Raw genomic sequence first — 72,089 nt, forward strand, 5'->3', positions numbered from 1 at the left:
GTGTTATCAGTTGCAGGCCCAGTTCTCAGCCATCCTGTTGTCTACAGAGAGCAAAGAGGTCCCCCCAGGCCCCTCCTGATTTGTTAACACTAAGGTCGCATTGTGTGAATCAGTTCAATCCAAGCATGTTTATTAAGGGTGCTTTGAACAAAAGTCCAGCCCTTTGCCCTTGCCTGGGATTTTCCTGAGCCTTCAATAGAAATCTCTCAAGAGGAGAGTGTCTGAGACCTCTAGTGCTGAATACATGCTCTATTCAGAGAATATTTAGGGTAGACCATCCCATCTTCCCAGCTGTCCTAATCAACCAAAAAAATTTGTATAAGCCTATAAACTGCAGCTAAACTCACATCTATTGTGGTTATATATGTGGACTGATGGTGGCTTTTTCCCTCTACATTAATCAATTATGTTTTTTTCTAAGTTGCTTTTCTATCTAGTCAGAATCTACTTAAAATAAAAGTGTGTAGGACTTTGAATTGGAAAACAGGTTGGCTGTATCCAGTAAAGCTAATCACATGCTTACCCTATAATGCAACAATTCCCATTCCTACGTCTACACCCAAAAGAAATGACTGACAGACAGGTACAAGAATGTTTAAAGCTGCTTTTCTGATATTCATCCACGATTGGAGATATTCCAAAGGTCTATCCTCAGGAGAATGGACAAACATAATATTACAGAACAAAACAATAAGAATTACTGATGTACACCAGAGCATGGATGAATGAATAAAACAAGCAAGATCCAAAAGAATCCATTGATGTGAGGTTCAAGAACTGCATAGCTGATGTATGATGATAGCAACTGTATCAGTATTCATCTCTGTGAGGACAGTTGTGGACCAGGATGGAGCACAAGGAGCCTGTTGGATGCTGAAAGTATTCTTTTTTTTTTTTTTTTTGAGATAGCATCTTGCTCTGTCACCCAGGCTGGAGTGTAGTGGCGCGATCTTAGCTCACTGCAACCTTTGTCTGCCGGGTTCAAGTGATTCTCCTGCCTCGTAGCTACTCAGTCTCCTGAGTAGCTGGGACTACAGGTGCGTGCCACCACGCCCAGCTAATTTTTGTATTTTTAGTAGAGACGGGGTCTCACCAGGTTGGTCAGGCTGGTCTGGAACTCCTGATCTCATGATCTGCCCACCTCGGCCTCCCAAAGTGCTGGGATTACAGGCGTGAGCCACCGCACCCAGCCAAAAGTATTCTATTTGTGGACTCAGTAGTGATTACATAGATGGAGATGTGAGTTAGTATTCATTGAGCTCCTACTGGATGCTGTGCATGCTACTCAATCTACCCCTGCAGGACCCAGGCACTCATGCCTCCACTGCTGGGAATGTTAACATCACAGGGCTCTCGACTAAGTCCATCTCTAGAAATTGCCCTTGATTATGTTCCTCCCCGAGAATAGCCAGCATGCAGAGACTGGTCTTTGGAGGAAAGACGTGAACCCGTGCCAATTAAGGCACCTCTTCAGGGCCATACCAGTTCTGGAGCTCTTATAGGATCAGTCAAACCTTTCTCATGACTGCATTGCAGCCCAGCTCTTCTCTCTGTCGTGTGCTGCTGCTTTATTGCCTGATACGTAAGGTTGGCTACCTGCTTTGTAGAGCTCAATGCAAAATAAAAATAAAAATGTGGGCCTCCATTCACACATTATGAAGAATTCCAAAATGTTGACAACAGAGCTTTAGATGAAGTGAAGGCCCTTCTATGTGCACAACCTGGTACTGTGGCACGGGTTGTACTCTTGTGAAGTCAGCCGGGTGCTAATCTGGGAGCATGCCCCTGTCAACCACCAGAATGCAAATCTCTGTCTCAGAGGCTCCTCCCCACAGGGAAACCTGGACAGTGATGGAGCTTCACAGTGAAGATTTAGGCACTTGACTGTACCTGCTGTATTGAAGAAAAAATTAACAAAATAGTAGAAAAATTGTAAGAGCATCTGGTAGGATGAATAATGCCTCCCAAGGATGTCCACATCCTAATTCCCAGAACCTGTGAATATAATTACCTTACATGGTAAAAGGAACCTTGCAGATTGAAGAAAAATTAACAAAATAATAGAAAAGAAATTGTAAGAGCATCTAGTAGGATGAATAACACCTCCCAAAGATGTCCACATCCTAATTTCCAGAACCTGTGAATATAATTACCTTACATGGCAAAAGGTACCTTGCAGATGTGATTAAGTTAAGAATCTTGAGATGGGGAGATTATCTTGGATTATATGGTGGGTCCAATGTAATCACAAAGGTCTTTATAAACAGGAGTCAGGAAGCTGACTTTGAAGAGGGTGGAAGGGGCCACAAGCCAAGGGAGCCAGAAGGCCCCTGGACACTGGAAAAGTCAAGGACACAGATTCTCCCCTAGAACCTCCAAGTAGGAACATGACCCTGCTTGTATGCTGATTTTAGCCCCACAAGACTCCTTCTGGACAACTGACTTCCAGAACTGGAAGAGAATAAATGTGTTGTTTTAAGCCACCCAGCTTGGGGTACTTTGTTATAGCAGTCACAAGAAGCGAAAACAGAGCTGCTGCTCTTCTTCACTTATGTGGGGACTGGTCCTCTGTAAAAGCAAGCTGGCTAAAGGGATCTAGGAATGACATGGGGAGCATTTTCCCAGACTTGTGACCCAAAGCTGTCCTGGAAGGATGCGGGGCCCGGTTCTCTGGCTTCTTTGTCCTGGATGTGGGAAGTGTAGACTCCCTCTGCAGGCCCTGGATCCTGGGACAGGGATAGAGATCCTGGCCACGGGGCAGGGTGAGCGGGCATGGAGAGCTTCTCTTCCTCTGTGGTTGACTGGGAGAGACAATGTTTCCATCGCCATCTCCAGTGCATTTGCTTTTGCCTAAGCTTCCAGGTCACAGGCCATCCTAGGGTGGTTTTCCGAAGCCCACCTCCTGCTGCCCCTGCCTGTATTCTTCCCAGCTCCTCTGCCCAGTCTGGATCCATCTTGGCTGCTGCAGACATTTTGGCCCTTGCTGCCCCGAGTCCCGCATCGTGCCTGGTATCCTGGGCAGTCATCTCTGCAACCAGGCCTCTGACGGCACCTGCTCCAACCTGAGGGTTTCCCTGGCCTGGGGCCAATCAGAACTCTCCAGCCCCATTTCAGATCACTGAAAATGCCAATTCATTTTCCTCTTCCTTATGGTGAGCTTTCCAGTGTCCCCTGGATTAACTTGATGTGTTATGGGAGCTCCATGTTCTCAGGGTGTAGAATTTGTTCTTTCAGAATGAATGTGTTCATTACAGGCCTCTGTAAATTGTGCTTCTGTGCACTGCACGGTGAGGAAAGCATAATAAAAAAATAACTCCACGAGTTCTTCTCCTTCCAGCTCATGGAAGTCAGCCCTGCGGGGTGCCCCCAGTCCATTGGCACAGCAGTAGAGACAGATGTGCAGGGCATAGGCAGTGACTGCCTGGGCCGATCTGAAGCATTTGCCCAGGGCATGTTGTATTTAAATTGGTTCTCTGCCAGATTGGCTGGAAAACAGTCAGAAGTTCAAATGAAGTCGGCCTTGATTCGTTTATTAGTTGTTTGGTTATTGGGAACCCCAAGGAAAGAGGGAATGATCCCATGAAAAGGTATCTTCACGTGGTGGCAAGAGCACACGGGTCAGACACAGACAGACCTGGGCTCACAAAGCACTACCACTTTCTAAAAGGTAAGATTTTGGGCGAGCTCCCGGTCACCTCATTCATACAATGGGTAATAATAATATCTACCGTTTAGAGTTGTTGATGAGTTAAATGAAATGATACAAATAACCTCATTTAGTACCTGGCATATGGCAAGGGCTCCAAACCGCCCCCCTGCAATAGTCTCACCTTGCATTATAGTCTAGTTATGCTAGACTTCTAAAGATCCAGGCTGCAGGCACTACCAAACATGAATATGGAACAGTTTTCTTATTCTGTATTTTGTAATTTCTTATTCTGTAATACTGTTCTTCCTACATGCTGAGCAATGGCTCTCAGTTGTGCAGGGGAAGTGTGGGTCCCTATTAGAATAAGTCACTGCTCAGCCTTGCCCTTCAAATTAGATTTGGATTTGCTGCTCTTGGCATTGTTGGAGGAAAAAGGCTTTTTCAAATTCTTAAGTGGAATTAGCACCAAGTTTGGAGGCCTCAGGTCGCATAGTTTTTCTATACTGCGAGGAAGGCCCTCCTTCACTTATGAAGGCTGGGGCATGAATTTCACTGCTCTAGAGGTGGGAAAGCCCAAGCCTGGCTCTTCTAGCTTAGTGAAGTATGTGTGTAGAGGACTACGTGCTCGCAAACGAGGCGTTCCCGATAAGTCCTGCTCTTGCAAACGAAGCAGGGTGTTGGGGGCTTGTTTATGTGTAAACAGCTTGAAAATCCAGAAAGTCAGGGAAAGGTCAGAAAAACAACAATGTGTCTTGTGACTTGGCAACATTCCACAAACGACTGTATAAAATAAAGCAGAGCGCGCCATTTGAGGCGGCCGCCCTGTTTGTCTTGTCTTGTGTTGTCTTGTGTGTTCATTCCTTTGTTTAGGAAACACGCGGACCCCAACACATGTGGTAAAGAAGGGATAGAGTCAGAGAACAATCCCTGGGGAGTGGCAGCAGTGCTTTAGAAACATCGGATAGGGACAGGAGAGGTCTCCTGAAAGATGGGACCACTTGAATGCTTGCCTGCCTTGTCTTCTAAGAAGATGCCTGTCCTCTGTCCCTTCCAACGTGATGCATATTGATAGTACAGCAGTGTTGAAAGGAGGGGGCTAGATCAGTGAGGTTGGCTTGAACATGGTGGAGTGTGGGATACAAAGATCCCTGTCCCCCAGTGATGGAAGGTGTAGGCCTGTGGCTGGGTCTTTGAGCCTGGTGGTAATTGGCCCTAACCACGGACTCTTGAGGGGAGGTTTCTCATGTTGAGGACAAAAAGCCACACTCTGGAGACCACAATATGATGGTGATAAGCTCTCCAGCCACTCAGTAGCAGAGACCAAGGAAGATCCAGAGGACACCATAGATCCAAGGATCTTCTCTCCTCCTTCCATTCCCATGCCTGGGAAGACACAGTGAGCTCCCCTCACACCTTCTGGCACCATCTTAGGGAAGAGGATGAGCATTTGCCTAGGGAGACAACAAAAAAGGCTCCTTTCCTGAGGGCTGAACTTTGCATAGACTGGCTATTTAAACCAAGAGGAGATTATTCAAACCGAAGAGACAGAAGAATGCTTCATTGGCACATGTATGTTTTTCTGCTACCCAGGAAGAAAGTATGTTAAGCACATTTTCTCTGCACATCTGAGTGTAGTGTAAGTATATTCGCAACCCCAGTAGGTATTAAAGCTTTGTATGCAAGTTATTTCCATTCTGGTGATGGATGGGGATGATATATACAGCAGGGAGGAAATAGATTCTCAGGGTGGTCAGGCTGTGGACTGGGAGGCAGGAGTTTAAGGTGATATTCTTTGGTAAAGTACTTTCCATGATGGAGAAAAGTCCCTCAAGCACTTCTTCAGTGCTGCAGTCTTCAGAGCTAGTACATGTCATGGTTCTGATTTAATGTTCTTCAAGCCCCTTTCTGATTGTAATTTGATTTACTATTCTCTCCTAAGTGGAGGGAATCTGCTGGCTATGACCAAGAAATAGTCTAGTCAAACCAAGGCCATTAATTCATAGGCATTGGCTTATATGTTAGTCTCTATTAATTTAATTATGGTGAGTTGGCCTTTGGCAGACAAAGTATGGAGACCAACAACATCAGGACTGTGTGCCTTTAAGGCCAAAGGGTATGGCACTGCTGTGTGGTGAATATGTTAGAGGCGATGCCACCCCATTCTCTCCCAGAAATGTTCCAGAATCACAGCATATCTTTCCCATTGACCAACAAGCCTTTTTGTAGAATTAATTAATTATTTAAGTCTATGATGGAAGAAGTTCTTTTTCTTTTTTTTTTCAGACAGAGTCTCACTCTGTCGCCCAGGCTGGAATGCAGTGGTACAATCTCAGCTCACTGCAACCTCCGCCTCCTGAGTTCAAGTGATTCTCCTGTCTCAGGCTCTCGAGTAGCTGGGATTACAGGTGAGTGCCACCACACTTGGCTAATTTTTGTATTTTTAGTAGAGATGAGTTTTCACCATGTTGGCTAGGCTGGTCTCGAACTCCGGACCTCAGATGATCTGCCTATGTTGGCCTCCCAAAGTGCTGGGATTACAGATGTGAGCCACTGTGCCCGGCCAGAAGAAGTTCTTAAATGTATCTTTGGTTGCTCTTGGCAGGCATAAATATTTTATGTCTCTGATCCCAGGTTTAGGTTTTACTCATGCACTGTCTCAGTTTGAAAAAGGATGTAGCTCTTGCCAGGCAGTCTCCACTTCTATGATTCCCAGCTGAATAAAATCACATCACACACAGTGGAATCACATTGGATGAACACCTAACTTACTCAAGTTCAACGGTATGAGCTCCCTATGTTACTGAAACACTAAGGGTTTGGTCTAGGTCCCGTTGCTTGCTACACAGAAAGGCAATCACTGAAACAATGAGTATTGCCAAGGAAGAAGGCTTTGACTGGGTGCCCCAGCCGAGAAGTCTCAAATCAATCTCCCAGGCTGACTAAAGTTAGGGATTTACATAGCAGGGAAGCAATGTAACCATGTGTGGGAAAACAGGAATTAGGGAGGGGTAAGGAAGAGAAGTTGGTCAACAGGAAGCAGGCGGGCAGTTAGGCAGTCATGATGGGTGAGTGGTCTGACAGTGATCTGGTGACTTTCAGCTCCTTGATACTATCTGGGAGCCCTGATGGTTGGTTTCCTGAAAAAGGAACTCAGATAAGACAAATGTAACTTTCTCAAGTTTCAAGACTGGAAGCATCAATTTCTATGTTTATTCAAAGAAACCTTAAAAATCAGCTCTATGGGACAATTGGATCAGTTTCAACTACAAGAGGAAAATGACAATTTCAGTGGTATCATTGGGAAGAGAAAGATGCATCACTGGAAAGCATACAGGATTAGTCTTCACTCTTCATAGTTCATCAGACATTCAATTTTTATGCAAGCACAGTAACATACTGGGTACTGTATACCAAGCCACATGTACTAACAAGCAAGGGCTGCGAAGCCAGACTTCCAGTGTTCAAATCCTGGCTCCACCACTGAGAGGCTCTGTGACCTTGGGTGAGTGTCACTGACTCATTCTGTGCCTCAGTTTCCCACATCTATAAAATGGAAGTAGTCATCATACCTATATCTTAACACTAGAATAGTGTGGGTCATAGTAAGCTCTTACTAAGTGCTAGGTGTTATCTTGATTATTGTTGCTTGGCTTAACAAGCTACCTAAGGGATTTTCAAGGGCAACTTTCACTCCATATGACTATTCCATTTCTTGCTGATGTGATAAATGTCATGGGGCTTACTTACAGAAAGCAGGACCTGTAGGACTGGGAACATCTCCAAAGTTCAGTCTTCTCAGGGGTCCCAAGAATTATGATCTTCCAGCTCTGTGGGAAGGAGGGTCACACTCCTGCTCAGGCTCCCTGACCTCCTCATGGCTAAGCTAACCTTGGTGGAAACTTCCAACAAAGCATTTCTGCAGAGTGATCCATAAAGCATGACCTAGAGCTATATTAAACCTACAAAAATCAGCCTCCAACAGTGAGAAACAGTTTTATATGATAAAGTAGTGATTACATTTTCTAATGATTGCTCAAAGTATTCTGTAATCTACAGGGAATATATTTCATAGCTCCCGGGAGCCCTCCCAGCTCCCCTATTTGTCATTCTAAGTTTAAGTAGAGCACAGAATATGAGGAGAACAATCTTGGCATACATTATCCTTTTGGGAACTCAATATATGCCATATCCATGTAATTAACCCAGGTTTAGCCAGCCTACTCATGATGCTGCAACTTGTCCTCAGCAACAAGGATTAAACATTGTACGAATTACCCACTGGGACTCCCACCCTCACCCCATTTCTTTTTTAAAAAATAGGATCATATTTTTCAGACTCTTAGTAAGCATTTTCCATTTCTCAGCAAGAAATTTTTTTTCTGTTAAAATGTTTAGCGCTGTGGATGATTGTGAAGTCTTCAGAGGGGCTTATGGTGACATGTAGTGGGCCCCTGTCTAACATTTCATCAAAGGAGCTTTCCCATCAGAGAGCATAGAGCTGTTTTTCCAGCTTATCCGTCAAACTGGCTTCCAAGGCAAGCATTCCTGGCTTGAAGTTTGAATCCCAAGAGCAAGACTTAACAGTTTTCCTGCAGAAAGAGCAGTGTCCCTTCCTTTAACTTGCAATTGCTAATCATGAAGAACATGCTCTGTGTTCAGATTCTAATAAGCTGTAGAAAAGATAGGAAGACAGTAGAAAACAGAAAAGCAGGATTTATTGGGTCTATTTCAGGGCTGGGTCAGTGTTGGAGGGGCAAGTAGCTTTGTTAATTGATTTCAAAGAGGGAGTCATTGTCTGCTGTTGAGAATGAGGCTGTAAAGGTTATTTTCTCACTCAATAATATGCACTGGGTCCCAAAGACTTCTATTTAAAATATAAAGCTATAATGATATCATATTCTATTATAGAACATGAAACATTAAGTTGAAAGGGACTTACAGATAAATAAAAGCATATACACTTAGTACATATATATGTGTGTGTGTGTGTGTGTGTGTGTCTGTATGCACACACAAGTACATGAGCACATGTCTGCCCCAGTGTCAAGCTCGATGCTGTGCATGTGTGTTTCATCAAAGAAGCACAGATTTGGAATGGGGGCTATTATTTCCAGTGACTTGCTGCCTCGGGGGCAGCAAATGGAAAAGAGCAGGGCAGCCTGCTCTCCCAGCGATGTTCACTGCATCTGAAAGGTCATGTCATGTTTCCCGGCAATTGACTCAATGGGTTTGGATTCCGCAACATAAGGTCGGGCCATTTCCACTTTGCTTGTGTTTCCTGGGGAACGTGCCTTCCAGTTGTTTTCACATTGACCTCATTACCCAGTCCTGGTGATGAGCTTGGCATGGACATGCTTTGGCTGCGGCCGGCTCGGGGCTGCCCTGCCCTTGCAGACCCCATGCCTCTGCCTTGATCAGTGTGGCTGGGGATGCCTATGCCTCGGCTCAGAAAGGTCTGATCCCTCCCCTCCCCTTGCAAAGGCCCTCTGCATACAACTGAACAAAGATTACAGGAGGACCAGGATGTGATGGAGGGGCTGGGGACCCTTCCTCCCATTTATGCAAGGGCAGGCAATGAAGAGGAGAGTTAGGAGACACCCAGGCCCCTAGTCTCAGATCTTCAATGCATGAACAGAGGGACCTGATCAACACCAATATAACATTTCCCAAATTCCCCAGCTCCTTTTCAGAGCGAATGTTTTCTAATCCGTTCTGGAAGCTCATTTTGAGCAATGAGAAAGTGATTTTCTCAAATCCACTGTCTCTGTATACCTCCTGTCTACAACCATTTCTGCTGGGTCTCTTTCAAGGGAATTAGAATACTTTCTAAAACATAATTGTTTTGGCTCTGGGAAGTGAACTACACCAAAGTAAAAATACTCAGCGAACTCAAGGTTTTATTTCCCCAAATGACTGAGGAACTTGAGCGTGAATCAGTGATGAAATGCTTCTATTAGCTGAGTCCTAGACAGTCAATTAGAGGGGACTGGGCTGGGCTGGGCTGGGCTGTAAGCCCATGAGGATCTAGGCCTGCCATGGTTCCATCCTTTGTGTTGTGATAACGGGTGGGTTATTTAAAATCTCAGAGCCTGTCAAATGGAGGATTAGTATGAGGATTGAAGGAGATCACACCTAGGGAGTACTTAATAAAGGCTAATTTTAGTCATTTACCTCTGTGTTTCCGGTTTTCACTATGGAGTGATTTTATTCACCTGGGTCTGGCCAATTACTTGGTGAAGCCAGAAGAGAGAAAACCAAAGTCTGATGTGGGGGAAAAAAATTCTGGACCATGAAGGTCAATCAAGCAGTAGAATAATTTCACTCAGGAAGCCGTCACGACTCTAGAACTAGAGATATTCAAGGAAAAATTGGATGTCATACTTAGGGAAATAATATTGGAAGACTTTGTGCCCTTGTGTATGAGTCTAAAGGAGATGACCCAGCAGCTGATCTATAAATAAAATGCTTTTTTTGTTGTCTAAGATTTGGGCACTGTGGGAATGGCAAGATGTGTTGGGCACTTTGAAAAGTGATAATACAAAAGCGCTGCAGTACAGTGAAAGCCTGATGTTTCTCTTCATCACACAAACTATATTCGAAGCGTGAAGCCCATTCTAAAATGCAAATACGACCAGGCTGCTTCCTGTCTTACAGTAGACTAGCCTACTCCGTATAAATGTGTACAATGAATTTTTCAACAGAAGAGAAGTTTACTTTTGTGCTCCACGGTCTGAGGCAGCTGTTGTTGATTGGTGGGAAGCTTTCTTCCATATGATGACTCAGGAATCCAAGCTCCTTTTGACTTACGGTTCTACTGTCTCTTACCCCCTTGTCATCCTCTACATGAACTGGTGAAAGGTGAAAAGATTTGTAGGAGGGGCAGTCACCTATTAAAAGCCTTGGCCAGAACAGGCGCCATCTTCCTTTTCATATGCCTTTTTTTTTTTTTTTTTTTTTTGAGACTGAGTCTTGCTCTGTCGCCCAGGCTGGAGTGCTGTGGCCGGATCTCAGCTCACTGCAAGCTCTGCCTCCCGGGTTCCCGCCATTCTCCTGCCTCAGCCTCCCGAGTAGCTGGGACTACAGGCGCCCGCCACCTCGCCCGGCTAGTTTTTTGTGTTTTTTAGTAGAGACGGGGTTTCACCGTGTTAGCCAGGATGGTGTCGATCTCCTGACCTTGTGATCCGCCCGTCTCGGCCTCCCAAAGTGCTGGGATTACAGGCTTGAACCACCGCGCCCGGCCGGTCCTTTTCATATGCCTTTGGTTAGGACTCAACCACATGGCCACACCTACCAGCAGAAGCTGCTGGAAATTAGGGTCAGCTGGACACCCAGGAGGAAGAAGAGGAGATGGCTCCAGCTGGGCAGCCTGGGGTTTTGGCACATTCTGTTTCCTAAAGTCCTTCAACTGATCCCACACTGCTCTGAGATTGCAGCATTGACATCAGGCAGTCACCATCTGTTATCTTTGAGAAACAGATAAAAGCTATGGATTTCTCTCCATGCTTATACCCATTGCCAATTCTGCTTGCAGGTTTACAGAGGGTTCCCAGATGCCATCAGTGGAATTCCTAACCTACAGGGACAGAGAAATTGCTCTCGAAGTAATGTTTTCACGATGGACTAGTGCACCTTCAGAAGACCTGCAGTGGATATGGAGCACGTAAGGGGCTAATTTCGATGCCAGCATCCCTAGGATTGGTTGCTGGGGAAATGCATAGAGGTAAGCTGCTAGCCCGAGCTGAACTGTTTCCTCCACAGTGCTGCTAACAAGGCTCTGCTTGATCTCAGTCCTCTGCTGTGTGGCTCCCCACCATGAAGGCGAGTCTGACTTGTGTACACAAGGTTGAGAATCCCCAGGCTCCAATTGTATAGAAACGTGTGCAGGTGTCATAATTAGCCATTTCCTGCCAAAACCCCACAAATAAGCTACAATCCTCGAGACAACCCTCTGGAACCTTTTACAGAATTGTTTGCAGACCAAATAATATTCATCTGTAACCTGCTTAATTACCCAAGCCATATATTTAACTGCCCCAGACTTGCTGGTACAAATTTTACAGAGAATCGGATGTAAGGGGAGTTAATGGCAGGAGGGCCTTTAGCCACCATGTGGAACTCAACAAAGCAAAAACCAAGGCTGGTCTGCCCACAGACCAGTCAGATGGGTGCAAGGTTGCAGTTTCCTGTTCTATTCCTTGCCTGTCAAGACCAATAAACATGTCATGAAGTGACCAGAAACATGTGGATTTGGAAAGGCAAACATTGACATTGAGCACACTGTTTCAATGGTCTGAGCTGCTTCTCCTGTCTCTCTTGAGGGGAAGTTAAGGCACTAGATTGTATAAAAAGTGCAAAACCCCCTTAAATACCTGGTTTTCCACCTCTTGACATTTCCCGCATATCTCAGGAAATACATGAACTAAACGAATATTTTCCCCTCTAAATTAAGAAAATTAAATTTCATGTTAAAAAGTCTAAATGATATTTAGACTAATGAAGGCAAGGACTTGAATTACGCTTGCTAAGGACCTAGATGAAGTCTTCCCTCCCCCTCCTCCTGCAGCTATTAGCGAGACGTTGAGGGAGCCACTGTGCATTTTACACTACAAGAGAGATGCCTGCTGGGGATGGCGTCCTGTGATCTGCCAAAATGTTTAGAGTCGGCACTGTTGGATAAACAATTATTCAGGTTATCTGGAGATTCATGCAAATGTATTTTCATCACAAAATTTATTTGTAAGTGCATAGACACAGCCACAGCCTCTCCATTCAGAGAGTCACAGTTCCCATCTGGTTTTGCAGTTTTGAAAATCATGTTATACCTGCTAGCCTTTTCCTCACCACAAAGGCTGTTCCTGGGCCAATGCAAACTTAACTGTATGGTTAAATAAGAAAATTCAGATGAGAAAGTATTGTGTGAAATACAATATTGAGAATATTGGGAATGAACAAGATGTAACAGGAATACAGAAACAGTAATATTCTCTCCCATATTTGCAAAGTATAGTATGTGTGAGTGTGTATGAAAGAGAGAGAGAGATTGGATGGCATTCCTTTGAACAAAGCTTTATTTAAAATATTGAAATAAACTTACATTGTTTGCTTTTCTTATTATTGTAAATAAGGCTTCAATGAACATCTCCCTGCAAATGACGTATTTTCTTCTAAATAATTTCCTCCAGAATAAATTTTATGCAGGCGAATATTTGGCGAATGGGTATGGATTGGCTTTTGGTTTTTAAAATAAACATATTGCCAACTTACTTTTCCAGAAGAATTATACAAATTTATGGTGTTACCAGCAAATAATGAATGTAACAATTTCTCTGCAATTTTATCACTGTTGGATTCTGCCTCATTCATTAACTAAGTCTAAAATGGTCCTCATTATTGTTTGAATTTGCTTTTCTTTTATTTATCACAATAATATTTTGCTGTGTGCTAGCTTACTTTTTGTATTTTTCGGGGAATATTCAAATATCATGACTTTTGATTTTGCTAGATAGTGTTCTTTTCCATTTGAAGGAGCCTTTTATAAAACATCAGCATTATCCCTTCAAACATGTTGAAATCCATCGGTGATAATTATATTCATATGTATAAAATGTGCATAACAATTCATTCCCTGGGCTATTGCACTGAATTATTGTGATAATGCATTTGAAAGTGCTTTGAAAAATCCCTAGCATTATATACATGGAGGTATATGATGATCTTAATATGGAATTTATACTTAGTTAAAAGTATAAGTATAAATAGAAATATACCCTGGCAATAAATAGTTCTGTAGGAACTCATGAGCAAAAAATCTGGGTATTTTAGCTAATCATAGGTTCAATAAGAGAAAATATTGGAACCCAAGTGATAAGAGGTTAATATGAGACACAATTTATGCCTGAATATGTGATGAGCTTTTCCTCCAAAAATTATGCATCGGAAAAAAAGCCACCTTATATTTAAGGTCTAATAAGTCTCTCATATTACAGGAAACAAGAATATATTGTATTATGAAGACATATTACCTCCATCAATGCCAGTTTTGAGGCTTACAGAGGCCCCTTGACAGAATTAGTTAAAAAAAAAAAAGGGGGCAAAGAAATTTCACATCAATTTAGTGATTATTCCTGGGTGTATGACCTCACAGTTTTAAATGCAAAATGTTGATTTAAACAAGTTTTTTATTGATTTTTAGAAATCACTTGACAAAGCCAACAAATAGGGGGTTATATTGTGGAAATCACACATCTATAAACCTATGAGATGAATTTCAAAAGCCCAGCTGCCTAATATTATGCAAATAGACACTTGTGGCTTGGGGGAACAACATAGCAAATGCACCACACACAGATGTAAACTTAAACCTTGAACTACAAGTGTAACTACAATATAAAATAGTATGGATGACTCTCATGAGCATAATATTGACTAAAAGAAACTAGACACAAATAACTCTTACATAAAATTCAAAAACAGGTACCTTTAAACTGCTGTGGTAGGAGTCAGGATAACGGTTTCCCTCTGAAGAGGAAAAGGGCGGGGCTTCTGGGGCACTGGTTTGTAATGAGGGCCAGAGTCGTTCTGTTGGCTCACTTTGAGCAAAATCAATGAGCCAAACATGAATGATTTGTGTCTTTTTCTGTATATGTATGTTTTACTTAAATGAATTTTTTTTGTTGTTTTTTTGAGACGGAGTCTCGCTGTGTAGCCCACGCTGGAGTGCAGTGGCGCTATCTCCGCTCACTGCAAGCTCCGCCTCCCAGGTTCACGCCCTTCTCCTGACTCAGCCTTCCGAGTAGCTGGGACTACAGGCGCCCGCCACCACGCCCAGCTAAGTTTTTTGCATTTTTAGTAGAGTCGGGGTTTCACCGTGTTAGCCAGAATGGTCACGATCTCCTGACCTCGTGATCTGCCCACCTCAGCCTCCCAAAGTGCTAGGATTACAGGCGTGAGCCACTGCGCCTGGCTGAAACTTTTTAAAAATACTACACTTTGAGCAATTTAGAGCTAAAGATATGTTCTGGAAATCTGTTTTATTTATGTGACTCTGAAGGTGGCTCCAGTGATGGCAGGGATGATGTAATGATGCAAATGAAGAGTGAATAATTTTTTTTGATGACGTGTGTAGAAAAGAAAAGCCACGTTTTTATTTTGTGGTTGTTGTTGAGATGGGGGTCCCACTATGGTGCCCAGGCTGGTCTTGAACTCCTGATCTCAGGTGATCCTCCTGCCTTCACCTCTCAAAGTGCTGGGATTAACAGGCATGAGCCACCACATCCAGCCAGAAAAGCTATGTTTCTAAATTGATCTATTAGAATGTGTGATTCAGAATAAATACGTAATTTAATTCCTAAATTACCAAATTCAAATTTTAAAGTAGACTTTTCACTATTTCATTCTAATTCTTCAAATTTATATCTAAGTTGGTCAAAAAGTGTGTTGTGGATTCTCCCATTGGCAAACTGTAGCATGGCCTTGTTTGGTGGGATTTTTTTTTTTTTTTTTTGAGAAGCAGTTTGAGCTCATCTTCTGCATGTTTAGTTCTAGGTGCAATGTTTTAAAGGGAAGACTTATATTATGAAGCTAGGTCAGAAGAGGGTAACTAGATACTGAGGAGCTCCTACTTGGAAGGGCTGTAAGGTAAGATAAATCTTGCTGTAGAGGGTGTTTATGAATATGGGAAAGGCTGTCAGGTGCAAAGAGGCTGGTACAGTCAGCTGGATCCAGGGAAGAGAATTAGGATGCCTGAGTGCAGGGCACACTTCAAGCCAGTATTAGGAAGAATTTCATAATGACTGGAGCTCATTAGAAGGGAGATGAGATATCTTCAGATTAATTCCCATAGATTCAAGAATCCCTAGATTAATCCCCTAGAAGATTCTGGGATAATCTGGATAATTATTTGCTAGAGATGTGGGTGGAAGGGATTTCTTCAATGGATCCGGTCTTTTTATGATTTCTCCCAACCTCAAGAGCTCATGACGTCATGGTTCCTTTCTTAGCTGTCTCCAGTTGGTCAGCTCTGTGTCTGCAAAGTTTACAAGGTGAAGAGCTTATTTGTGAAGTGGTCCACACCATAGAGTCAAGCCATTTTGGCTCCAACCAGGAGCCAGGATAATCTGGTTTGATTCTTGACAGGGATCAAATGAGCCAAAATAACATTTGTTCTCTTAGTTATTTTTTCTAGGTCAACTTCTGAACCACTGGTGTGTTTTGTTTAGCTTAGAAATTAAAACAAGAGCTTGTGGCCAACATTTAAAAATAAGGAATTTTTTTTTTTAAACTTCAGATTCCTGGGTTTTTCTTGAAAAGCCTGTGGTTAGGCAATGCTGGACCCTATTCGCACAGGCAGCGATGGGGTCCCTGTGTTTCTTGCATTCTGTAGAGGGGCTGGCATTCCCGGGCTCACTGGGCACCCCCCCCAACTGCTTCCCTTATTCACTCACATTATCTGCCTGGCCCCAGAAGCTGTTGAGCTTGCAATCCCTTTTCTAAGAAATATTAATAGTTTTCCTTTCTTTTGCACATAATTTCAGTTGCCTTTAAAATCAATTAAATTTACAGTGATTAGTCCATGGTAATGAAAAAACAGAGTCTAGTGCCTGTCAATTTTATATTCCAAGTAAAAGTGACCCTAAGAAGAACTGGTAGAATATCTGCTCACTTGCTTTTCAATGTGAATTTAGAATTTTATTTTTCTTGTGGCCTTAATCTCTTTGCTCCTCACTTTCTTCATCTGTAAAATAAGGTTACTGCAGTAACAGACAACTACCTCAGGAATAATTTTTGTGGATTAAATAAGGTCATACTGGGAAGCACTTACGTCAGTGCCTGGCAGATAGAATGCTCTCAGTAAACATTTATTAAAAAGAGGGAGTATAATGAAGGAATGATCTAAAATTCATATTGTCTAAAATATGCTCAGTAGAATACATTGAGCTAGAAATCTCAAAATATTTGCTGTGGCAATAAATTGACAAACATTTCAATAATTTAGCTGCTATTGTGTTTGGTGGGATTCATAAAGGGCACGCCATTGTCATGTTCACTTTCCAGCTCTCCTGCACCAACCCAGTGGTTACCATAGCCCTAGAAGGAGCTCTGTTAGCCTGGGGATGATCACTTGATGAGGCTGGTATCCTCTAAAAAGTGGTAATAGTTTCCCCACTTGCTTATCTAGGATATCTCTTGAGGAAATTGTCTTCAAAAACAGAAGAAAGACTAAAACCTAAACAAATGAACAAACCAAATAGTTAATTCCTTTTGGAATAAATGGAACAGCAAAAGTCTTTCAGGTATTAACTTGGTGGCAGCCAAACTCAAGGTTAAGGGCACAGTCTTCCAAGACTGTCAAGTCTCCCCAAGACTTCTGACACCACTTACAAGTTTGGGAGTCCCCAGGGCCATCCTCACATGAGAAAAGGTAACAACAAATTTAGGGGTTCCCATGGACTCCCTCAGGTTTGATAAATTGCCAGAATGACTCACCGAGTGCAGGAAAGCACCATACTTAAAATTACAGTTTTATTATAGCAAAAGGACACAAATTAGAGCCAGCCAAAGGAAGAGACACATGGGACAGGACTTGAGACTCAGAGGGTCACAAATGTAAAGCTTCAGTGTCCTCAGGGATGTGTTACCCTCCTGTTGTTGAAGTGTGATAATGTGCACCATTGTCAGCCTATGAAGGTCACTGTCTTAGTCACTTTGTGCTGCTCCAATAAAATATCATACACTATGTACTATACATAAAGAACACATATTTATTTTTCACAGTTCTGGAGGCTGGGAAGTCCAAGCTCCAGGTGCCAGTGTCTGGTGAGGCCTCTTCTCATAGGTGACACTGTCTCAGTGACCTTAGAAAGCAGAAGACCAGAAGAGAGCAAACTCACTCCTTCAAGCCCTTTTATAAGGATCCTAATTCCATCCGTGAGGGCTCTGCCCTTATGTCTGAATCTACTCCAAAAGGCCCCACCTCTTAATACTATCACATTGGTGATTACATTTCAACACATAAATTTTGGGGGGACATTCAGATCATAGCAGTCACCAAATATCAGTGTCCAGAGTTTTTATTGGGGTTTCATTATGTAGGCATGATTGATGGAATCCTTGACCAGCTGATTACCTGGATTGAATGTCCCAATCCTCTAATCTCACTGGGCTTTCAAGGTGGCCAGCTTTCACCCTTAGTCATCTATGAGCACAAACTCTCCAGGGGCCCACAATGAGTCACCTCATCAGCATAAGAGGGGTCCACCATGAATAACAAAGGCACTGCTATCACTCAGGAAATTCCAAGGATTTAGAGATTCAAAGGCTAGACTGCTGCTCTTTGGGTAGAGTTAATTCTTTACTACACAGGCACCTAACTGGGGCAGGCAGCCTCTGTCTGAGATGGTCCCCACTGACCTCCAAGTGACTGAACCAAGTGACTCATTTCTGGCAAATAGAATACTAAAAATGTGATGGGTATCATTCTGGGATTAGGGTACAGAAAGGCTCTGACTTCCTTCCCCATTATTCACCATCTTCTTCTTTTGCTTCTTGCATTGAGGAAGGCAACTGCTATGTTGTGAGCTGCTCTATGGAGAGGCCCATGTGGAAGGAAGTGAGGGAGGCCTCTGGCCAACAGTCCAGGAGGAACTGAAGCCCTCAGTCCAACAGCCTGTGTGGAACTGAATCCTGCAAACAACTCTGTGTGTAAGCTTGGAAGTGGATCCATACTCAGTCAAACCTTGAGATGGGACCCCATGCCCTGCTGACACTTGATTGTGGTCCCAGCTAGGCCACTGCTGAAGTCTTGACTCAGAGAAACTATGATATAGTAAATGTTGTTTCAAGTTGGTAAGTTTTGGGATAACTTTTTATATAGTGATAATTTTTATATACTTTAAAATAACACATTGCCCTATCCTTTGCTTACACTTTTCTCTTAGAACTCTGCTTGCCCATATATTACAAATATCTTTCAGATCATGGGCTGAAAGGTGGATTATGGATGCAGTGTTTAAATTTAGCAATGTCATTTATGACTGTTCATATGAGCTTTGCTGCATAAAATGTTGATATTAGTTTCCCTTTAAGATATTCTTAATATTTACCTCTCAGTATTTTCTTTGTAGTCAATTAATATAAGATGAATGTAGTTTGTAGGTTTAGCCTTTCTTAATTCGTATACAAAACACACAATGTCTAACCATTGCTATTTAAAGATTAACTAGGAGGAGGTGATGGAAACTGTTTAGGGTCACCTTCTTTACACATTAGGTCTATTTTCCCTAACTTGAGTATATATTAAACTACTGGGGGATTGAGCTACAAAAATACTACTTGGTGAGAATTTTTTTTAATACAAATACTGAACTCTGAAGTTATGTTTTTTGTGGAAAGCTATCACTTTGGAATTTGAATTTTCTTGGAGCTAAGCCACTGGTAGTTGTAAAAGCTACACCTGTAAATTTGCTCCCTAGAAGATACTTTCGTTTAGTGACCACTTGTTTCTCTGTGGATAAATTCAATTATAAATTACAATCGAATTGACTTTTTCATAGCATCCTTCACTCTCCAAGTATCTCAAGTCCTCTGTGAATTATAAAGTAATTACAGTGCTCAAAGGACAGTTTCATAATTGTGTCCATGAGTACAGACTTTCTCTATGTTCGAGAAGGGCTCATTCCCAGCCGGGAACATTAAGTTGGATTTTATTGAGACTGGGGACTGCTGGTCCAGACAGCTGGGTGATCCCCTGTGCTATTTTGAAAAGTATCCTGGGATCTTTAATTTCCACCTGGATGGTCAGGGAGGTGAGAGAATGGCCCTCACTGGGTGTGACCTTGTATCCCACTTGGGGTCTTGAACCAGGGGACCCCCAACCCCAGAGGTGAGATGTGCAATATGGTCAATTATACAACCTCTTAATTATTTTTGCTGAATCTCAAGTGTATTCTCATGGCCTGTACTCCCCCAGGTGGGTTCAGATGGTGACCAAGAAGAAATGTTAGAAAATTCCCAGAGAGCCATTTCATGAGAATGTTTTCATTGGTTTGTGCCTGATACTGTTTTGTTTTTGTTGCTGCTTTTTAATAACATTTTTTTCTTTCTGTGGGGTCATTTGTGTAATACACAGGTGACGAACACTCAAGGTTATTTGGTCACATGCCACAGCTTTCCTTTAGCACGTCTGCAATGAAGGAGTCTTTCTCCTTTTGTTCCTTATCATCTGTTAGCTTGGCACAGCTGACTGAGCTGTTAAATGATTACTGCATATTTTGCACCTCACCTTGAGAGGCTTTGGTATAAAAAGGTGCTAATTAAGCTGAAGCTCCTGGCCCTCTTGCCTATGTGGGCCCCAGGAAGCAAAGCAAAAGACCTTAGGGAGCTGGAGCGTGTGTGTGTGTGTGTGTGTGTGTGTGTGTGTGTGTGTGTGTGTGTTTGGTTTTCAGCATTTTGAGGAATTGTTACTGGAGCTTATAAAATAATTGTTTTAGACCTGTAAACACAGCAAATTCTTCAAACTATGTATGAGGTTGACTCAAAAAGCCACGTTAAGGTAGCTTGGCAAATCAACTAACTGTTGATCAGTTTGTGGCGATCGTAAGTCTATATATACTGGATTTGAATATTTTCTGTATTTAAAGAAAAATAAGTACATTCTAAGAATAGTTGTCATCTCCCTCTCTAGACTTGCCTTGTAGATATTTGAAATGGGGATTAACATATTTAAGAGTAGCAGGAAGTGCTATTTCATCAGTGTCTGGAATGGGAGGTGAATTCACGTCCCTGCCTGGACTTGTTGACTAGCTTGCTGGGTTGTGAGAACCACGGCATTCTCCTGGGAATTGGTTCCAGGGCGCTTACTGCATTTCTTCTGAAGCTAAAGCACTTAACTTTGCTTCCATGCCTTTTAATATAATTTGTAGGCTTCAGCAGATTTCTAAAGTACACGACTTGATATCTTTCACAGCTCAAGGTAAATTCTGCAGCATGAACTTATAGAAGTTTTTTTCTTTTACCTGGGGTGAGAACTTACTTTTTCTAGTGCTATTTTTTTTTTTTCTGGGATACCTTTCATCTGTTTACATGAATTCCACTTTTTCTTGCTGTATTAAAAAAATCACCTAAGGTGTCTACATAGGTGTGAAACTTTTGGTTGTGATTTCCTTGAAGTTAGTTGGAACTGGAACATTTTTTTTCTGTATCCTGAATGGCTCACACATTCCCTAACACGGAATGGGTACTCAGTGAACAGTTGTTGAATCAGTGAACAGTAATGGATCAGTTCTGTCAGACAATGGATTGAATTATTTTTACACACTTAGTTCACTCATGGACTGAATTAACCTACTCTTGGGCTGTTTGGGGCATCAAGCGATATTTATACATTTCTGGAGAATGTGGAATCGCCTGGGTTAACGGTGTTTGCGGGTGACATTCGATTGCAGGGGCCCAAGGAACTATGGTTGAATTCTGCTTGGGCATAGGCCATTTTCCACCAGCAAAGTTATGAGAACTTTTTTTTTTTTGATAACTGATATGCAATTTTCAGTTCTGAATGACATCCAGAAACTCTCCTTCTGCAGCAAATGAATAAAATGTTTTGAGGAAATTTGAGAGGAGGGTTGGTCTTTTATCTCTCACCTCTAACAGGAGGACGCTTGCAGTCTCTTAAGAGATGTTCTCTTTATGAAGTGGTGGAAGGACAGAAGCATCAGCCAGCCCATTCATGCTTGGGGACAGAGAGGGAGCTCAGAGCCTAGGGGAGCACAGGTCACTCTAATGAATGACAGCTGTAATAATAAAGACATGCCACCCATGCTACTTTTTGTGGAAACCAGAAACATCCTTGTGAAAGTTAAAGGGAAAAGAAAAATGTGTACTTTGAGGGGGGTGTTAACAGGGGACAGAAGGTGGTGACATAAAGACTGGTTTAATGTGTCTCGTTGTAGCCCCTAAGGCTTTACCTGACCCCATCACTGTCACAACACCTTCTCTGGGACTGACAGTCTTGGTAATTGATGGGTTGGTGGGGGCTGTTTTCTGCAAACACATTAAGGCAGGAGGGAATACTCTGGCCCCCACCTTCCCACGCCTGGCACGGGGGACCTGGAGGCGAGCAGACACAAGGCCCAGCGGTGTGGAGGGGAGAAGGAATCAATTCTGTCAACCAGACTGCCCAGCTACTGTCAGGCGCTAGGACCTTTCACCCACTCCTTGGAGTCATTAGAACTCCCAAATCTCTTTGCAGGCCTTTTCTATCAGACACATACTCCCATGTTTTGATTTTTTGCTCCCAAAGTCATTTTTTAAAATAATTACCTGCATCGAACCACACTTACCATCTGTGGGCTGAGAGCGGGCAAATGATTTATTAGTCTTGGTTTCTAATGGTGCTGAGCAGCATGGGATTGATCTTGCTGGTGACACACTCGGTGGATGCACCGATGGGTGGGAGGGTCAATGTCAGGATGAAGCTTCTTGTGGAGCTGACATGCATGTGGGGACCCGGGGTTTGGTGTTTAGTCGGCAGACTGTGACATTGCAAAAGTGGAGTTTCAAATCAGGGTGGGTAACAGGAGGCAGAAAAAGCAGTGAGGGAGCTTCTTGGGATGTTTTACTTTAAGCAGAAAATAAAACTGCATGAAAAGAGGAGACAGAGTATGCAACTCAAATCATTGCCAAGAAGGCTCTGGGTTTCTTCTGTGCACACTGTCTGCCTTGTATTCAAGGGTTTGACTGTGCAGAGGCCAGTCATGTTGGGGGACCCTGAGCACTACACTTGGCATTTGGGTGTATCCTGATGTACATCCAAATCAAGATATCCATCAATATAGCCATTTCCACTGCTTGACATTGTTTTGGGGGCTAGTTTTTTAAAGATCAATGATTGAATTGTAGCTCGGCTGATTGGATGTGTCTTCTTGGAGACTCACCTGTCCTCCCCGATGAGATGCTGACTACACAACAGCAGTCACTGTGCTGGGCACATGGGCAGTGTTCAGGAGACGTGGCTTCCTTCCTCCTTCTTTCATTTCTTCCTGCCCAGAACAGCAAGGCTGAGACTGATAATAAAATTCCTGGAACATGGAGAAACTAACGTGGGGAGAAAAACAGAAATATATTGTGACTTCCATGGGCTTTGGGCACTTTTGGACCTCCCCCCTCTCTTTTCCATAAAAAATGCATTTTAAGACATATTGGCATAAAGATGGAATTATTCATAGTACATATTAAAATTTTTCCACTACCTAAAAGTTTGTGATTTTATTGTCTTCTTGTTTTTAAAATAAATTAAAATATTTTCAAAGGCCCTTAGAAGAACTGTGGGCCCTGGGCTCGGTGCCTGCTGTGCCTGATAAATCAGGCCTGGAGAAGAGACATCAGTGACATTTTAGTGTCAGGTAGAAAATGTAAAATATCATGATTGTTTTCCAATGATATACTAAGTAAGACACATAAGATGTGTTTTAATTTTTTTTCTTGATGTATGCTGTGGTCTTTTAGTTATAAATGCTGAATATTGTTAAAACATAAACTGAGGCACCATAAAAATTTAAAGAGTTTATTTGAGCAAACAATGATTTGTTACAGAAACACCAGGGGTTCATCGAGGTCCTGCTGCTCACTGCACAGAAAGCCAATCACCGAGACAATGAATATTGCCAAGGAAGAAGGCTTTAATCAGGTGCTGCTGTCCAGGAGATAGGAGATCAGTCTCAAGTCCACCTCCCTGACTGATTAAAACTAGGGGTTAGCAGGGAAGAAATGTAACAATATGTAAGAAAACAGGAACTAGGGAGGGGCAAGGAAGAAATCATGAAGAATGAGGGGCCTGACATCTCATTGCATGTGATGATCTGGTGAGTTTCAGTTCTTTGATACTCTTTGAGAGGTCTGAGTTTCCTTTCCTGTGGAAGGAACTCAGATAAAACAAATGTAAGTTTGAAGCTGTAAGATCAGAAGGATCAAATTCTATGTTGATCTGAAAACTCCATGGGACTACTGGGTCAGTTTCAGATTCATGAATCAGGCAGCTCCAAACTAAAAGTGGTTCAGTGCCTATGGTGAAGAAAGGAAGAGACAGGCTTTTGTAGAGTGAACGAGGAAACAACAAAAATGAAATATTTGATTGGTTACAATTAAAACTTGCCTCGTTTGGTCTATCCTGCTGAGAAGTCCTCAGTTATATAATTATAAATTTGTTGGTGGCTTCTGATTGTTAGAGCTTCAGTTCTGGTTTTCTAATATGGGCATTTACAGAAATAGCTCATGTTAAGTTTTGTTTCTGTTTGCAAATCAAGCAAGATTAAGGTCATTAATGAAGCCTAACTGGCTTTACCTGCTCAAGGCATCTTCAAGCCTGGTTTTCATTTTAATTTACTGTAACAGTACTTTAGATTTTTAAGGTAAAGTTAGAATCCATCTTTGTTGACTCCAAAACATACTCTGAAGTTTGAACTTTTTAATAACTCCCTGATATGTATTAACTTTTTTTGTAGGTATGACTGTCATCTAAATTTCCAAGTTCTTTTTTTTGAGACAGAGTCTCACTGTGTTACCCAGGCTGGAGTGCAGTGATGCGATCTCAGCTCACTGTAACCTCCACCTTCTACGTTCAAGAGATTCTCTTACCTCAGCCTCCTGAGTAGCTGGGATTACAGGCGTGTGCTGCTATGGCCAGCTAATTTTTGTATTTTTAGTAGAGATGGGTTTTCACTGTGCTGGCCAGGCTGGTCTTGAATTCCTGACCTCATATGATCTGCCTGCCTTAGCCTCCCAAAGTGCCGGGATTATAGGCATGAGCCATGCCTGGCCTCCAAATTCTTTGTAGTAAGTACTTAGTATTTTAGACTTCTTAAGCTTTTTCCTCCTACTTAGCTGAAATTTTGTATCCTTTAAGTACTTACTACAGAGAACTTGGAAATTTAGATGACAGTCATACCTACAAATAAAGTTATTATGGATAAGTTATAGCGTTATTTAACTTATTATGGGTAAGTTATAGTGTTATTTAACAATCAGTATGCTACTTAGGAAAAAACTTCCTGAGCTCTCTGCAAAAAAACCTGTTGTAAAGCAAATAATGCCATCTAATGTATTTGCTTGTCACTTGGGTTGTTTTTCCAATTATTGAAACGTTTAAACTGAATGCATCTCTATTCTTCCTAGCCTGGTGAGTACTGAAGGGTTGGGCTATATCTCTGACTTTTTTCCACCCTGACAAGTGTTTCCTAAGAGCAAGTGTGGTGCACAGGTAATAGCCTAGGCTATAGAGGTGACTGACTGTAGTTCAATTCCTCGCCTTTCCATTTGCTCTAGGGCAAGTTACTGAAATGCTCTGTGCTTCTGTTTCCTCAACTATAAAAAGAGGAAAAAAAATGCAAGTATCCTTCATAATCCAAAGCAAATTTGTTCCGTATACCAGGTAAGACGGTGAATATCCACAGAGCAGAAGCCCATGTCCCTTTATTTAATTTAATGTATGTATTATTAATTTTTCTATTATTTATTTTTAAAACTGATATAGAATTGTACTTATTATTAATGGTGTACAACCTGGTGTTTTGAACTACATATACATTGTGAAATGGTTAAATCAAGCTAATTAACATATGCATTACCTCACATACTTATCATTTATTTTCGATAAGGACACTTAAATCACCTTTCTTGGTAATTTTTTTTTTTTTTTTTGAGACAGAGTCTCGCTCTGTCACCCAGGCTGGAGTGCAGTGGCGCGCTCTTGGCTCACTGCAAGCTCTGCCTCCTGGGTTCATGCCATTCTCCTGCCTCAGACTCCTGAGTAGCTGGGACTACAGGCACCCGCCAACTTGCCCGGCTAATTTTTTTGTATTTTTAGTAGAGACAGGGTTTCACTGTGTTAGCCAGGATGGTCCCAATCTCCTGACCTCGTGATCAACCCGCCTCGGCCTCCCAAAGTGCTGGGATTATAGGTGTGAGCCACCGTGCCTGGCACTTTCTTAGTAATTTTCAAGAAAGTAAAATATTATTACTAACTCTAGTCCCTGTGTTGTACAATAGATTTCCTGAACTTATTCCTCATATCTAGCTGAAATTTTGTATCCTTTGACCAACATCACTCCAATCACTCCGACCCCGCAGCCCCTGGTAACTTCTATTCTACTCTACACTTCTGTGAGTTTGACCTCTTTAGATTGCACTTATAAGTGAGTGAGATCATACAGTATTTCTCTTTCTGTGCCTGACTTAATCTCACTTGTGGAAAAATAATAAACAAGTTTCTAACTCATCCTAAAGTCCCAAATGATGTCCCCCCAAATCCCTAAAACTCAAACAGGTTGGTTCATGACAAACCACTAAAGATGTGTGCATGACACAAAGTGTTTAAAATGTTACCTCATTTTAAAATAATTAACTCATTGATGGGTATGCTTGTGTGTACAGTAACTCCAGAAATGATTTTCTACAATTCATGAAACATATACTCTAATGTAAATGAGCAATGAGGTAATACATTAAAAACAGGCAGGGCATGGTGGCTCACGCCTAGAATCCCAGCAGTTTCGGAGGCCAAGGTGGATGGATTGCTTGAGCCCAAGAGTTTGAAACCAGCCTGGGCAACATGATGAAACCTCATCTCTACAAAAAATACAAAAATTAGCTGGGCATAGTGGCATGTATCTGTTATCCCAGCCACTCGAGGGGCTGAGGCGGGAGGATCGCTTGAGCCCAGGAGGTTGAGGTTACTGTGAGTTATGATAGCACCACTGCACTCCAGCCTGGGTGACAGAGTGAGACCCTGCCTCAAAAAACCAAACCAAACCAAACAAAAGACAAAAATACAAAAAAAAAAAAAAAAAAAAGAAACCCATTGTGAAGTAAAATAAGCAAGCAATGCAAATTTAAAAAATGATTCCTTATAAATTGGAGACCTACAGATTGAAGGTGATTGAGATTTGGAGGTGAGAGAAGGGATATGGAACTGTTGTCACTGTTGTTGCCTGTGCTAAACCTCTAAGGTACAACGACTTCTTGGTCCATTGGTAGTAAAAGCAACTTGAACTTTATCTTCATAATCAACAGCACTAGAAAGAGTGTGCTCTGTCAACAAAAGAGTGTTGATTGCAAAATTTTCATTCATCATACCTTTAATGGATGGTGACAGAAAGCTGCTGGTTTGTACAGGCTTATGATAATGGTTCGTACAGGCTTATGATTCAAATATCAGGTGACAGACAATGCCTTCTCTTCTACTTGGCTCTAAAGGGCACTGAAGTTGTTGGAGTAGTATATCAGTGAGAGTTTTAGCCTAACACCTTCTTCATAAATGCCTCCAAAAGTAGCATTAGCCTTTGTTTAGGTTTCTATCTAGGCATATATTCTTGTCTTCTGAAATGGACATATAAGTTGCCTTTTTTTCTTTCTTTCTTTTTTTTTTTTTTTGAGACAGAGTCTCTCTCTGTTGCCCAGGCTGGAGTGGGCAATGGCATGATCTCGACTCACTGCAACCTCCGCCTCCTGGGTTCAAGCGATTCTCCTGACTCAGCCTCCCAAGTTTTAATGTGTAGAGAGGCAGCACCTGAAAGGTCTCCGTGGCTTCTAATAGTCCAGGGAGACAAGAAGTCAAAGAGGTCCCTGTGTGGACACTAGGAGAGGGGACAGGGAACCTCCTGGGAAGCAAGTCACTCACATGGCCAGGGCCAGAAAGCCCTCAGAGAGAGCAGAGAAGAGAGTCACGAGGGTCTGTGGTTGGTGTCTGGGTTGATATAACACTGTTTTTTTTTTTTTTTTTTTTCAGTTAGTTTGCTAACGTCAATTCTGAGTTAGAGACACAAGACGTGTGGGCTAAGAGATGTCTCCATGTTCAACACACACTAGACAAACTTAATTATTTATAAGAGTCTCTATTGGAGCACTTCAGGCTGTGCAGAGGCAGCTTTTAGATGGTGAAGGCAGAGCTAGTTTTTTTCAAAGGGCGCTGGAAAGATAGGGCTAGTTTTTGGATTTTGTTTCACATTTTGTTTTTCAAACAAGCTGGTAAATATTGAATTAAAGCATTATTTTGGGCCAGGTTTACATAGAGTGGCAATGAAACATTTCACTGGATAAAGGAATAGGGGGAAAAGAGCCCCAGGGTTTCTTGCCTCTGGATTTGTAGCTTTCTTGCATCACTAGGGGATCATTTCTGCAAATGGAGTGGGAAAAGCCAAAGCTTTGGAATAGATTCTAAGTGAATGGGGAGAAACAAACGTAGGGTGAACACACACACAAGCCAGACAGAACCTTGGTACAAAAATCAGATGCGCCATAAAGACTGTTTCACTTTAGGAATGATGTCTAGATTTGAAATGCTTGGTTTAAAACGACTATTACGTCACCGCCACCTGCTGGCCAGAAACGGTATTAGCTTAAAGCTCCATTAGAGTAAAGGGTCTTCTTGGGGTGGGGTAACTGATTGGGATTCTCATGGTTATTTTTATGTGGAAAGAGTCTTTCTCCGAGAAAATCTGCTTTTGTTTTTTCTTCTTTTGTCTAGAAAATGTTCTGTTATTTTTAAATGAACATTTTTAAAATTTATAAAAACATAGTGATAGGAAATTTTAAAAATACAGAAAAATATAAGGACTATCTATATTTACACATTTTCCTAGCATGGAAATATTTGAAAAAACTCCAACAAAATTGGAATTTATTATACATATGAATTTGTTTCATTTAGTTACTGAATTAGTTTTTTGTCATGAAATATTTTAAACATACAGCAAAATACAAAACATAACAGATGCCCAACTGGATTTAATTCATTTTTAAAATTTTGCTACATGTTTTCTCTAAAATTTTCTTTTGGAAAATACTACTTTACAGGTACAAATAAAATTCACATCTGTCCCCACCCTCATCATCAACTTCCCCTCATTATTCCCCAGATAGTACCACTATCTTAAAAATGATATGCAACTCTTTTTGTTTTTATGAGTTTTGCTTTATATGTTTTAAATTGTATACAATTGAGTGATACTCTATTCTTTATTCAATTTGTTTTTTTTCACTGAAAGTTATGTTTATGAACTTTATTTACATTTACGTAGGTAGACCTAGTAGATTCATTTTTACAAATAGCTGAATTAAAAAAAATCTTATCTGGAAGTATTGATCTTTAACTGGAGAGTTTACTCCATTTACATTTTTTGTGAATATGTTTAGATATATTTCTACTATATTCTTTTTGTTATCTGTTTATTGTGCTTTGTTTTAAACATTTTTGTTTTCTATCACAGGCTGTTTATTTAAAATTTTTTTCCTCATCTACTTGTTTTGAAGTTATGTTTCCTATTTCTTTTCTACCCTTCAATTTATACTATGTCTACTTAACAAGTCTAAACATAACAATTATTGCTTCTTTCTCCAGAAGAATACAAAGACCTTAGAATGTTTTAAATTACTTTTACATTTCTTCCATCTTCTATCTTATGCTTTTTAGGATTTTAAATTCTTTTTGTTTTAAATCACTATATTAGCGGTCACATCATCATCACCACCACTACCACCACCACCACCATCATCATAATCATTACCAGTCAGTACTAAGCATTGAGAAAACAGCCAAGCAAATATGAAGCAAAGAAAGCCAGAATAGCAATCTTACTCCTTTTTGTTCTTTCATTTTTGCCTTGAATTAAGTCTTATCTATCATCTATCTATCTATCTATCTATCTATCTATCTATCTATCTATCTATCTATCTATCTATCTTTCTATCTACCTATCTACCTACCTATATATCTCAAGGAACAATTTAGTCTCAAGCATATAAAGTCACAATGTGGCAGAAGTACAAGGAAAATAAATGAACCAATAATTTTAACATTCTTTTTGGAAACTGATAGATTTAGGAGACAAATAAGTACAAAGATATAGAAAATTGAATAACACAACCAATATTAGGCATCACATTTTATTAAATTTTCATCAGTCTGATAGTTGCTAAATTCTAACTTGTTTTAATTTGGATTTAAAATTATTATTGAGATTAGGTATTTTTTCATATATTTATTGGAAGTTTGTAGTCATTTTTGTGTATAATTAACTCCATGTTTATTGGAGATGTTTGTTTTTACTGAGTTGTAAGAACTGTTTGTATACAAAAATCATTAAATGTTTATTTGTTATATATGTTAAAATATTTTCAGATTTATCATTTGTCTTTTAATTTTGCCTATTCTTTTTCAGGGCTTATTTTACATTTTAATGTTTGTATACTGTATTCTAGATATCTTCTTTGGGAAAAGATTAGTTTTTTGGAAAGGATGAAAGAATGAAAAGATTAAAGAATGAAAAGGATAGGGTAATGAAGGGATCAAATGGGAATGCAGTAAAAACTAGAAAGAAAAAGAAACAAGAACCTAAAGAATAAGAAGAGGAGGCAGGTCGGGCGCGGTGGCTCACGCCTGTAATCCCAGCACTTTGGGAGGCCAAGATGGTCACGAGGTCAGGAGATCAAGACCGTCCTGGCTAACACAGTGAAACCCCATCTCTACTAAAAAATATATACAAAAAATTAGCTGGGTGTGGTCACGGACGCCTGTAGTCCCAGCTACTCGGGAGGCTGAGGCAGGAGAGTGGCGTGAACCCGGGAGGTGGAGCTTACAGTGAGCCGAGATTGCGCCACTGCACTCCACCCAGGGGGACAGAACAAAATACAAAAGAAAAAAGAAAAAAGAAAAAAGAAAAAGGGAGAATAAAAAGACATAAAGGTCTGGGACCTGCAAATCATTTACCTAAAATGATGAATGGAGTTCAAATATGAAGTAACATTTTTGGAAAGCAAATTATAAACTTGTGAGTAAGATACATTAAAAAACAAACAAACAAAAATACCCCTTGCTGCCTAGTCTTGGAATTGGAAAATAGAATTGGACAAAATATCAGAGATATCCTCTTAAACTTGGATTATACACACATTCCTTTTCCTTGACTATTTGATCTGATGGAGCAGGATGCTAGGTCAAATTTACTCCTTTTGGGAAACCAATATATGAGGAGACAAAGTCAAAGTTTTATATGGTATTTAGAGAAGTCCTTTACTTTTTATTTCATTTATTTTTTATAGTCTCATTTTGGAGTGGACAGCTACTGGGATGAATTGAAGAATTCTGAGGAGAATGTTTTAGACTCATGAGCAACTTCTTGGTTGTTCCTGATAGAGGACTGTCCTTTGACACACTCACAGGAGACACATTAAGATCATAGAATTACAGTAGGATAGCCTGGAAAGCTCTTTAGAAATGGAATCATCCGACCTTCCCAGATGAGGAAATGGGGATTTGGAGTGGTTCATGGTTTGTAACCCAGTACTCCCCAGCTTGTCCTTCAGAACATGGCCAATTTGGAGTTCTGGGTTAATAAAAGTGCTTTTGTGAATTCAAGGACAACCCACACATATCCCTAATAAATGAAGGCATCTCTCATCAGAATCATAGGCACACCTTGAGATCTGGGGAGAGCACTGATCTGGGAGTTGGGGGATTGGTGTTCTAGTTCCCCATGACCACCCCCAGCTGAGTGACCAGGAGACTCATCTGCCACAGGAGGCAGTGGAGAGAAGACCCTTGTTCTCTCCCACTCTAACATCCCCCATGTCTCAGTTCCTGCCTGGGGTGACAGGTACAGTTTCCAGTGCACGGTCTAAGGCCTCAGGACTTTATCCAGGGGTCTTTGCTACAGACTGGTTTGTTCTGTAGAGCAGAGATTGGATATACAAATGAACAATTGATGGTTCATTTATAAAAACAAAACACTGACCCACAACCTGTAGCCACCTGCCCAGGAAACCAATCCCTTATCTACAATAACCAGCCTGAGAAGCCAGCCTGCTGTAAGCCAGGTTTATGAGAAGTCAGATTGCCATCTCTAGTAACAATGCAGGAAGTCAAACAATAGCTTCCATAACAATCAGCCCCAAATGGCCAAGACTTGATTAATAACTGATAGCCTCTCTAATTTTTGTCCCTACTTCCAACTTAGTACCAATTAGACAGAGCCCACCATGCACCCCTAACCAATCCCATAGGATGCCCTGTTCCTGACACCAGCAGCCTCCAATCAGGGCACATCTAAAGCCTTTCCCCTACATTTTATCCCAACAACAAAGCTCTCCCACTCCTCTGCCTGCCTTTAGGTCACTGCCATGTGCAAGTGACAATGGCTGACTCCCTTGTTGAAGCAAGCTCTGAATAAATAGCCTTTGCTGTTCTCATTTGGTTGGTCTTTGCCTCTTTCTGCCCAGCAGTAATGCAGGGATGAGACTAGAATGCTGGGCTTCATCCACCTCATCCACCCCAACCTTCCTCTTGGCCCTTGAGGGTTCCAGTAAGGAGATCAGAAGCCAGAGACATGTGGGCGCACAAAGACCCCTCCCTCCCACACCAAGACCCACCCATTCCCAGCCTTCAAATCTTGTTTTGTGTGGTCTCCCAGGTGACTAACCTCAATGTTATCGACAATGACTGAAAAAAGACAGTATTCATGGAATAGAAAATCTATGTAACTTCAGCTTGGGTCTTGCTGCTGGCAGTGTACTTAGATGTACGTTTTCAGTTAGTTTTGTCACCTATGAGCTAGAAAATTGCAGCATTGGGTTAGGTCATTGGAGTTGGGTCAAGATTCTGTTTGAGAGCAATTGAGTATGAAATCTGTTCCAATTTGCTCAGACCCAGGTAATTTTTTTTTTTCAACTTGCTTTTGCTGATAATAAGTAATTTAATATTTGACAGCAGGGGAATGTGAAAATGTAAAAAAAATGTATTAAAAAAATTAGACTGGGCACAGTGGCTCATGCCTGTAATCCCACCAATTTGGGAGGCTGAGGCTGGTGGATTGCTTGAACCCAGGAGTTTGAGACTAGTCTGGACAACATAGAGAGACCCTGTCTCTACAAAAAATAAACACAAAGCATCCTGGTGTCATGGCATGCACCTGTAGTCCCAGTACTCAGGAAGCTGAGGTGGGAGGATTGCTTGAGCTCAGGAGATTGAGGCTGCAGTGAGGCAAGATTGTGCCATTGCACTCCAGCCTGGGTAACAGAGCAGGACCCTGTCCTGAGAAAACAAAAACCAAAACCAAAACCAAAACCAAAAAAACCTGTTTATTTACACAATGGTCATTGAACTCCTCCTGCCTGCTAGGCTCATGACTTACTATCAAATTAGATTTTCATCATGTCTATGAAAGCACAAGTTTATGCAGATGCAATTGGGTCATTGTTATCATTTTCTTTTCACATATTCTTTTCTGTAGTTAAAAATTGATTGATTGACAGAGTGTTGGATGAGAAAAATGCCTGGAGTGTTGGTTTTTTTGTTCTAGGTTTTTGTGTGTGTGTGTGTGTGAGTTTGACCAACTGCATCTTCATTTTCAGGGATGTTTATTATAAAAGTACAGTTCACCGGGCCTCGCTTAGATCCACGGAATTGGAATTCTGGGAGATGGAATCTGCATTTTCTTTTTCGGGCTCCTCATGTGAGTTCATGAACTCAGTCTATGGGTTTTATACCACATGGCTTCTGTGTTATTGGATGGAGAGGAATTCTATTATGGTTGAAAAAAACTCAGAAAAGGAGGTTAAGTGGCCCGCTAAAGGTCACAGAATCAGTTAATAGGTGGTTGTAACACACAAAACCCAAGGAGTAGAATGATAAAGCGATTTGGATCTGTAAGTCTCTCTGAGGCTTTAGGTCAAGTGCCCAGTATTTGCAACTCATAAAATAAATCACTTAATAAAACAAGATACTGTTCTCAGTCAAAAGCTCATTGAATGGGGTGGAAAACCTGGTGCTATTTCTGGAGCTTTGGTTTATCTGGGTGTGGCTCTTGGGCAGTGAGGTGCTAGGGTCTTAGAAACCTGGGCTCCAACACGGACCCTCACTCAGGCGGGCTTTCTTAACTGAATGAAGGAACCAGGACCTCTGGTTGTCCTGTTCGTAAAGCAGTCAGAATAATGCCTCTCCCTTTCCAAAGAGAGTCAAAGCAGTTACAGCATCTTTGAGCAGAGTCTTCAACAACATCAGTTTCCCCTGTGGTCTGGGGGATTCTGTGGAGGTTTAAGCCATAGCAACCCCCTCCCCGTTTTGGGGAAGTAACTGAATCAGGAAGACTGTTTTAATCAGAATGATGCCCCCTCTTCCTTCCTCTTCTGTTTATGGTATTTGACTTTAATTAATTAATTTGTGACGGGGTTCTCTCTGTTGCCCAGGTTGGAGAGCAGTGGTTCACTGCAATCTCCACCTCCCAGGCTCAAGCCATCCTCCCACCTCAGCCTCCCAAGTAGCTGGGACTACAGGTGCACACGAGCACGCCTGGCTAATTTTTGAATCTTTTGTAGAGAAGGAGTTTCACCATGTTGCCCAGGCTGGTCTCCAACTCCTGACCTCAAGCAATCCTCCTGCCTCAGCCTCCCAAAGTGCTGGGATTACAGGCATGTACCACCGCACTGTGCCAACTTTATTTTATTTTATTGCAATCACTTTTCAGGGCCAATGACCTTCTCTGGGAGAGTGGGGAGAGAGCTGAAAGGAAACACTTTGGGTGGGCTGCCTGCCGAGTTGAGGTGTTGTTCCCTTTCCAAAGCAGCCAGCAGTTGCTGCCATGTCACTGCACCCTGTAAGAGTGGCCCCTGGCAGTTCAGAGTCTGAGTCCCAGGCTGGACTGGTCCCTGACCCTACACTTCCCACACTGCCATTCCAATGAACACAGTATCAATGGCCAAATCCAAGCCTTTCCACAAACAGAAAATAGGTAAGATGAACACTGCATTTATGTAGAACCTGCACTTTATTTAACAAGAATTGTTTTTGTAAACTGTAGTATATCCAGAGAGACAAACTTCTTGGGTCCTTCTTGCCTGTTTCATGTACTCTGGGTTAGAAAGCCACGTCTGCCCAAATGAGGCAGGTCTGTCTCCCCATCTGCAATGCTCCAGTGCATTTGGTGCTCACCTACCACAGATCACATGTGCTATACAATTGAGTCCTAATGAAGGCTTCTTGCTCCCCGATTACTGCTGACAGCCCCTTCAAAGAAGCAGGGTTTGTGCTGGTCCCTGTCTTTCCCCTTACCCTGGTTCTGCAGATTCTTTTCCACCGTTTTCATGCTGTTCTGGCTGAAGCAGGCTCTCATGGGCCGGGCTGTTTCTTTTTAAGTCTGTGACTGAACTTGCTCAAAGTTCCACATCTGAAGTCTTTTTTGTGGGGTGGACTAGGAGGCATTACTTCCTTCCAAAGTACTCTGAGAAACGCTAGCCACTAATTACTTATTAATAACCTGCCCAGTGCTGCAGCTCTGTGCTCTGACCCATGCCGACTGCTCGGTCAGCATTTTGGCCCCTGGAATTCTCAACTGCGCTGTGGTGAAGAGAGGCTAAACACAAAGCAAGACAAATAGAACAAGCCAAAGTTTCTTTACTCATTCAAGCACAGTTGAAAATTTAGAAAACACAGATGAGCTGAAAGGAGAGAGGATCGCGCTGCAGAAATAGAAACATCAACATTTTGGTCCACATCACAGGAGACCCTGAGGAACCTGCCATCTGCTTTTTCCACATAACATGGCTTCTTGAGCATATTTTCAGGCCATTCTCTTATTTTTAAAACACATTAGTATCCCATTGTATAGACATTCTGTACATATCTGAGGGCTGTTGGACAGCACAGTTTGTTTCTGAATGTTTGGTATTATAAACAATAGTAGGGTGAACACCCTGTGGCTGTCTGCTTGCAGCAGGAGGGCTGTTTTCAATGTCTTTGTGGTTGGATTACATCTGACCTGAAAACAGATTTCCCCTCTAGGCAGCAGCAACCTAGTGGGGATGTCATGATGTTCTCAGGTCACCAGGAAGCATCTTCCTGGCTGCCCCAGCCCAAAGGTGACCTGCTTAACCCTTTGAGCTCACCTTCAAGGACTGCACTTTCTCATTCTCACAGTGATTCCTGGCCATACATCAGAGGAGGTAGGAAGGGCAAGCATTACTGTTATTTTTAGGAGGAGGGAGCAGACACACACTAACTAAGGTGTACTTGATGGTCTCCATCTGATGTGGTGTGGCTGTGTCCCCACCCAAATCTCATCTTGAATTGTAGCTCCCATAATTTCCACATGTTGTGAGAGGAACCTGGTGGGATGTAACTGAATCATGGGGGCAGTTTCTCCCGTATGTTCTCGTGGTAGTAGTTCTCGTGAGATCTGATAATTCTATAAGGGATCTCCCCTTTCACTTGGATCTCATTCTGTCTTGTCTGCTGCCATGTAGGACGTGCCTTTTGCCTTCCACCATGATTGTGAGGCCCCCTCAGCTGTGTGGAACTGTGAGTCCATTAAACCTCTTTTTCTTCGTAAATTACCCAATCTTGAGTATGTCTTTATCAGCAGCATGAAAATGGACTAATATGCCATCCATGCACAGGTGAAACTTGTCTTATAACTTGTCTGCTTCTTCTTCTAACTGGATCCCCTTTCTCACCTGTGACCCGAGTTCAAGCCTGTCGCTGCCATAAGGTCCTGTTGCCATCCCTCACCTGGGAGTGATAAGGGAGGTCATTCATTATGTCACATCTGTCAGCTTTTTTTGGCTCTGTGAGCTCCTCAACCACTCAGTGCCACAGGCATTGATGACTCCAGTAGAAGCTAAGTGACTGCCAATCTTTCAAATGAATTTTGGGATAGAACAATCACTAGTAGTCTTGCAGGTGACGAGTCTGTAATGGCTTCTTTTGGGTTTCCTAGGTGAAAAGTAGGCTTTTGGAAGACTTCTCTGTACACTTGGATGCCACTTTTTCTTCTTTACTTCATTGTAAATGTTTCTACCCCTTTCCAAAATCAAATTTGCCATCTACACCCTGGCATGGGGAGGCCATTTCAGCATGGGGCACAAGTCCTCACATGGCATTGGCAAACAGACACTTGGCCCTGCAGTTTGGCTTTTATTTGTTTGTTTGTTTATTTATTTATTTATTTATTTTTTTGAGATAGAGTCTCGCTCTGTCGCCAGGCTGGAGTGCAGTGGCGTGATCTCAGCTCACTGCAACCTCTGCCTCCCGGTTCAGGCGACTCTCCTGCCTCAGCCTCCCGAGTAGCTGGGACTACAGGCGCCTGCCACCATGCCCAGCTATTTTTTTTTTTTTTGTATTTTTAGTAGAGATGGGGTTTCACCATGTTTGTCAGACTGGTTTCGAACTCCTGACCTCATGATCTGCCTGCCTTGGCCTCCCAAAGTGCTGGGATTACAGGTGTGAGTTACTGCCCCCCCCAGCCAAGTTTGGGTTTTAAAATTGCTAAGTTAGTGGTACAATTCTGTGCAGGAAACGATCTCACTGGTGGTTTGGCTCCAAGCTGTCGAATTACCAGAGCACTTGGCTGGTTACTTTGGGGTCTGTAAGGAGAGAGGGTCCCTGTGGTCGTTCCAGTCCACGTGTAGAGTTCGCCTGTGTTCTGTGTTTATCACCCACGTATTAAGTTTGTGTGTTACCAAGATGACCTCCTCAACAATAAAAAAAAATGAAGCATTTCAAAACTTTTAATGCCTTTCAATCTAGCAATTCAATTTCTAGGGATCTATTATTTAGAAATTAATCACAAACCACTAAATAAGTATATTCAAGGGTGCGCATGGTAGTGTTATAATACTGTTTTGGAGAGGGAGAGGAAGAAAATCAACAGGAGACAACTGACAGGACATCTAAAGGGGATTGGTTAAGAAAATCACGGGAAGCCAGAGCTGTCATTAATAACAATGCAGGAAAGGTAACTTGGGTACTTAAGGGAAATATTCAGAGTCTAACTGTGAGGGGAAAATGCATGGGACAAAACAAGTATAATTTGGTACATTTCTGCTGTATGTGTAGAATGAATGAACACATGCCAATATGTGGGTATTAGTTGGAGCTGGCTGGAGGCGTATTTCTTCTCTCTCTCTCTCTCTCTTTTTTCTTTTTTTTGAGACGGAGTCCCACTCTGTCGCCCAGGCTGGAATGTAGTGGCGTGATCTCTGCTCACTGCAAGCTCCACCTCCTGGGTTCACGCCATTCTCCTGCCTCAGCCTCCTGAGTAGCTGGGACTACAGGCGCCTGCCACCACACCCAGCTAATTTTTTGTGTTTTTAGTAGAGATGGAGTTTCACCGTGTTAGCCAGGATGGTCTTGATCTCCTGACCTCGTGATCCGCACGCCTCAGCCTCCCAAAGTGCTGAGATTACAAGCGTGAGCCACCGTGTCTGGCCGTATTTCTTCTCTTTTATGAGTTTTTCCTCCTCTGGCCCCTTTTCTCTTCCTCCTGCCTCTTTTCTCCTCCTTCTCCTTCTCCTTTGTCGTCTTCTTCTTCTTCTTCTTCTTCTTCTTTTTTTTTTCCTGATGGGGTCTCGCTCTGTCACCCAGACTGGAGTGCAGTGGCATGATCTCAGCTCACTGAAACCTGCGCCTCCCAGGTTCATGCGATTCTCCAGCTTCAGCCTCCCCAGTAGTTGGGACTACAGGCATGTGCCGCCATGCCCAGCTAATTTTTGTATTTTTAGTAGAGATGGGGTTTCACCGTTTTGGCCGGGCTGGTCTTGAACTCCTGACCGCAGGTGATCCACCCGCCTTGGCCTCCCAAAGTGCTGGGATTACAGGTGTGAACCACCGCACCCAGCCCTCCTTTTTCTTCTTTGTCTTCATCTTCATCTTTTTTGGCAGGTTTTCAGCTTAACCAGTGCCTTAACCAGCATTTTAAACTCACAGGATAGAGAGGTGTTGCTTCCCATTTTCCTAACATAAAACAAAGAACTAGTTGAGGTTCTCTAATTTGGTAGCATTTTAAACTTTTATAGTGCACACATCTTTGTTACTTCGTGTTGTCTACACAGTTTCAGTCTTTGAGAACTGGGGAGATAAAATGACTTATTAAAGTTGAAGGGGACCCTATTCCCTGAGCTCATAGCTTGGGCATATGGTTGCTGGGTCTTAGAGCACTGGAATATAGGTGGAATATAGGTTAAAATTCTTAAAATCAGAACTTTCTGGAAAACCAGTGTGGTTACTACCCATCTGTGGGCCCGCATTTCTCTCCAGCCATCCGGGGAAGAGGATGCTGGAAGCTTGTCCTGACCCCATCTCCTGCTGGATGGGAAAGTGTGCCTGAAAAATCTTACTCCCCATAGTGGGAATGTTTTGAAGTGAGGAGGTTCCATGGCAGAGACAGCTGGGAGAAACTGGTTATGAACAGAAGGCTCCTCCTGAAATCCTTTCCACAAAACACACATGAGTGAGTGCATGTGCACACACACACACAGACACACAGACAGAGACAGCTGGGTGTATGTGTGTGAGTCTGAGTCTGAGTTAGATGCAACGGCATCTGCAGCCTAGATGGAAGGTCTGCCCCAGGAAGGAGGGAGGTCAAGAGCCCTCAGGTGGGAATCACCTGAAGCTGTGAAACAGAGAACAGACTTCTGAGGAGAAGCAGGAGAATTCCCTGAAAAAATGTATAAATAAACTGCACCTTCCTTATTTTTTTTGGAAGAACCAGAGTTGTTGGCTGGAAGCGGGGAGAAACATCATTCTGGAGACATTTAAAAAGTTTTCTATGGGGTAGACTCTACTGAGAGAGGTGAGAGAGTGCGCCTTGGGAAGGGACAGCGGAGCGGGGCGCGGGGAGGTGAGCAGGCTTCTTGGACCACTGGATCCTCCAGGACACTCCTCCGTGTGCAGAGTGGCCCGGAGTAATGTGGCTGCAAGGGAATCCATCAGGGAGGGCGGGACTGTGCAGAGATTCCGGGTACTAGGGAAGGGCCATCAGCAAAGGGGTGGGGACCAGGGAATAAGCAGGACTCAGGGCCCCCTTGGAGCCAGCAAAGTGAAAGTAGAGGAAGGAGAGGGATCTGGACAAGGGGACAGGATCTCATACCCACCAGAGCCTTGTGACTTCAGAACTAGAGGGCTCCTTGGTGGGAGCAAGGCCATCAGGACTGTATCCAGTGTATGGAAATAGGACACCTTGCAAGTGAAAATGAGCAGGGCCTGGTCCAAGTGGAGAAGAGAAGCTGGGGGTGTTGGAGCCTCAGCACTCTCTGGCCTTTTCTTTCTCCTTCCCTCCCAAGCTCCTCAGTGACCCTAGAGGCATCCAGTGTTTTTGTGCTCTTTGTCCTTTCCCTTCAACTGGAATCCACTGCGATGCCATTCAGACCATAGGGTGACTCTACTCCCTGTGGTAGACCACAGTGTTCTCTCTGGGATTTAGTGACGACTGTGGGATGGGGTGGAGGTGGGTGCAGGGGTTGGGGGTGCTCTGAAGGCTTGCCAGCAGACAGGGGGCACCTGAGTGAGGGACAGGGGGATTCAGGCTGGGGCGATAAATGCTGTCCTGGAGAGGTACCCAGCCGGGGTGGCAGATGTGAACATCCACAGGAGCTGCCCACAGATTCGGTGGGCACAGGAGGAGAAGGGAAGCCAAATGGGCACACCATGTCTGAGGGACGTGCCTCCCCACAGCTCTGGCTGGAGCCCTGTGGGTGGGAATCTAGGCTGCTGTTACCAGAGGGGCTGATTTTCCAGGAGATTCTGCAGAGTGGCGTGTTTGTGCAAAACCTTTCACTTACAAAATGCCGTTGATTAATTTAAAAACAAAACAACACTGTCTCAGCCCAACATAGCGCATTCTTTGCGCCATGGGCTTATGACTCCTGCTGCAGTAGCAAATCTGATGGCGCTAGGTCCAGACTGGCATGTCGTGAGGCATGTTGTCCCTTCTAACTTACAACAGAACCCCTAACTAGGTTGGAATCCAGTGTAGCCACGTGGGTGTAGCAAAATAGATGGAATGCAGGGTCTCAGTTAATCTGCATGCCTTCCTTTTGGGATAGAGCAGTCCTGTTTTGTAATTGAGAAAAAAGGGGAGCTCAGAGAGGTACATAGTTGTCAGGGAGTAGTAGGTTTTACTCCAGCTCTTTCTGATTTGCAAGACCGATTTCTCGTTACGTATAGCTTTTGTATAACAGAGAATGGCTCAGATAGAGTGAATGTTACTGTACTAGGGTTCTCCAGGAAACACCAATAGAATCTATCTGTATCTATACCTATAGATATAGAAATGTAGGAAGATATTTACTATGAGGGATTGACTGATTACATGATTATGGAGGCTGGAGAGTCCCACGGTCTGCTGTCTGTAAGCTGGAGGCCCAGGAAAGCTGCTGGTGTGGTTCCAGTCCAAACTCAGACGCCTGAGAACTAGGGGACCGATGGGGTAAGCCCGAGTCCAAGTCTGAAAGTCTGAGAGCCAATGTCCAAAGTCATGAAAAGATGGAAGGTCCGGCTCAAGGAGAGAGAGGAAATTTGCCTTTTCTCTGCCTTTTTCTTCTGTTTGAGTCCTCAAAGGACTGGATGATGCCTTTCCACCCTGGGGAAGGTGATCGTCTTTACTCAGTCTACTGATTCAAATGCCAGTCTCTTCCAGAAACACCCACACAGGCACACCCTGAAATAAGGTTTTATTGACTATCTGGGCATCTCTTATCCCAGTCAAGTTGACACATAAAATTAACCATCAATGCTACCATATCCACTGCTAATAGGAATATGGTGAAGCAAATTCTCCAGAAGGAAAGGCTGCCATCCCTAGGGCCAAACTCCTGCCTTTTCTGTTCTAGTTGGGAACGTTCTGACAGACCAAGACAGTATCAGGGGCTAGGATGGAGAGTTATAAGATGGCATGGACAGTAATGTGCCATGTGCATTTCATTAATTCACTCATTCATTCAACACACTCCTAATGAGGACCTGCTCAGTGCTGGACTCTCTGTTCTAGGCACTTGGGATCCAGGAGTGAACTTAGTAGACAAATGGCTCTGCCCTTGTGCCTACATTCTAGCTGGAGGAGGCAAACAATACACAATGCATGTAAAAAGCAAATCATTTGGTAGGTTAGGAGGTGACAAGTGTTATTCCAGACATACAAAAAGGAAGGCATGTAAGTGTGTGTGTGTGTATGGGGGGGGGGGCGTGGGTGGGTGAGGGAATTGCAATTGTGATTGGTTTGATGAGGGTGTGTCTCATTGAAAGGGTAGCATTGGAACAAGGCTGTGGCAGGAGCATGCCTCCTGTGAGAAAAGCAAGGAAGCCAGAGCAGCCAAGTGCAGCAAGGGAGCAGTGTTGAGGTCCGAGATTCCAGAGCCTCACTCACCCAGGGCTGGGTGCTGTTTTGCCACTCATTGTCCCATCTCTCCAAGTCTCTGATTCCTCAAGTGTAAATGCAGTGGATTACATTTCCTCTGCTTCACAGGTGTTGGAGGATCCACTGTGAAAAACTTTGAAGGCTGATTTCTATTTTTATGTGTGGGGCTGCCCTAGGAAAAGCAGTCCCAGTCACATTCTTATTCCTCCTAGATAGGATGGCCACCATGAAGCTTCCCCCAGCCTCTCTGTCTGCAGGGATGTCCCACTCTCTGCTTCTACTGCACCCAGGTACTTCAGTTTCCTCTGAAGGGATGGCTACCAGGAGGCCAGCTTCCCCAGCCCCTGCTGACTTCACGGGCATTTGACCTCTGCAGTCACACAGGGACCCATATGCAGAAGAACCCTGTGCATGGTTGAATGCTCTGCCATTGCCATCTTTAAATACGCCATGATTTTATCTTTACACTTGTGATGAAGTCCAATGGGGCAGTACAACGTGCACCTGAGCAGAGGCGATATGCGTGGTATGTGTGTTTGTTGCCATTCCTTGCCTCATGAGCACAGAATTCTGGTGCTTCCATGATGGTGGGAGTTCAGAAAGACTCGAAGTGAGAACGAGATTACTCAAAGTGCATAAAAGTGCTACAGCTCTGATTAAGTACGGGCCTGATGGGCCATGCTTTCCATTCAAACTAGAACTTGACTCCAAAATGGAAAGAAGGAAATGATGTTCTAAGAGACATCAGTAGCCAAGGAAGCCTATCATATTCTTTCTCATTCCTGTTGTTTCTCTGTGTTAGTCAACCGCTTATGCCAGTAGTTATGACACAGGAGGAAAGGGAACTAGCCTTTCACTTTTCTTTTTTTTTTTTTTCTTTTTGAGAGAGGGTCTTGGTCTGTCACCAAAGCTGGAGTGTGGTGGCACAATCTCGGCTCACTGCAACCTCTGCTTCCTAGGCTCAAGCAATCCTGCCACCTCAGCTTCCCAAGTAGCTGGGACTACAGGTGCGTGTCAGCACACTCAGATAATTTTTTTTTTGTATTTTTTGTAAAGATGGAATTTCACCATATTGCCCATGCTGGTCTCCAACTCCTGGGCTCAAGTGATCCACCTGCCTTGGCTTCCCAAAGTGCTAGGATTACAGGTGTGAGCCACGGTGCCTGGCTTTCAGTTCTTTCTTAATCCTCAGTAGGTCAAAGGCAGAGGGTGCTGGTAGAATGTATGCGTATCCAGAAATGAAATAAAAACAGCAAAGCTAGTTTTGTGCAGCATTTCCAGTAAGGGATTGGTTGAAAGGGCGATTGTGTCATTGCGTGCCTCTAAATGCAATCATCTGTACTGGTTAAAAAACCCCCCAAATCTATTTAAGTATAAGCTACAAAATACGAATTCTATAATTTCTGTGATTCTGCATGTGAGCTAAATGCTTCCATTAGTATTGTAAGATGGCATTGCACAGGAATGGTAAGATTTATGCTATCAATTTATGTTTAATTTTTCCAAATTTAGCACATATGAAATAGCGAATAATAACACTGCAAGTCAATAGAGAGACAGCAGGAGAAAGGAAAAGTCCTTATATTTTAGTAACTTTCCTGGCACCTTCTTTCCTGCTTTTTGGAAAAGGGGCCCAGCATTTTCATTTTGCACTGGTCCGTGTGCATTCTGTAACCGGCTTGGTGCCCAGCAAACACTGTCTCCTGCTCACTCCACTCCAAGTCCCAACTAGGGCCGACAGTGCCAAGAATGAACTGTCACTGTGAACTCGGGCCTGGTCCCAAAGAGTTTCTGCTGTGATTCCCATCACTTTTATTTTCAAGGAATTAAGACAAAAACTTCAGGCTCTGTTTGGGGTCAATGTTGTGTCCATTCTCCTTAAGAGGGAATAATAAGTTATTTAATTGTCTATAGGCCAGAGAGCATCATAAGGTACATACGTTTTTAAAAATAAAATTTCACATAACCCCAATATATAACAAAAAGAGAAAAAAAAAACCCCAACATAGATATTCTCTGAACTGTGTAAACCCTTTGGAAATTTCTATGACAGAAGGTTTAGAACATTCTCTAACGGTGATTTTAATACAACAAAAAGGTCACATCTGTATCTTATTACCTTACGGAGAGTTCCCAGGGACTTTTCCCCAAAGGTGTGTTGCAGCCCGCGCTTCCATTAGTAAGGATAGATAAAAGATGTTAACTTTGGATGCTATTCTAAAAAACAAAACAAAACAAAACAAAACAAAAAACCCTTCTCTTTTAACACTAGAGGTCACTCTGCAACCGCAAATGCGAAGTAAGCACCCTGGGGCTCCAGAAGGTCAGCACAGCTAATCTGTATAAATTGCTGAACCATGAGCCAAATTTGTACCTAATTACGGGTTGCTTTCATGCAGCCCCACTCCTATTAAAAGTTTCTCTCTTTCCTGCAGAATTGTGGATGTTGTGACTTATGTTTCTACTGAGCCCTAATATTTCTCAGCTAAGCAGGGGCATTGCAGGCACTGTAACCAAGAACACACATCTCCCTACATTCCAGATTTTTGACGTTCATTATCCAGATGGAAAAGAGCATCTGCTACTTGGGTATCAAATGGTGGTAACTTGGTCTTTATTTCTTTATGAGATTGAGGTAGGGACAGATTTAACACAACCCTGCATGTGGGCGTGCAAAGACCACAGGCACAGCACGTTGCGCAGAAACAATTGACAAATATTTTCAGAGTTTCTTTTTCCTGTTTTTGGAGCTATGCATAAAACTGACTCTGCATCCAATGTATGGAAATAGGGTTATTTGCATCTATTGGGGATCGGAACTCACAAATGGCTTATCAATCGAAAATTAAAATCCTTGTGCAGCATCCCTAGAAGACTTCAATTTCCTTTGGTTAGCTACCCTTTCGGAGTAATTAACGTTATTTCTGATTTGGATTCCTGAGGGTTTGGATATCTGTCTATGCAGTAATTTCATATATAATTGCATGCAAAAATTTGTGCTTTATTTCTTTACTGGCTCCTAATCTTTGGTGTTTTTTTCTGTGATGAATGGGAGTTATGAGGGATCTTCATGGTCTCCTCATTTAGGGAGAGTGGGATTCCTGAGCTGGGCAGGCATAAAAGACCTGAATATCAAACAACGAAAAATAACGGGAATAGTGGAAGCTTGTCACTCTCTGCAATATCTTCCTGAGGCACGGATGGGAATTTTGCGGCAGAGGCAGGTGATACAGTGGAAATGCAAAGCTCTCTTCTTCGGAGGGCGGGCTCAGCTCGCATGCTAGAAGTGCCTTGACACTGGCAGCCTCAGCTGGGGTGGAGGGCAGTCTCCTTGCCGTTCTGCTTAGCCTCCAGCACTTGCAGCAGATGGAGAGCTGGTGTGGATAAAGTGAAGCTGCTGTGCTGCTCCTGGCTCCAATTCCTCACATGCGGGGGTGGCCACGTTTAGAAAGATTTTAGCCCTAGACCAGCCAGACCCCTCCCTCTCTGGATTACGGCACAATCGCATAATCATCCTGACCTCCTCTGTGTTGGATTTTCTGCTGTATTTTGCTTAGATTTAGAGCACTCAAGGTGGTTGAAATCATTACTCTCTGTAAGGAGATAACAAAAATACGCTATGGTCACTTATCTTGGCACCTAGCCGGTCCAGCCATCGATTTCCCATTTCGGTTCACAAGGTGCTGAATGGAGCCGATCAATTTAACAGCACCGATGCGACTCAAATATTCTCATAATCTATATTATCAGTGGGCTTCCTTCCTGATGTCCTCATCTGACCTGGTCACCGTGGCTTCTTGATCGGAGAAATGAAAGCAGGGATTAGAAGGTCTTTATAACGGGAGTATGTGAGCTTTAGCGCGGCCACTCTGCGGGACTGAGGGTTCATCATGCCCACAGCCCTACTGCTAATGCTTTTAGTAATGTGCATGCTTGGATTTAAATTAGGAGTCCCAATTAGTCTCCTGTATTCTAGCAGCCTGCAAAAACGCCATTTAGGGAGGAACTGTTTAGAAAGCAGGTTTTTACTTAATAAACAGTGATCAATCGAATTGATTAACCATGAACACATTCCCACAGTCTGTGGGTGGCGCTTGTTGTTGATAATTGTGGTTCATGAGTACAAGACTATTAAGCGGCTGCTCATAGACGATTTCCCAGCTCTTTCACCTAAGAGAACTGGGGGCGCGCTCTGGGGATGCCAGCAACTGTTGACAGCACTTTTTGGGTTGGGGCTATGCCTGAGCCAGCCTCTGCCCCCAGCAGGCCTTTGGAGTATCTCTATCAATTGTGGCCATTTACTAGACACTGGCAGACATTTCTGTAAACCTCGCATCTGTTTTTTTACTAATTCACGCGGTAATTAGGTGTTCTCACGCTGGCTTTGTGGCTTTACATAAATGGTAAGTGTTTGGAGCTGCCCGTGCATTAGAATTAGTGCTGTGTTCTGTGCAAGGCTTATTACCACCGAGGCTCTCTCTCTGCTCGCCAAAACGGCAGCTAGAAAACTGGGAGGAGAGCTTCCTGGCAGCATTAGCAAACTAGTAGCCCCTGAAGGGCGATGAGAAAGATGTAAGTGAAGGCAGGTTCGGCGGGAGAGTCCCTGGTTGCACTGCGCGGTTGCGGCGCGCGCCTGGAGCTGCGCTTGACGAACGCAGCCCGGGGGCGTAGCGAGCACCGCCGGGCGGATTGCCCGGGGCTCCAGGCCCAGCTCCCAGCCCAAGGGACGGACTGTTCTTTGTGGGACAGAGGGGAGAAGACGCCTGCCATTTGGAACCCCTGCTGATGCTCCAGCTCATTTTGGGCAGGTTTCTGAGCCTCTCTTGGCATAATTTACCCAATTACCAAAAGTACAGAATAGCAACGCGATGTGTTCTATTATGTAGGTTAGAACGCCCTTTATGCTCTCGGTGCTGGCCCTGAGTAAATGAGAAGCCGCCAGAGGGCTGGGTGACTTTACAGTTGTCTTGACCAAGGACTCCTCGGGGCCGAATGATCTCTTGCGCCCTCTAGCGGTGTATATACCTACTCTCCGTGGAGACCAACCTAGTGGTCCTGGATCTTCACTCTGAGTCAATGGCCCCGCCCCAACCCTAGAGGTTTTCCTTGCGCTGGGGAAGCGACCCTGGCCTTCGCGTTTTTTACAAGTGCCCCAGGAGATTCTAATGTGCATCCAAGCTGGAGAACTTCTGCTAGAAACCAAGGCAAGACAGAGCCACACGTGATAGGTGGTAAACCATATGGGCTTCAAAATATGTTTATTACTTATGTGTTTATTATTATTATTTTAAACATAACATTTACTCGTGGGTAGTTTTTTTGTTTGTTTTTTGGTTTTGAGACGGAGTCTCGTTCTGTTGCCTGGGCTGGAGTCCAGTGGCTCAATCTCAGCTCACTGCAACCTCCGCCTCTCAGGTTCAAGCAAATCTCCTGTCTCAGCCTCCCAAATAGCTGGGACTACAGGCGCATGCCACCATACCGGGCTAAGTTTTGTATTTTTAGTAGAGACAGGATTTCACGATGTTGGTCAGGCTGGTCTCGAACTCCTGACCTCAGGTGATTCACCCACCTCAGCCTCCCAAAGTGCTGGGATTACAGGCGTCAGCCACCTGACCCACACTTACCTATAGGTAGTTCTAATTTGGAAATTTCCAATCCTCTGGGAAGACTCTGCAGATTGCCTGTGATAACAGTAAAATTCCAAGCCCTCCTCTCTCTTTCCACCTTCTGCTAGAGACTGAAGAAACTAAATGGGTACGTGATTTCTTAGTCTCTCTTAATGCAGGGGTGGCCATATGACACAATGCTAGTCAATATGATGTAAGTGTAAGGAAAAGTCCACTCTGGGGTGTTTCTGGAAAAGCCTTTTTCATCCTTTCTTTTTTTCCTGTTAAAAATAGATGTAGAAGATCACCACCCACTTTTCTCTTCTTGCTTTGGATGTAGATGTGATGCCTGGAACTCATGCAGCTATCTTGCAATGATGAGGATGAGGCTAAGAGAATAGGAGAGAGCCTCGCTCAAACAGGGTAAGCCAACCCCAGAAGCAGCTTGCCTCCAGACTTTTTATTATGAGGGAAAATAAATCCCTAAACGTTTAAGCCACTGGTAGGTTATATGTTACTTGCAGTCAAATAATTCATAACAAATATACTTTCAGATGAAACATCATGATGAAATGCTGCCTAGAAGAAAGATGAAAAGAAAAATAAAACTTTTTGAAGTGCATACAATGGGCCAGGCCTTGGGCTTTCACATGCATTATTTCATGCAGTACCAAAGACATTGGTGTCATGATTACTATTTTCATTTGTTGAGAAAACTGAGGTTGAATAATTTTCCTTTTATCAAACTGACTACCAAGTGTCTGTTTAGTATGAAGGAACAATTATGAAATGCAAGAGTCAAATTTCCAGAGAGTTTGATCTGTCTTCAGAGCCCATGCCTTTTCTTGGAATTTTTTCCTCCTACTGCCTCTTGCTTGCCAAGAAGAGATGCTGCAGTCAAGCCCTACTGGGGAGGTTGAGGAGGGCAGCCAGGCTGCCTCAGCTGGAAGCAGGGACACAGGGGTGACTGCAGTGCCATCAAGCAGGATATGGCATGTCTAACACTCAGAACCTTGAACTGCCTCCCCATCCCCACAGCACACAGAACAATGTAGTTGGCCTTGGGAAGACTCAGCTGGCCAGGACCTGGAGCCAGCTTCTTACATCAGAGAGAGATGGACAGAGTGGTGCAGCATGGTGGAACCACACGCTGGAGTAGAGAACCTGGGAAGGGAGGGGAGCAAAGCTCCTGTCAACTTCTTGAGGGAATGTTTACTTTGTTTTGTTTTTTGAGACGGAGTTTCATTCTCGCTGCCAGGGCTGGAGTGCAGTGGCGCAATCTTGGCTTGTTGCAACCTCCGCCTCCTAGGTTCAAGAGATTCTCCTGCCTCAGCCTCCCGAGTAGGTGGGATTACAGGTGTCTGCCACCACTCCTGGCTAATTTTTTGTATTTTTAGTAGAGATGGGGTTTTACTATGTTGGCCAGGCTAGTCTCGAACTCCTGACCTCAGGTGATCCAACTGCCTCAGCTTCCCAATGTGCTGGGATTACAGGCATGAGCCATGGCGCCTGACTGGGAATATTGATTTGAATGATAAGAAGACTGAGGCTCGAAATGAGAAGTGACACCTCATCCAGGTCTGCAACAAAGACAGAGAACTGTGTATTTAATGGAGGGGATGGAGACCTGATATCAGAAACCCATTAGAGACTGCACATTTGAATATCTGTATTATGAAAATGCATGTGTTATAAAAGGGTCGATGCTCTTCATAGTTTGTGGGGTCAACCATTCTCCATCAGTCTGTTATCTTCACATAGGATTGTATTAAAGACCCTCCCCCTCCTCCAACCACTGTTATATATGGCCAGGTGGACATGGATCCTGAATGGCTCTAACATAGAAGACTGAGGTGCCCAGACAGGGCCCACGTTAGACCTCAGCCCCACAGTTAGCTGTCCCTCCAATTGTGTCAACAGGTGTGGCAGCATCCCCTCTCTGAGATAGAGCTGCTGGCTTCTCCTCTAAGCTCCCTGTATCACTGATTCGCACCTTCCCTGACTGGATAGATCATTAAGAGAATTGGTTTACAAGGTTCTTGCTGAGCTGCTGGCTGTGGGAGAGGAAGTAAACAGACGCGAGAGAGAGCTGTAACATATGATGTTATATCCAGTGCTTAATGAGGCCCGTAAAAACAGGAATGCAGGAGCAGCCGCAGATAAATGAACGTGCTTCATGCAGAATCGAGAGTTGACTGTATTTTATTTGATTTAGTTCTAGAAATAGCAGATGTTGTGTCAATTATGGCAAAGTAGTTCTAACTAATCTCTTCATTGAATTCATCTCATTGACCAAAATGGATTAAAAATTATTTTGTTTCCATGATTATAAGTCAATTTTCTATAGAAAATATACAGACGAATATACTGGAGAATTGAAATGACCCGTAATCCCACCACTAATAATAACTCATAACAATGGATTACGTTTGCAAGTGCTAACTGGTTCCCAGTCACTATCTAGAACCACTCTTCTGTTAGCATGCTAATTAAACCCTCTAGGAAGTAGAGAGAGCTAGCAGCTGCATGCTCAATATAGGGAAACTGAGGCACTGGGAAGTGGGAAGTTAAATGACTTCTCCAGTGTCAACACATTTGGAGGTGGTGGGGTCAGGGTTCTACCTTAGCAGTTTGGTTCTAAAACTTGCATTTTTTTTTTGAGATGGAGTCTTGTTCTGTTGTCCAGGCTAGAATGCAGTGGCGTGATCTTGGCTCACTGCAAACTCTACCTCCTGGGGTCAAATGATTCTCATGCCGCAGCCTCCCGAGTAGCTGGGACTACAGTTGCCTGTCACCACACCCGGCAAATTTTTGTATTTTTAGTAGAGACAGGGTTTTACCATGTTGGCCAGGTTGGTCTCAAACTCCTGACCTCAGTTGATCCTCCTGCCTTGGCCTCCCAAAGTGCTAGGATTACAGGCGTGAGCCACCACACCTAGCCTAAAACCTGCATATTTATCCAGGAAACTCTATTGCCTTTGGTAGAAACCCCTATTAATGTGTTTTCTTTCTCTGAAAATGCATGCAAATATCACGTATTTTTACATGTATACACACACATTGGAAATCATATTCTATATGCTAGTTTGTAATCTGCTTTGTTATATAACTTTATATAATGTTATTATAAATAAGTGTTTGATGGCTGCATGGTGTTCTTTCATACAGAGGTACACTGGGATATTTTTAAAATCAATCTCCTAACCTCAGCATTTATGCTGTTTCCACGTGTTGCTGGTTCATTTTATAAATAATGCTGAGATGAAAGCCAGTTTTGTGTACATATCTCAGAGTGAATCCCTGAGTGTTTTATCTAAGTAAATTCCCATAAGCAACATTACTGGGCAAAAAATATGGTCAGTTTTAATGACCTAAATACTTATATAGATTCTTACACAGATTTAGTTTGGCAAGGAGCTTTGACCAAGATGATGAAATGAATGGACTGGTTTCAAATTTGTAGTTGTGATTACAGCTCTACCCTGAGTTGTATGACAGAGATACATTTAATGGGCTGGAAAACAAGTGACATGGTGGTGCTAAGGAACCCCAAGAAGCACCGGGGTGGCTTGTCTTCGTTCATTCCCTCATAGTGCCCTGTTAGACACCCTCATTTGTCCGTCTTCCCTGCCGGCCTGTGAGCAGGAGGAGGATCATGCACTGACCACATGTCTACCGAGTGTCTTCCCTGAGCCAGGTCCCGGGAGGAGTGAGGGCCCCTGTGCTCACCTGCATCCCAGAACTAGTGTGGAACCGGCTGCTCTGCTCTGGAAGCCTTGGCAGGACTGCTGAAGCGAACCTCTCCCTCTGGCCTGCTTTCCTCATACTCAGCCTTTAAAACTCGCTCCAGTTGCCTTCTCCAGGGGTGAAAGTGGACATTATGCCAGGCAAGAGTGACAGTATATTCAAACCTTGGGAACATCTTAAAAGGTAGGTCTTGCATTATTACCCCATTCTACAGATGAGGAAGCTGAGGCACCAATAACTTAGTAACTTGTCCAGGACCACACTTCCAGTAAGTGGCTGACTTAGAATTTGAACCTGCATCTGCTTCACTCCCAAGATCTTAGTTTTTCCACTGAACCTTGAGGCTTTTAGGAGACAGGTTTAGCAATTCAGGCTAGGGTTAGGTGTAGGCTTTGGTACTTATCCTGATTCCTACTGAGTCTGTGTGGCCCAACATTGAGACAGCAGGAACTGGAGCTTCTGCTTGTACCTCTGGATTCAGGTGATGGACTTGGAGGGCCCCCTGGAAAGGAGGAAACCCTCTGGTTGCAGTAACTGCTAGGTTGAGACAAGTGTTTACAATTATTCCCTTCACCCTGTTGCATCTGGTGGCAACAATCTCACTTTGCTTCTTTTAATTAAGGAAGAGACTTTTGTTGATATTACTATTTTTAGCAAAATGGCTTCCACTGCATTGTCGGTTATTTGAAATAAGGAATCGAAGGGCTCCCTTGTTTGATCATGTATTAGTCAGTTTTCATGCTGCTGATAAAGACCTACTCAAGACTGGATAATTTGCAAAGAAAAAGAGGTTTAATGGACTCACAGTTCCATGTGGCTAGGGAGGCCTCACAATCATGGTGGAAGGCAAAAGCACGTCTTACATGGTAGCAGGCAAGAAAGAATGAGAGCCAAGCAAAAGGGGAAACTCCTTATAGAATCATCAGATCTTGCAAGACCTATTCACTACCATGAGACCAATATGGGAGACACCACCCCCATGATTCAATTATCTCCCACCTGTTCCCTCCCACAATATGTGGAAATTATGGGAACTACAATTCAAGATGAGATTTGGGTGGGGACACAGCCAAACCATATCAGATCATTTGTTCATTTGGCTGCTTTTGAGACCTTTCTACATATCAGGCCTTGCTCTGTGCCCTGAGAATCCAGAGGGAGCTCGGAGAGCCTTAAGGGTCTCCCAGTTTAGTGGGGAGACAGACTTGGACATGACTTGCTGGTATGTGAGGCAGAACAGACTGCGGCTCCAGGAACGAAATACTTTGGGCAGGACTCAGAGGGAGAGTTGATCTCTGCCAGATGCAGAGTGACTGAGAAAGCTCCTGGGAGAATCTTCTTTGAAAAACAAAAAGTAAGCTAGAAGTCATCAGCAGAAATGTGTTACTATAGATCAAGCTAAAGGAATGACCAAATCAGGCAAAAAAAAAAAAAAAAAAAAAAAAAATTTAAAAAGCAATGAATGGCAAGAAATTTACATCACAACTGAGCAACCTTAAAGTGGGCTCATTTTAGTTTCTTTTTGGCCACAAACTAAAAACAGGGCAGGGAAAGAGGTAAATGGGAAGCAACAACAAAAAGAATTGAGTTTTCTTTCTCTGTGCCAGCAACATTTGCAAAGCTTGACATAATTTGTACTGATATTTTCTTGTGAAGTACATGGGGATAACATTTCTTAAAATAATTATGCTCTTAACAGTCCTGCTCAGACTAGAAGCTGGGAAGCTGTACAGGAATCAGAGAATGAGATTCTGAGCCTCTGAATTCCGATGGTCCCAAAGGACCCATAGGTTCCCACTCAGGTCCAGGGGAGCAGTAGCTTTGGCAGAGGCTGGGGGCAGAGGAGAAGAGGTGGGAGGCTGCCGACACGTGGCCCTGTGAGCTTAGCAGTGTTCTTGGAGGCTATGTTTGGTGGGGGGAGGAGTAGAAAGCCCCTGGCGAACACCAGCCTGGATGTCCCTGGACCTGCCACCACTTATGTCTGATATCAGGAGCCCCACAGTCCCAGGACATAGCCACAGTGCCTTGGTCTTGCACAGAAAAACAGGAGAAGTTAAATGTTGCAGATGTTTTGTTCTCCTTCTTCTGCCTTCTTTTTTTTCTTTTCTTTTCCCTTTTTTTTGAGACGGCGTCTCCCTCTGTCACCCAGGCTGGAGTGCAGTGGCGTGATCTCAGCTCATGGCAAGCTCCGCCGCCCTGGTTCACGCCATTCTCCTGCCTCAGCCTCCTGAGTAGCTGGGACTACAGGCCCCCGCCACCGCGCCCGGCTAATTTTTTGTATTTTTTTTAAAGTAGAGACGGAGTTTCACCGTGTTAGCCATGATGGTCTTGATCTCCTGACCTTGTCATCTGCCTGCCTTAGCCTCCCAAAGTGCTGGGCTTACAGACATAAGCCGCCGGACCCGGCCTCTTCTGACTTCTATATTGCAGATTCCTTTTTTTCCATTAGACCGTGTTGTGAAACAGGATTCTACTACCCTGCAGTTGAGTGGAAGGACATTAAGTGGCGATTGTTCTGAGTGCAATGGCTACTGTTCGCATGGAGCCACACTATTTCATAAGAAAAACACGTAAGAATGCTCTCAGCTTAGAGATGTTAAGGGAGGCCTTTACCCTGTTGGGATCCTGGACCGAGGAGAGCTGATATGTGGGATTGTCTCCCTCGGAGGGTCCTGCAGCTGTGTACCTGTACAATGGACTCTCTGTGAGAGCTGCTAGGCTCCAGGGCCATTCATGTTCAAATTAAGTATTTACACCATAAGTTGTAATTGTGTTCATTTCAAAAGGAGATGGTAGAGTCTTTCAAATCAAAAAAGACTTTTTAAAGTGCCAGCCGTTTCATACTACCTGCTCCATGGGATTGGACACAATAACTCAAGCTTCAAAAATTCCATGCCTGTGTTGTATGCTTGAATATTACAGATCTCTGTCTGAAATCACCTCCCTCCTGTGACAACCTTCTCCATCAATGAGAAACCCTGATTATTAAACTTTTAAGGAAAGTTTATGAGACTTTTTGATTATAAGAAATAATGCTCCTTGTAGACATTTGTAATAATAAAGATATAGTACATTTGTTCTATAGCTCAAAAGCAGTCCAACCATTAATTCTGCTTCTTTGAAACAAAACAGGCCAGGCGCGGTGACTCACGCCTATAACCCCAGCACTTTGGGAGGCCGAGGGGGTGGATCACGAGGTCAGGAGATCGAGACCATCCTGGCTAATATGGTGAAACCCCGTCTCTACTAAAAGTACAAAAAATTAGCCGGGCATGGTGGTGGGTACCTGTACCTCCCAAGTCCCAGCTACTTGGGAGGCTGAGGCAGGAGAATGGCGTGAACCTGGGAGGTGGAGCTTGCAGTGAGCCGAGATCGCACCACTGCACTCCAGCCTGGGCAACAGAGCAAAACTCTGCCTCAAAACAAACAAACAAACAAACAAACAAACAAACAAACAAACAAACAGAATCAGGCTGCCACTGACAGTTGTGTTAAGAATGCATCCTCTCTTGTCCTGAAGGTCAGCCTCCTGATGGGCATGGACTCTGTTATGTGGGCTTCAATACCATTCAGAACAGGTCCTGCAGGAAAAACCAAGCAACTTTCCTTACTAGGTGACATTCCAGTTATAGAACTCCAGGCCACTGGTTCTCTACTGGGCGCTATTTTGCCTCCAAGGGCAATTGACAATGTCTGGTGACATTTTTGGGATTATCATCACTGGAGAGGGGACTGCTGGTGACTTCTAGTGGGTAGAGGTCAGGGATGCTGCTAAACATCCTACAATCTACAGAACAGCCCCCGACAACAAGGAAAGATCAGGCTCAATGTGTCAACAGTGCTGGGGCTGGAAAACCCTGCTCTAGGCATTCTCTCTTTTCAGGAAGAAAAACAAGGACAACGTAGAAAGGGAAGCAAAGAGAACTGACTTATACTGATCACCCAGGCTTCTGACTCTGTGTTAGATACTTCATAGATTAGAGCATGTAGTATTCAGTCTTCACAATGAAACTTTGATGTGGGTATTATCATCCCCATTGTACAGATGACAAACTGAGGCTCAGAGAGGTTAAGTGACTTGCCTGAAGTCAACCAGGTAGGACCTTTAAACACACATCTGCCTTGTTTCAAGTCCCACACTCTTTCTACTAGACTTCTTGAGTCCTGCAAGTAATGCGATGTTGGTAACTTCCTCAGGAAGTATATTGGATGAGAAAGAATGTCTTCAGGAAGGATGTAATGGATCTTTTGCATTATAACACCTTCTTAATTTGGAATCTGAAAATTCTACCACGCCGAGGTTGAAGTGTCCCTTTGTAGCGCTTACAAAGAAAAGATCTGCACTATGTAAACGAAACCGTAGGTCGGGCACAGAAAACTCTTTAAGAGGAGTGAGCTTTCTAAGGCAATGATTGTTAGTTTAAGCATTGCAGGATTCCAGACGGTAACCACATCACCACATCACCGTTCCTTATTAATGAGATGTGGAAAGTAATAACGTTCCTAGCACTCTGCATTCAGGAAGAGATAACTTCCTGGTCTTTGTCATCCATTAACACCTTCCACAAACATTGACAGAGCACTGGCACTGTGGTTGCTGCTATCTCAGGGGACACCAGATAAGACACACTGGCCTGGCAAAAGGTTTACTGTCTATTTAAGGATAGACCTAAAAGGATAAGTTTCCATACCCTGTTTGAAGGGCTACAAGTCAGATGTAGATAAAGGGATAGGAGATTGTAGAGGGGACAGTAAGATTCCTGCTTGAATGGAGAGAGTGTCCCTGGGGAGTAAAGCTTGATCTGGGTTTTGAAGGATGAATAGAAGTCTCTTGAGTGGGCATGGGAAATAACAGCAGGCCAGACAGAGAAAGCCACAGGGGCAGAGGCCTTGTGACTGAAGAGCATGTAATTTTCAGAGGACAGTGATAGATAAACATGTGAGCCCCTACTGTGTGCTAAGCATTGGAAATAGTGATGAATAATAGAGACAAATAACTAAGATAATATCAGAGCAAAACGAGTGCCATACAGAACAGGACAGGGTCATGTGACAGGAAAGTGAGGATTGGAAGAGGGTGACATTTGAATGAAGACCTAAGTGGCTAGGATGAGCCAGTTCCATGACCTGAGCATTCCAGGCCTAGATGATTCTCCTCTCCCACCCCAGACTGCAGTCCCAGCATTGCAGGCAGTGAAGCCCACCTTCATGGCTGAGGCACCTGGGCCAAGGTACCCAGGGCACAGGAAAGGTTATAGAGAAGGGCTGTGCCTCCTGCTTCTTCATTTTCTGTGCTGGTCATCTGGGGGAACAAGGAGTCTCTCCTGGCATTGAGAAGCCCCTTGACAACTCCCAGGAGTGCTTCCCTGAAGGTGGGAGCTGCTGAGCACCCCCAGACTCAGGCTGCCTCTCTCACTGAGCCAACTGTATTAGTCCTTTTTTTTTTTTTTTTTCTGCTGATAAAGACATACCAGAGACTGGGTAATTTATAAAGAAAAGGAGGTTTAATGGACTTACAGTTCCATGTGGCTGGGGAGGCCTCACAATCATGGTGGAAGGCGAAAGGCACGTCTTACTTGCCAGCAGACAAGAGAGAGAGCTTGTGCAGGGGAACTCCCCTTTGTAAATCCATCATATCTCATGAGACTTACTCACTATCCCAAGAGCAGCGTGGGAAAGACTTGTCCCTGTGATTCAATTACCTCCCACTGGGTCCTTCCCACAAAATGTGGGAGCTACAATTCAAGATGAGATTTGGGTGGAGGCGCAGCCAAACCATATCAGCAACACTCAGAAGATTCCACTAGTGGGGAATGTGATGCATCTCCAGGGTCACAGAAATTGCATCATCATTGAGAACGCACAGACCCATTCTGCACTGGACCAGGTACTCTCTAAAGGGCAAGGCTGGGAGTTTATGGGAAAGGGTCCTAGGTTGAGGAGGGATGGGGGCTCTGTGCCCAGTTGTAGCTCTGTGCAAGATGAATAGTTGGGTTTTGTTGGGAGAAAGGGCCCTCAGGGTCATTACGGCATTGCCTCCAATACCCAGGGTGGCCTTGTCATTGGTGGAGGCTTCAAGTGGGTCAGACTGATGAGAGCTGAGCAGGTTGAGGGCTTCAGCCTTTGGAGTCCCCAAGGACCATCCCAGTGAGTGTGGGGAGGGCTGAGAGGTGAGAAGGCTGGGAAGGGGCTGAAGCTTTTTGAGGAGTCATGACACAGACCTTGGAGTCCCCTGCACATGGTGAGGAGGCAGCCAATGGTATTGGGCAGGGAATGGCACACCCAGTTTGTACTGATTTGTGCTTTAGATGGTTCTCTCTGGAGGCTGTTGAGAGAATATCTGGATTGATGAGGGGCAGACAACCTCTGATCCGTCAGGCAATGTCAAGGTTGATGAGGGTCAGGACCAAGTGGCATCCCAGGCTTCCCATGGGGGATGAGGAAGTGGATGGTTGTCCTGCCATTAGACAGGGAATGTGGGGTCAGAAACAGGCCTGGGTAGGGGAAATACTGTAACTTTGATTTTGAGGATACTGAGGGCAGAAAGCCAGGCAGCTGCTGGAAATTCAAGTCTGAGGTTCAGAAGGCCAGCGACACAGTTGATGATGTAGGAGATGATCCATGAGCAGCGTGTTGATGATGCCCTGGACATGAGAAGAGTCGAGGAGGCAAAGGACAGCATCCCAGCAGATCCTGACTTCTGGTGGACCGACGAGAGGGACAGAGCTCCATGGAATTGACTGGGAAGGGGTGGGTCAGGAGGCCGAAGGAGAATCAGAGAGTACCATGGACACCATCGAAAAATCACGGCACTCACCTGTGAGAAGAATTTGTTTCTTTTTCATGATGAAATTGGAGCTCAGCTTCTGACAGATCATCCAGCTAGTGCATAGCAGAGCAGGCACAGGGAACATATTAGCAACCCCTGGTCAGGATGGATCCACGAACCAAGCTGCTCAGTTTAGATTAATTGGAAAGGCTTACAAAAGTCGCACTTGCAAGTTATTATTTTTTATATATGATTAATGTACATTTTTTTTTCATTGGGAGGAGCACACAAATTCACTGCAGAAAATTTGGAAAACAAAGGAAAGAAAAAAATATTTACCAAAATACCCTTTCTTTAACCCAGTCAGTATTAGCATTTGGTGTGACTTTTGTGATCCTGTTGATCCTTTTTCTCATTTATATTTTTATTTTATTTATTTATGTTTTTTCGAGACAGGATCTCTCTCTGTTGCCCAGGCTGGAGTGTAGTGGCGCGATCTTGGTTCACTGCAACCTCTACCTCCCAGGCTCAAGCTATTCTCCTGCCTCAGCCTCCTGAGTAGCTGGGATTACAGGCATGTGCCACTACCGCTGGCCAATTTTTATATTTTTAGTAGAGACAGCGTTTCACCATGTTGACCAGGCTGGTGTTGAACTCCTGACCTCAAATTATCCACCCACCTCAGCCTCCCAAAAAAGCTAGGATTACAGGCATGCGCCACTGCGCCCGGCCTTTATATTTTTATTTTTAAAAGACTGATAACCAATTGTTCAGGTTTGACACAATCTCCATACCCATTCTTTTTATTGGTCACATAATAATCCATCAAGTGAATGTACCACTGATTAATTTGAACATTCTCTCACTTTGAATACTTAGGTTATTTCCTTTTTTGCCACTACTATTTTGCAAAATTGTTATGCTGTGTTGAACATTTTTCTGAATTTGAGATTATTTCCTCATGAAAGTTTCACAGTCAATATTTTTATTGATCTTAATACATATTGCCAAATTGCTGCATGAGATAGCTGCACAAGTAATTACCCAGAAAATGTGTGACTAGAGATGTTTATTTTTTAATTTTAGATTTCTTTTTTTTTTTGAGATGGAGTTTTGCTCTGTCGCTCAGGCTGGAGTGCAATGGCTCAATCTCGGCTCGCTGCAACCTCTGCCTCCTGGGTTCAAGCAATTCTCCTGTTTCAGCCTCCTGAGTAGCTGGGATTACAGGCATGCGCCATCACACCCGGCTAATTTTTGTATTTCTGTAGAGATGGGGTATCACCATGTTGGCCAGGCTGGTCTCGAACTCCTAACCTCAAAGGATTCACCCACCTCGGCCTCCCAAAGTGCTGGGATTACAGGTGTGAGCCACTGTACCCAGCCTAATTCTAGATTTCTTTATTGCAATCACTCCGCTTCGTGAAAGAGGCCCTTGGCTGTGACCAGCAAGAAGGATACCAACTCCAGTCTGCAACTCCAGAATGCAACTCCAGACAGCATGGCATGTGGGAATTTAGACAAGCCCACATGGGTCCTTTCAGAGTGAACTTCACTATCAGTTGGCAGAATTTGCAAAGGTATAAGAGAGGCCAAAAGGGACCTGGGTGGGATTGGGGAGTAGAGATGGGCACGAGAAAGAAATCCTGACAGTGTGGACCCAAAGAAGAGGCCACAGTGGGTGAAACAGGGGAGGAAATAAACACTGGTGAGAGCCCCAGGCACTGCCTTTGTGTGTTCCAGAGCTCTTCAGAAAACTGATCACTGGAGACTATACCTATTGAATTCTTGAGGGACTAACTTATTGAGTTGCCTGAGGATCCCGCTGCATTCAACAGTTGAATTCTTTTTTCTTTTTTTTTTTTCCTTTTTTTTTGAGATGGAGTCTCATGCTGTCACCCAGACTGGAGTGCAGTGGCGCGATCTCGGCTCACTGCAATCTCTGCTTCCTGGGTTCTAGTGATTCTCTTGCCTCAGCCTCCCAAGTAGCTGGGATTTCCAGGCACTTGCCACCATACCTGGATAATTTTTTTGGATATTTAGTAGAGACGGGATTTCACCATATTGGTCAGGCTGGTCTCGAACTCCAGACTCAACAGTTGAATTCTAAGGGCGCTCTCCTGTCCTCTGCCCAGTGGCATGTGGCGAGTGGGAACTGGCTAGCCATAGCCCCGGCTCCCATGCTTGTGTTTGGGATAGAAGGGACACATACTTATTACCAGCCAGCATGGGGTTAAGGGCCATTTCCCTGTGTGCACGTTCTTAGTTATTTGGCCCCCTAAAGGTCCTTAGAAAGATACTAGTCAAATAAGAGAGTTAAGGTGATGGGAAGGAAGTGTGGGCTGGTTTGCTTTAGACAGGATGTGATAGATCTGAAGACTGAAGGGCCAAGGAGAAAAGGGGAAGGTGATTTTCCCGGTCCTTACACCTTCCTTGATAGACCAAAGCTGATGTTAGTGGTTGGAAAGTGCTTTTTAAAGTCCAACTTGCCTTCTGTGTGTTTCTAAATTCTGTGAGAGTTTCAGGTAAGGACTCTGGAATCCCAGGGGAGCAAAGGAATAAACACCACACAACCGCAGCTTTCCAGAGAAGCCTTAAGACAGCAAAACGCTCATTAATGAAAAAATATTTAGTGGCCGACACCTTTATTTTTGTTTAGTCTTTTGACAGGATTGGAATGAAAAGAGTTATGCGATAGGGAGAGAAAGCCCTACCTTCATTTAACTTGCTGTAGTCTATGAGTATAATTACCTATAAGTGTAATTACAGAGAAGACAAATGGCATTTTTAGCTGTGGTCTTAAAGAGGCGAGTTAATTTCCGACTTTGACCAGAACTATGTTAATTAGCCGTGGTGCAGTCTCTTTCTGTCTCTCTCTCTCTCTCTCTGAATGGAAGTTCCTCACCCAGGACTGAACGTGGACTGCTTCCTCTGTACCTTTGAGTAATGAAAGGACACTGCATGCCATCCAAATCAGGGCTGCTGTATTAATAAGGCTACTTTCCTGTCCATTTATCATCAATTAAAGGTGCGCTAGTTTGTAAAGTAACCCCACCTTCGGCCCGGCCGCCCAGAACGGCTCCTCATTTATTTTCTGCGTGGTTTTGGTTGGAGTTAGACCCACCTTGCAGCTCAGAGGTGACAGGCGGCATGAAAAAGTACACTAATTGAGACATCTCGAGGGAGAAATATAAGAAAACTGAAACGGTAATTAGAATGAGAGGATTTCAAGCTGGGTAAGGAAAATCGAATGGAGGTGCATATTAGGGGCTGTTACAAATGGGGAGGAAAGTACTTGGTGGGGGGAGAGAGAAATGGATCTTAGAGTAGAGGGTACCTTTTAACACTTCAGGGAGAGAGAGGAGACAGCAAGAAAATATCCAGGGTCAGCTGTGTGGACTTTTAGGAAGGGTGGCCTTGCACGCAGGCTGCAAGGCAAAGCTAATAGGGAGTCTGGCCAGCAAATTGCCAGGCTTTCGATGCAGGCTGATGTTTGGAGGAGAGAAATAGCTTGGATTTCTGGTAGGGAATGTGATTCTAAAATTCAAATGTGATTTTTAACACTCCCAACCTTTTACACAAAACCGGCGAGAGAAACCGTAGAGAGATTTCAGGGGATTTGAAAACGGGTGTGTTCTTCGGCTTCTGCTTTCAGTCCTCTGACTTCTAAGCCCTGGAAGCTGTGCCTGAACAGGGTCCTGAGGATAGTGCCATGAGTCCAAACCCTCATAAGCCAAAAGGTAACAGAGATAGAGCCATTTTCCTGCAACATCATGCCATGTGCATGGATACATTTTTTGATTAGTAATTTGGATTTCAATTGTTCGTTTTCTTTCGGAGATATCAATTCCCAGAAACCAGATACGAATGGGCCATTTAAAAAAAAAATGTTCCTTTAAGTGTGAGAATGATTTTGAGTGGCCAGTTGCGATTTTAGCTTAGTAGATTATACATATGCACCTACCAGGTGCATAAGCTCAGAGAATGTTGCAGAGGAATTAGGTCCCATATTATCATCCAGCCAATGAGGCCGAGAGCAACAGCATGGAGATGCATGGGTCGGAAGAGAAAGAAAAGGTCTTATGGTCCAACCAACACTGGGACCCTTGTCAAATGGCTGGAAAAAGTCAGGTTGAATGTTTTCAGTGACAGGGCACCTGAGCAGGTGCCATGCTACCACCTTCTCTCTGCATATCAGACATCTCCCTTGTCACAGAAGAGCTCTGCAGATACTTGCATCCACAGTCATACTTTCCCTGGCTTGTTTCCAGCCTAAGTGTGCTCAGTTCCTTTAACTGGGTTCCTGGGAATGGGGGGCATGGTTTTAGTTCTTTCCTACCTTAGCCATCATCTTGGTGTAGCACTCAACATGAGCCCTGCTATGTGATCTGACTGGCACGCAAAGGAAATGTCTGTCACCTCTTTTGTCATATAATATATGCTTCTATTAATGCATCTCAAGACCATTTTGATTTCTTTGGCAGCTATGTCACACTAACCATCAGTGTTCATTTCTATTCACTGTTAATTGGGTCCTGTGAAGTGCTGGGCACTAGGGATAGCACGGTGGGCAAGACAGATGTGGCCCTTACCTGCACAGAGTTCACGGTGTGGCAGGGAAGATCCACTTGGATGGAGGAATCACTGTGTTAGGAAAGGTGAGGCCAGGCAGTGATGATTATATTAATACATAGGCTATGGGCTCATATCTAGTTCTGTTGTGGGGAGAAGCCCCTGAGGAAGAAGCATTGAAGTCGAGCCCTACAGGCTGCACAGATGCTCAAGAGGTAGAGCAGGAGTGGGAAGGGGGCGTGGCAAGTGCACCTAGAAAGGGAACAGCACATCCAAAACCCAGAGGCAAAGAAGGGTGTGATGTGCCAGTCAATGGCGAATGTCCTGGATAGGAGGGACTGGATGAGAGAACGAGGCCAGAGGAGGTTATGAGGAGGCCAGAGACTGGAGCCAGCCTGGTCGTGAGCGGGCCTGTGAATCGAGGCCAGGGTTTTGCCTTTCACTGTTGCCAAGCCCTTTTAAGTAGGAAATGGCATGATGAGGTTTTCAGCTCACTTCAGAACCTAAGTCTTTTTCGTGCACCCTCTTTGTAAGAAATCCCATTCTTCCTCCAATTCTCTTCCTAGGATTGAGCCCTGACTTTTACATGCAAGTGAAGAGCTGTGTGTTTATCCACATTTTAGACTTCATTGTGTGCAATTTTGACAATCTCTATGGACACTCACATTTGGATTCTGATTCTATCCCCTGATATATTTATCTGTTTCCCAGCTCCACTCAGTTTTGCTAAGTCTCCTTAGGCTCATTCCAGGTTGATGGACGTTTAGGTCTGGATAGAACCCGATGGCACTTCCCTACAAACTGTCCTCCTGGCTGCCGTAGAGCCATTCATGGACTCACATGGGTTCCTGTTTTGACCTCCCTTGCCTCCACATAATTGTAGTGACCTCAGCCTGCCTGTCTTCTTCTTGCCACCATCTGGGAGGCTGCAGAGGCAGCCATATCCATTGGCCGTGGGGCCATTCCAGAGCTTGGCTTGGCTGTGTGCTGTGCTGCTCCTGGAGATGGTGCCTTGTCTCCACTCTAGAACTGCCTATGTCTCATCTGAGTCAGGCTGCCAAAAATAGAGTGCCATAGACTGGGTGACTTACAAACAACAAATATTTATTTCTCCCAGTTCTGGAAGCTGGAAGTCTGAGATTAGGGTGCCGCTGGCATGGTCAGGTTCTGGGGAGGGCTCTCTGTCTTCCAGGATGCAGATTGCTGTCTTCTTGTTGTATCCTCACATGATGGCAAAAGTGAGAGAGCTCCCTGGTGTCCCTTTTGTAAGGGCACTAACCCATCGTGATGGCTGTACTGTTGTGATCTAATCCCCACTCAACGGCCCCACCTTCTAGTACTATCACCTTGGGGGTTAGGGTTTCAGCATATGAATTTGGGGGTGGGCGCAAACGTTCAGCCCATTGCAGGTCCCCTGAATAGTCCTTTTTTGAGGCACTTAAGAGAAAGATGATTTCCTGTAATTTCCTACCTGACTCTTGGCTGAGGATGAAATAGACCCAGATGACACCACGGTTGCTACCGTTAGGAACGTGGAGGAAACTTTTAGTGTGAATGCCTGTGAAACTTACGAAACCTCCCAAGAGAACTCGGCCTGAGTTTGGAAACCCTTCTAAACGGCGTTTTGCTCTGTAAAATGCTGACTCAGTTGACAGATGGCCCAAATGCTTATTTTGGTCAACACCTGAAAGCAATTTGGGGCTTTCTAATTATTACTCCAGAAAATAGACTAAATCCCACTCAACAAATGTGGAACTGGTCAGTATGGGGCCCCCACGTGCTAATGCACTGGAGGCTGGTTCTGTTATCAACTGTGAGTCCCTCTTGAGTTCCAGTTCCTGGTGGGGCTCCAGGTCTGTCCTGATTCCGTTCAGAACTGTAGCTTTCATCAGCCTATCTGATGTGTCCACCGAGCCTCTTTCAGTCTCCTGTGTTGTCACCTCTAGTGCAACTCTAGGCTTGCTTTTGGGGCTCTGCCATGGCAGTAGGAGGGCTTTTGGACAGACTGAACCTGGCTCCCTCCCAGGCAGGACACAGCTCCCTTGGCAAGTACAGCAGAAGCATCTACTCCAGTTAAGACATAAGCTCGGCCGGGCGCTGTGGCTCAAGCCTGTAATCCCAGCACTTTGGGAGGCCGAGACGGGCGGATCACAAGGTCAGGAGATCGAGACCATCCTGGCGAACATGGTGAAACCCCGTCTCTACTAAAAATACATAAAAAACTAGCCGGGTGAGGTGGCGGGCTCCTGTAGTCCCAGCTACTCGGGAGGCTGAGGCAGGAGAATGGAGTAAACCCGGGAGGCGGAGCTTGCAGTGAGCTGAGATCCGGCCACTGCACTCCAGCCTGGGCTACAGAGCGAGACTCCGTCTCAAAAAAAAAAAAAAAAAAAAAGACATAAGCTCCACTCACCTTCCTTCACTGCCTCATCACATTTTGTTCTGGTTACATCAGGACTGTGGCTCTTCCATCCTTCAGTGCCTGGTTTAAGCCAGCTACAAATTTCTGGATTGCAATCACCAATTAGCATGCTTTATTGTTAATAACCATAGTAATGGCACAACTAATTTCATGGATTACACAGAAATAGTTAATCAAGGCAGCCTATTTGAGTGAAAATGGGTAATTGTATAAAGCCATGAAGACGTGGCCTTATGAAGGTTGAAAATTCAAAGCAAGCACCATTTGGATGGTGTGGTGTTGAATCAGCTAATTATAGTGGTTTTATATACATGTTTGATCATTTAAAAAAAGTTTCTCTACATGCACACACACACACAGACACACACACACACAGACACACGCGGGTGCGCGCACGAGCAAAACCCTATCAAACAAGTTTCTCTTTGAATTTACAATTACTCTTGGGGGCAGGGAGGTTTCTGAATCACAAATGAAAATTTGAACATCAAAGAGATTTTCTCCACTTCTTCTAAGGGAAGAAGAGCTTTTTCTTTCCAACTATGTAAGAAGGGAAAAAATACATAGATTGAAAATTAAAATTTCACCAGGGCAGTAAGAAAGTAGAAAACACCAAATTCCTATGTGTGGGTAAGTTTGAATGTTGCTCTGATGAGATAAAATGCAACCTTAAGAAAGAGACATAAAGAGAGAGAGCACTGCTAGTTTTAAAGTCCAGGTCCAGGACTACGGCACCATTTCTTTCTGAGAAGACCACACTCAGAGGCTAATGTATCATCAACTGTCTGATAAAGAGAAAGGGTAATGGATATCCCAAAACCAATGAACTCTGAGCTTGCCTAAAAGTTTATCCTTTAGAGGGGGATTGATAAAAAGTGAATTTTAAGAATGACAACAGTCTTTGATAAACAAAAGTATATTTAGTTTATGTAAAAGCATTTGGCTTTGAATGGATCATCAATTTCGAAAAGGATAGTATCATCACAAATGGAGGAAATATGTCCACTTTATTAATTGGTAAAAACAATAACTGTATCTCAATGTGTATCTTTGAAATGTGTCATTTTGGCAATCCTTTTTCACAGACTGTGCTGTACTTTTCTTTTTTGTTTTGTTCCTTTGTTTTTTTGTGATTCAATGAATGCCAATAGCTGACACAGAATAATCTATAGCTTATATAGTTCTCGCACACATTGTTTTGTTTGGATCTTACAACAGTCTTGTAAGATAGTGAGACATTAGCTCCCACATTGTCAAAGAAGAATCTAGCTAACTAAGAAAAACCTGCAACTGACATCATGGTTAAGACTGGAACAAAGCAAGGTGTTTGTTCTCATCCCTCCTATTCATGACAAGGAGGAGTCATTAATAACTATGTATGGAGTTTCTGCAGAATGCCAGGAACTGTGCTCATGCTTTTATTATGGTGTTTTGTTTAATCTTCCCTACAATGACTCTTGTAGGGACTCTTTCCACTGTTTTACAGATGAGGAAACAACAGCTCAGAGATGTTGTGACTTTGTCCAGAGTTGCACTGTGACTTTGGATGATGACTGGAGCATCCAAAAGAGAAATGCTGTTCACTGACTTGCACAAAGTGCTCTCTGCTTGTGTTAGAAATTCAGATACTGACACAACACTAATCACAATAGCAAATACATGGAACCAACCTGGGTGTCCATCAATGGTGGATTGGATAAAGAAAAGGTGGTACATATGCACCACAGAATACTATGCAGCCATAAAAAAGAATGATATCATGTCCTTAGGAGCAACATGGATGCAACTAGAGGCCATTATCCTAAGTGAATTAACATGGACACAAAGAACCAAATATTGCATGTTCTCATTTGTAAGTGGGAGCTAACCATTGGATACACATGGACATAAAGATGGGAACAATGGACACTGGGGTCTCCAAAAGGGGGAAGAAAGGGAGGTAGGGATTGAAAAACCACCTATTGGGTACTATGTTCACAATTTGGGTGATGAGTTTAATAGAAGCCCAAACCTCAGCATTATGCAATATATCCATGTAACAAACCTGCCTGTGTATCCCTTGAATCTAAAATAAAACAAAGAAATACATTTAAAAAAAAGGAAACAAATTCAGATACGGAGAGGACCATAACCAACCTGTATCTGAAGGTGGTGGGCCAGAATGTGACGCCAAGCACGCTAGGTCTCCTTGGTTCCTTTCCACTTATCAGTAGTAGACCAGACTGTTGGTAGGTCTTTTAAGTTTTCATAAATTTTGAGTCCTGCATGCTAAAAAGCTATTTGTTTTTATAGAAACAAACAATAAAAATACAAGAAAAATAAAAAAAAAGAAAGAAGAAATAAAAGAAAAGAGAATTTCTTCCCTTTCCAGTGAAAAACAAATTCCAATTGGAAAGTTAAAAAAAATCAAATGCAGGCTGGATGTGGTGGCTCACACCTGTAATCCCAGCACTTTGTGAGGCCGAGGCCGGTGGATCACGAGGTCTGCAGATCAAGACTATTCTGGCTAACACAGTGAAACCTTGTCTCTACTAAAAAACAAAAAATTTGCTGGGCATGGTGGCGGGCGCCTGCAGTCCCAGCTACTCAGGAGGCTGAGGCAGGAGAAGGATGTGAACCTGGGAGGCAGAGCTTGCGGGGAGGCAAGATTGCGCCTCCACACTCCAGCCTGGGTGACAGAGCAAGACTCTGTCTCAACAACAACAACAACAACAACAAATAAGATGCAGCATTGCTATTTTAATGCCCTTTAATGCCCTTTAAATCTCTACGGTCACTTTAATAGATTGTCTGCTGTTTCTCATGAAAATATGTTGCCCATTAAGCTAAATAGACTGGGAGAGTTTAGTCAAGTGAGGTTTCACATTTAATGATTGATTTTCATTTTCTGAGGTTGTAAATTAAATTTACAACACTGGCATAAAGTTGAGAGCAGAAGACTCTATCCAAAGTTGGACTAAAACAAAGGTACTGCAATATATTTGCAGGGCTGGGTGTGTTCCTGTGTGTGCCACTGTTTTATCATGAGTCAGGAAATCCCACGGGGATGCCCCCACCAGCCAGTCTAACTTCACTCTCCGTCCACCTGGGTTGCACTTTCTCTGCCCACCCCAAGATGGCTGGAGTAGGTGGGGGAAGAAGAGAGAAGATAGGGTATGTGGGGAAGATTTCTACCTGCTGCCAGTACCATTTCCATATGTACCTGCCTGTGGCCACAAGAGGGTCAGGTGTGGAGAAAAGAAGAGTATCCTACCCAGAGTGTTCAGGTAGAATTGTCCCTGCATAAATAAGCTCAATGGTTAAAGATTTTCAACTAGGCCAGGCCAAGAGAGCACATATTATAAGTGAATAATATTCACTTATATAATTCCAGTCGACTGGAAAGGTTTGTACTAGGAGAAAGTGAGTCTGTTTGATGTACATGAAATTTTGCAACTCCCAACACCTTCTAGGAATTAATATTTCTGAGGTTTTTTGGTAAATTAACTGGCTACTTATTCTTTCATTTTATTATCTGCCCTTGTTAGCAAAAAATGCACTAGCATCTGTCAAATGCTTAAGAACATTTTCTAGAGACCAGCATTAAGTCTAAAAAATTATTAATGTTTTGGAGGTGGCAAAAAGAATCAGGCAATAAAGCTGTTCACAGTCTCGTGTGTGTATGTGTGCATTTCCCTCTTTCCTTTCAATTTCTGGTTATATTATTATTGTAGAATAAACTGTAACAGTCTAGCATGATAACAATTATAAAATAGTCATATGAAAAATGCAGAGATCATTCTATTCGAAAGAGGGTGTCCTTCTACAATGATGAACATCTAGTTATTATTATTATGACAATCTCTAGAGATGATTGAACTGTTTCTTGTCCCTCTGATCCAGCCCATTAGTGACTGCTCACTTCAAAATGAAGGTGTTCAGAAACATTTCGGTCTGTGAAATTAAGTGATCGAAAGATTTACGGGATTGCTCTTTCACTTTTTCTTTGGATGTGGAAGAATATGTTAAGGGGTATATACTTGGACATTTCATCAAACTTCAAAAATGAATACTTTGATTTTAATAAGAAAACAAAAAGTTGCTATTTATCTATGAAATATATTCTGTTCACTTTTCCAGAAAACCAGATCACTTTATCTCATCTAGTTTTGCTCTGATAAACGTCATGGAGAAAAGGTCTGTTCCCTGGTGGAGGTGCGGTGTGTGTTGTCTCACTCACACATGCTAAGCCAGAGATGAGTCAGGGAGCTGTGAGGGAACAAAAGTGTGTTGTTTTACACACGGAGCTGACCACAGAGCAATATTTGTCAATTGAATATATGATATTAATATTCTTCCTAACAACAGCACTTATGCCATCCAGTCAATGCCAGTTCTGCTTTTTTAATGAACTCATGCTCCTGTAATTGCTAATGATAACAGCATTATCTAGTACTTTTTACTGGGTATTTTCTTCTGAGCATTTAATATGTGCTAAAGACTTTACACACATCATGTCATCTTATCTTCACAATTCTCCAAACTATATACAGTTCACAAATCAGGAAAAGAGGTAAAAGGTAAAAATAACTTGCTCAATTTAACACAGTTAGTGGCAGACCCAAATTCAGGCCTCTCTGCCTCTAATGCTTTACACTTAATCATACTTTACTACCAATGGCAAAGTGTCTCTGCCTTTTCTATAATGAAAAATGGTTAGTCGATTCATCTTTTTAAAATTTATTTTTATATTTATTTTTTAAAAAATGTCAAGGGTGGGGTCGTTACTCTCCTGACACAGCTGCTGAAATGGAAGGACCTGGCTGAAGCCCAGGATCCCTTTATGCTTTTCTAGGGATGAGGAAATGTCAGCCTTCCTCAGTTTCACGTCTCTAAGGCCCAAGGGCAGGGCCTCCTCTCTCAGAGTCCTGGGTGCTGTCCCAGAGTGCTCTTGCCTCCCTCCTGCTATTCTGTCTCTCTACAAGAGTCTCTAGTAGACACCATTCTGGAAGGCCTGGTGGGTGTATATTGCCTGCACATTCCTCCTGTTTCCTCATTATCCACTGCAGTACCACATGGAATGTCTCCTGGCCAACTGGTATACACCTAATTTCTGTAAACTTTTTATTGAGAAAAACTTCAAACATACAGAACAGTATAATACATCTCTGTGTATCCATCATTCAGCTTTCAACAATGATTACTCATGGTCAGTTTTCCTTCGCCTGCACTTGTTACTTTTCTTCCCCCTTCCCAGTGATTATTTTGAAGCCAATCGAAGACAGTATATCATTTCACATAAATTTTGGCATCTATCTCTAAAGTATAAGGACTCTTTCTAAAATATATTTATAATACCATTATCACACTTAACAGCTTAACAAAAGTTCTTTAATGTCATCAAATAGCTAGTGTTCTTATTTCCTTGATTGTCTCATAATTTTATTTTAGTATTTTTGGTTTAAATCAGGTTCCAGATAAGCATCATGTATTTCAATTTGCTATATTTTAAGTCCTTTTCCATTTATAGGCTTTCTCTACTAAAACAAAATCTCTTTTTGTTTTTCTTTGTTTTTTTTTTTTTTTTTTGGAGAAACTGAATTATTTGTTTTATGGAACTATTTCTCTTATGTATATCAAGGACCAGTCTTTTTAAAAATTTAATCAATCACAGACCAATACCAGGGTAATACTTAAGAATTAATTACTTGAAAATTTGAATAAAAAGACTTAGGCAATATCACTCCTGATTTCTTAATGTTAAATTCAACAGACATAAAATTACATTTCAAATAAATGTAACATAGGCTAAAAAGAAAATAGTTACATAAATTGTATACATCGCTCATTAAAAGCATGTATATAGGTGTTAACAGAAAATTCAAATAACACTCACAACTTTTGTCCTTCCACATTTGTAATCAAGCAAAATTAATGAATAAAATAGCGACTTCTTATGTTAAACACATATACATACTTCGGAAATATAGAAACATGATATATGTTATTATTAAATGTTTTTACATAGCAAAGAACTTGCTTCTTGTTTGTCAGTGTGGATAAGCTAGGTTGAATTGATGAAAATATTACCTGTGTAGAAAAATGTGCATGTGGACTCCTTCCTACTTTGTTTGAATGATGCATAGAGAAAGCAGAATTATGTTGATGGGAATGGAAGAGGAGATTCTAAAGCAATTTCAGCAAACCTGGGACACTCATTTTGAGCTTTTATCCAAAATGTAGCAAGTCAAGCTGTATTTTCAAAATTCATTTTCAATCCATTATCAGTAGCCAGTTCCAACACTTTATCCTTAAAGTTATAACTTGATTTACATGATCTTTTTATCCTATCTGAAAATCTCTGCCTTTTAATTGAGATATTTAAGCATTTACATTTAATATAATTATTGATATGGTTGGCTTTAGCCATACTAAATCTATCTTTTCTGCTTTCACTGGGGATAATTGAGCACTTTCTGTGATTTCTTTTTGTCTACACTATTGGTGGAGACAGTATTATCAAACATCTTTTAAATTCTTGCAAAATTGGTTTTCAGTTTTACAAAATTGAAAATTAAAAGCCTAGATTTTCTTAGACTTTATAATATACACCTTTAAATTATTATAATCCAGCTCAAATTATATTACACTACATTTTGAATAATGTAAGAACCTTTCAGCAGTATATTTTCAGTTTCTCCCTTCCATACTTTGAGCTATTTTTGCCATGCAAGTTCTTTTATGTATAAGTCCCACAATAAATTGTTACTATTTTTGCTTTAGGCAGGCAATTAGCTTTTAAATAAATTTAAAATAAGGAAAAATAGCTTTTTTTTTTTTTTTTTTTTTGAGATGGAGTCTCATTCTTGTTGCCCAGGCTGGAGTGCAATGACATGATCTTGGCTCACTGCAAGCTCTGCCTCCCGAGTTCAAGCAATTCTCCTACCCCAGCTTCCCGAGTAGCTGGGATTACAGGTATGTGCCACCACACACAGCTATTTTTTTTGTATTTTTAGTAGAGATAGAGTTTCACCATGTTGGCCAGGCTGGTCTCGAACTCCTGACCTCAGGTGATCCACCCGCCTTGGACTCCCCAACTGCTGGGATTACAGGCATGAGCCACCTCACCCGGCCAGAAAAATAGCTTTTATGAGTAACTTAACTTTTATTATTACCAGTG

The 72,089-nt window shown here is 43.1% G+C and overlaps 1 long non-coding RNA gene across 1 annotated transcript; it reads left to right on the forward strand.

Moving 5' to 3' along the window:
- The first annotated feature begins 14,839 nt into the window (after positions 1 to 14,839).
- Positions 14,840 to 33,881, forward strand: LOC110743724. The gene is made up of 3 exons (XR_002523229.2): positions 14,840 to 15,286; positions 18,208 to 23,505; positions 33,044 to 33,881. It is a non-coding gene; the product is annotated as an uncharacterized LOC110743724 (long non-coding RNA).
- The last annotated feature ends 38,208 nt before the right edge of the window (positions 33,882 to 72,089 follow it).

The sequence above is a fragment of the Papio anubis genome, chromosome 7 (genome assembly GCF_008728515.1).
Source record: "Papio anubis isolate 15944 chromosome 7, Panubis1.0, whole genome shotgun sequence".
Taxonomy (NCBI): Eukaryota; Metazoa; Chordata; class Mammalia; order Primates; family Cercopithecidae; genus Papio; species Papio anubis.